Source organism: Spea bombifrons, chromosome 7, assembly GCF_027358695.1.
Source record: "Spea bombifrons isolate aSpeBom1 chromosome 7, aSpeBom1.2.pri, whole genome shotgun sequence".
NCBI classification, from domain to species: Eukaryota; Metazoa; Chordata; class Amphibia; order Anura; family Pelobatidae; genus Spea; species Spea bombifrons.
Genome location: NC_071093.1, coordinates 31,072,364 through 31,144,452, shown reverse-complemented (window position 1 = coordinate 31,144,452; position 72,089 = coordinate 31,072,364). Strand labels below are relative to the sequence as shown.

General features: G+C 37.0%; 1 protein-coding gene across 1 annotated transcript; it reads right to left on the bottom strand.

Moving 5' to 3' along the window:
• Positions 1 to 60,741: 60,741 nt before the first annotated feature.
• On the bottom strand, positions 60,742 to 69,141 carry CFAP410 (cilia and flagella associated protein 410). The gene is made up of 7 exons (XM_053471561.1): positions 68,913 to 69,141; positions 68,081 to 68,099; positions 66,409 to 66,455; positions 64,612 to 64,841; positions 63,072 to 63,249; positions 62,238 to 62,334; positions 60,742 to 61,676 (listed from the first exon to the last, which is right to left on the bottom strand). Exons 1-7 carry the CDS (start codon positions 68,993 to 68,995, stop codon positions 61,548 to 61,550), a joined length of 783 nt encoding a protein of 260 aa, XP_053327536.1. The 5' UTR covers positions 68,996 to 69,141; the 3' UTR covers positions 60,742 to 61,547.
• Between the last annotated feature and the right edge of the window lie 2,948 nt (positions 69,142 to 72,089).

The following is a 72,089-nucleotide window of genomic DNA, read 5'->3' as shown; positions in this document are numbered from 1 at the left end:
CCACTTACCTAATGGGAAAACATGATTTTGAGTTTTTCTCTCTCTCTCTCTGACAGATTTTACTGAAATGATTCATCTAGTGTCATAATTATGAAATCACTCCTATTGAAGCAATCATGCATCTTATTTGAAAAATAATTCTGTCCTACTTAAAACAGGTAATGGAGAGGGCAGGAAGTTCCGCCACATTAGAGGTAGGTAGCTGGCCATTAGAGGTCTACTCTAGAGGACACATGTCACATAAACACTAGTTGTGGTGATTAGAGTGCACGTAAGATAAACTGTACATTGGAAAATGCAAATGTATAGATAATTGAAAAACGACCTTTAGATTTGTTTGCACATTCCCCTTTTAATGACATCACCATGATACCCCCACATGCAAATAAACTACTGAAAGGGCTACAGGAATATAAACATAATTTCTATGCCCTTAATCCACAATGAATCCTATTATAGTGACTATTTAAAAATGGAAAATCAAAATAAAGTTCAGCATGAAACAGAACATTAAAATAGTTTTGAATAAAAAAGTGATAAATCACAGTTCTCGTGGTCCCAAGAAAAATATATTATTCTAAAGTAGTATTTCATTTTTTCCATAAAATATTCATCTGTAACTTGAAAAAAATGAGCTTTGTATAAGTACTTCTATTCAGGGAGAAAAATAATGTTAGTCTAGATTCTGATTGAGTAAACTCGAACAGACCAATTTCACTCTTGAATAATGATTTCACAATTCTTACTGAAGCAATGGAAACGAATCAAACATTAATTCTTCTTTTGCTTAATCTACCCAGAGGGATTTTTGTCAGAACCAAACACTTACATGCATCTATAATTGCTACAATATTGACCATAATAGCCTTCAAAATTAATCTAGCACGTACAAGAATTTTAGGCCAAAAGGAATTTCAAAAGCACTTATTATTCCAATTTACTTAGAATACTGAAAAACTTTAGAATACTAAATGTTAATCATGTTATGATGTAAACACATACGACATATTTACTAGTGAATTGGATTGAAAGAGAATTACCTGTATCAATATGACAAGAATTGTTGTTTGTAAAGTTTTCATTGGTACTTTCAGGTTACTTTATGTGAACCAGGAAGGTGGTAAAATGCTATAACGTCCTATTTTTTTTGTTCCCATGATTAACCAGAGTAATCAATTTAACAAAGCGGTCCAGAGAAAAAAAGAAGGTGTTGCTTTTATTTTGTTATTTTACAGAAAGGAATAGTCTTATGATCAAAAGGATAAAGACATTGTGACATACACTTTTGGGACCATTCCTCTTTAAAGTTGAGTGGGCAGTTAACAGTTTACTCTACTGACCAGACTATGTGCAATACAGTGGTGGTGGTGGGGGGGCAGGGTGTGTGTGGACTAAATTAAGCCTGTTCAAGGAGATGTGGGGGTTAAAGTTGATAGATAGGATAGCTAGATGATCGTGTAGAAATCCACTGTTAAGGATGAAGTTGCTCACTTTAATTAATTTTTTTCACCATAATCTATCTCATCAATCCACTCAATTTTTGTATGCTACCTCCTACTCTAGTAACCAATTTCAGATGGAAAGCAATTTTTTGTGTTCATATTGTCATCCCCGTGTACCTCTTATAGCTTTACGTTTTATTATGATGTACATTTTCTTTATCCTTTGAGTTTTCATATCCCTTAGGAGTTTTCACAACACTATTTAGTGTATACAATCTACTAATGTATTCTTGTTTTATAATGTAATGCAGTTAATTAAAAATGTTAATGAATATAACAGAGCCAAATTTCATAAATTATATACGTACAAAATAGAAGATGCTTGCACTGGGTTAGTGAAATTTGCAGCTGTTTTTTGGCAAACTTTATCAAACTAATCAGTCAACCAATTTCCATGGGATGCCATATTCTAATGAATGGTTTAATAAGAGATATTTGGATATTAATAGTTTCTGGGAGCCAGGTTCCTATTAATCAAATCAGAATAAAATATTAGACTATGTGCAAAAATCCTATGCGAGAAAAAAAACTACACCAAACATAATCTACGGTTATACTAAACCTGACTATTAAATTTAGTATACATGTTCAAACGAATAACAGATAGCCTACACTGCCGGCACTTCCGCTGGGGCTTCTAAGACTAATAATCTACCAAATTTTAGGTAGCGTTTATTAATATCACATGTTAATAACATTAATGACATGAAGACATATTGGTAACCGCTAACATATATAATGTCCATGTGTGGATAAACAAGATATACTGCTATTGGATATCACTGACAAGGGTAAGATCCTCAAAAAGTGGGCTGCACACGTAGCCAGCGTTCTGAATCACCCTTCGTCCATCAGTGATAAAGCTATTGATCGTCTCCCGCAAGTACTCATCAACAGAGCACTGGATAATACGCGAACTTTGCTAGAGACTAAGAAAGCGATCCATCTCCTCTCCAGTGACAAAGCTCTTGGCTTAGATTCCATTCCGGCTAAGGTTTACAAGGAAGATTGCACTGCCTTGACTGAAAGGCTGTTCTTACTCATGTGGCAACAGGAGACGATTCCCCAGGAGTTCAAAGATGCCTCTACGAGAGAAAAGGGAATCAGCAGGCCTGTGACAACCACAGAGATACATGCCTACTCTCCATTGTGGGCAAGATATTTACCAGGATTATGCAAAACCGCCAAACAGTGCACTCTGAGCAGGGACTTCTGCCAGAAAGTTAGTGTGGATTCCAGAAAGAGCAAGGGACCAACAAAATGGTGTTTGCTGCAAGACAACTGCAAGAGAATTGTCAGGAGAAGAACTCTGACCTGTTTCCATCTATGTTGACCTGACCAAATGGATTAATAATGGATGACTGAGTGGTCCTCATCGAATCAATGGGTGAACACACAGGTTGTCATTGGAAAAAACATTATCTCATTTTGTTGCAGTAGACCACCTTTAGCTTCAGACTGAAGGCTTCCATTCTTGTCAGACATGATATTTTGTGATGCTTTCCCTACTCATACACCACACTGAGCCAGTTACTTATGGCAATATTATAAAGAATGTAGTGTGTACAGTTTCATTAGCCAGTGTTCAATTGTGTGATTAACACTGAGACATTGTATTGTTTACAACAGACAGTATTACAAGGAGTCAGGGTGTTTGTCTAGATTGGGCTAAAATAATAGCGCTAAACACAAATGGCTAATATAAATTACATTTGAGAAAGAAAAGTAGCATAATGATATACATTATGCGAGAGCTGTAAAGTTCACCCCTGGATCAACAGCAATTATTTTAAGTGTATCCATAAATGCTTTTCTCATGATAAAATGTACCTAATACTTTCTTGAAAGTGTCTAAATTATCAGCAGTCACCATCTCTTAAAAATGATGGCATATTCCGTGTCTACATTTGTGATGCTAGTTGGCAGAATCACGGGGGCCGATCATGTATTCTATTTGTATTACTAACTTATGTGCAGGGATATATAATCAACTGTCACCAGGGATTCCTGTATTCAAGCAGTTCAGAGGCCATAACCCCTTATGGTGCTATGTAAATAAACCTAGCATCATAGTAATAACAGAACCCACTCTAAAATCACAGATACTGAAATGAAAAGTTATATGTGCCTTTAGAAATGACAGAGCAAAGTGAGGTGGATGCTTGGCCATTTACATAAAAGGATCAATATATTACAAACTATTACACTGTCTATCTGCACCCTTAAATCTGAAAACATTACGGTTAAGATCAAGGTCTCATTTACAAAAACTATGATTATTCTAGAAAAACCAAAAAGCTAGCAGGTGCGCTGTGTCCAGATCTTAAATCCACTTAAAATAACAGTGGTGTCACAAGGGTTAAACAGCACATAGTGTGTGTGTGTATAAATATATTATATATATTTTAATCACCCTGAATAGTCTTCAAAGTGTTAATTCCCCTGTAGCATGTAAAATAAATATAAAAACAAATAGATCTCTCTTGAGAAAGATTTGGAAATATTAGTTTACTCACAAATACATATGCAATGCACATGCTAAATAGTTTAATGTAGACAAATTACTAGCATGCATTAAGAAGGTATAAAGTGATTATGCCTTTATATACTGGGAAGCCGTTTTTGCATTATGCAGTTCAATGTTTGGTGCCTATTCATGAGAAACATACGATTGAATTGAATTAAGGATATTAAGTTATGAACAGTGTTGAGCTAAATTGTTTTTATTTACTCAGAAATAAACACCTAACATGAAATTGTTATACTATGAATCGGATTTAGGATTTGATGGGCCATAGTTCGGAGAAATATGGTTTTCACAGCAGGGGTCAAAAAGCTCCGGGATGATTCCTTCAAATGATGTGAGAGACTGATAAAGTAATACAGAAAATGAATACTTTAAGTTATTGCTGCTAAAGGTGGTTTTACAAGCTATTAAATCATAAGGTGCATTGAGTTTTTCACACATGGCTTCTCCATTTTGGCTTTATTTTTGTTTAATAAATCCTGACACATGTGATGTGTTGTTGTTAATCTGAGGTTCTATTTACCTACTTTTTAGAAATGCTAAGGAACAGATTATTGTTATTATGTCTAGATATGTAAAACCATAGAAGAGGTGTACTTTCTTTTTCACACAACTGAGGCTCCTCCCTGTTGGGATCAACAGTCCCTGTCCACTTATGTTAGGACCCAACCTTTTGCTAGGTGATTTAAGGTGAAGAACTCCTGTGGTTGTGCTCCTAGGTCACGACAGTAACGACAGAGTTTTTTTTATTGTTTGGGCAAATTGCTTAAAAAGTATGTCAGATGTCTCGGGGTTGAAGCACAGCGTAGAGAGACACCGGATGAAACAGCAGATGCGAAACCAGGTGATCGGTTAACAGCAATGGTTTATATAGACAGCAGCAGCAACAAATGTAAAAAGCAGTACCGTGTACAACGCAATATTGAAAGGGTTAAGCGAATGAGCAAAGTCCATAAAGCCAGCCAAAGTCAAAATCCATGAAATCCAAACTAGCAACGTTCAGCAGTAAGGATAGAGGTTACGGCAAGGAACTTGAACAACCAAGTACTGAATGTACAGGGCTGCCCACAGCAATGTTGGACCGCAGGACACACCCCCCCATCATCCCACTCGTCCCGGTGCTTGCTGTACGCGGCAGGAGCTGCAACAGAGGCCGGGGATGCAGCCTGCAGTTTGTGAACTCAGCCCGCGACCGCGTGGTACGCGGCTGAAGATGTGGGTGCCCGGGCGAAGACTTTCATGGATAGCGGGGAGAGCAGGTAGGATCCTGACAAAGTATTTGTTAAAATGTATCAATCCAACTGGAGTATATTGGTTAGGTTAAAATAAATGAATGTATTTATGAGTTTATTAACTATTCAATATCAGAGACTTATACTTTCCAATAGTTATACTTTTCATGGTGGTACATAAAATAAGTATTTAATTTTGCTTTTCTCTTTAAAATGAATATTATGCACTCTGAATGAACTTGCAGTTTTGAGGTGAAAAATGAGAGCATATTTATTAGTTTTCTGCCCTAGAGGATAGTCAACGTGTTTAAAAAGCTAGAGTGATTAACTTCTCTTATTCAAAGTTTTACATATAGTTAACAACTGTGCCCACAACAAAGGCGTTAATTTGTATAGCACTTGTCAATAACCGTCAATCACACAATTTGGAATGATTACTAAAAATATTTCCAGGGGAGGTTTATTATAGCTTTAAGAATAATTTGCTTTAAAAAAGGAATCATTTGAAATGATTTTGCAGTAGAGGTATTGTATTTCTTCCCAGCAGCAGTGTTCCCTGGGCAAATTAAATTTCTTTTAAGGCAAGATTGATATATTATTGAAGGATAAAATCTGCTTTAGATATTAAATTTCAGTACCAATCATTGTAACTAATAAACAGTTAAATAAATGCAGTAGGTAAGAGTATTTAAGTTGTGTTTTATAACCCAAACATGTTTTACATTCAACATATGTGCAATTAATGAAAGTAATATACTGTTATGTATATAATGACCCAATTGTACTACAACTTCACATATATATGTGAAGGGGATTCCTTTGGGTTAATATGAATTACTGAATTACTGTTCTCCTTAAATAACTTAAGAATTTTGACAACTTGGGGAATATAGTTTGTTATAGTAGAAATAAAATAAAAAGTGCTGAATACTGCATGAAAGATCCCACTACAATTTCTTTCATGATAATACTATATTTAAAAAATTCAGCAGAACAAATGTGTCACTTTATACCTGCATAGAGTTGGTATTATTACATTTGGTTTTTAGAATTCAAAATAAGGTTTTTAAACATGTATATTAAATACATTTTAGTTTGTTGGACCTTATGAAGGGTCAGCGGTAAAAACATAATAATAATGTATATATATATATATATATATATATATATATATATATATATACAGTTATTAAGCCCTTTTCTGTTGTCTGACCCCCCAAAATTTGAAAGTTAATTTAGGAAAAAAAAGAAGAAGCCTGAATATAAGACTACCCTATAGGAAAAAAGTTTTACTAGTATATATATTCACATTTTTTTATATTTTATAAAAACTTTGATTGAAAAAAATCTTCGTGTTCCATGAAAATTCACCCGTTCCTGTGTTATATCTGGGGCGAATATTTGTGTACATTCTTCGTGTTCATTTTTTTCTTTTTTAGAAGGGGTTAATACAGAGTTAATGCGGTACGCGGCAGCTTTGACGCCAGGAGTGAAAGGTCCTGGCAGAGGAGCTCCCTGCCGTCGACCAATAGAGTCGCTCGTATGGACCTTTAACTCCTGACGGCGAAACTCCACTTGGGGAGACCATTGGTCTCACCGCTCCAGGAGTTAAAGGTCTGCACGAGCGACCAATAGAGTTGCTTGCACTGACCTTTAATGCCTGACGCCGAAATTCGGGCTGAACAATGAAAAGCACCCTTCGTGTTCGTTTTCATGTTCGCCTAATTACAAATGCACAAGCCTGAAGAAGAGACCTAGATATATAGCACTTTCTTATAATTTCAAGAAGAGGCAACAGAGCTGAGGAAAAGCAGACAGGGATACTGAAGTGGTTGGGTGAGATGGTAGGGAAACAATGAGAGAGTGGGAGCATGAAGGAGGAGATGAGGGAGTGTGAGGGAGAGTGTGAGAAAGCATGAAAGAGAGTTTGAGACAGCATGAGTGAGAGAGAGTGAAAAGACTAAATGCTAATTAAAATTTGGATTTTGCTTCATTTTCGTTTGGGTCCCTTCTCGTTTTAGACATCCATACAAATAAATGTAATTGGAAAGTTTTGTTAAGATTAAAATTTGTATGAATCTGGATGCACAAATCTAATCTATACCTAATTTATAATCTTTCTTTCTATGACTAACACAGTACAATGCAAAACCCAAAAAGTTAAAATGATTCAATTACAAGAATGTAAATAAAAATCTTGCTCTAACAAAAATGGACACCTGAATTAGTTCTCCACTGCTGTTGGGTAAATAATACTGTGCTTCGTTTATGAGCCATCTGGCCCAACATCATTCAAGCCAGGTATTCTAATTATTGTATTTTGTGATATGGTAACAACAGCCCTTAGCAGGGAAACAAGCAAGTAATTGATGCTTCAAAGTGATGTCAGTAGACTGAGTACATCAGAGATGTGACAATAAACAGTTATAATTACTGCATTTTGCTATTTGGTAAGAAGAGTCCTTTGCTGGGAATCTGACTAGTAATTTATATTTCAGAGTAATGTCAGTAGTCATACAGTTAAAGCTGTAAATGAATTATCATTATATAAATCTGCATGTTTAATTTATAGTTAAAATCACAATTAAGCATAGTTTTATATAAAATACATAATGCCATTTTGTTGATAACCATTGGGTAAATGTTTTTAGCAGGGGATGGTGGAGAGGGGTATATCCCCCAATAGTTATTACATTATCCCCACCATGCTGTGCATAGGGCAGTGGAAGAGGGGTGCAACCCCCCTTGGCTTAAATGGGGCCTTGAGAACTTCCATTTTTGAGACATTTCTTTTTTTAATGTAATTGTGTTTTTTTTGCAAGATACAGATGAGCAAATGCAAGTTCACATTGAACTCACATGTCCTCACCTATAACTCTCAAAATTAAAAGTCACAGGCACTTAGAAGCTGTTGCAAACAACCTCACAGATTACATCATCTGTTAGTTGCTTTGTGAGTGTTAGCCATGCAAGGGCACAAGGCTGGACTTGAGTTCTGTCAGTCAAGTTAACCCTTAATGCAACTGACCACTCAACTCAACTTAGTGGATACACCCAAATATCTGTATCAAATATAAAACTGGCATTGACAGAAAGGCTTCCATGTATCTCTGTGTAAAGGTAAAATGGGAAGACACAAGTGCAGCCATCTCAAAAGTACACTTATACTAACCACTGCTGGTAAGTCATGACCTGCCCTTACCATCTGGCCACTAGAGAAGGAAATGTGTCTATAGACAGAATGAGAATGGGCTTGTTTACACTGCCGAGTATTTCATATAGGTATAGAGTATTTAAAGTAGACCTGTCATATATGAAAAATATAGAAATATGCTCCCTATGTCTCAGCAAGCTCCACTCCAAAAGTTACTTGAATGAAGAAATAACAGGTCTAGAAGCAACCAGATTGGTGGCGCCATTGTGTAGTTAAACTCCCAGGTACCCACAGTTTCTTTGGTAGACGTCAGATGGCTCTGCGTTTGACACCAGCTGTTGCTACAGCTGATGTCATACATATTGGAAGGCCATTTTGTTAACATGGTTCACTTGCCGTGTTCTCCCATACAGGTGTGCCCTATAACTTAAAGTAATCCCATTTTCTTTGCCTTTATCTTTTAAAGCCTTTTCAATATTATTTCTGTGTATATAACTATGCATTTGGTGTGAACATATTGATGTATTTTTACTGCATGACAAATGCCCTTTAATATCTTTAGAAGCTGGAATATTTTTTGGCAAAAAATTGTCTTGTTTTTGTTGTATTTGATGGTGCTCATTCTTTAGGTTCTGAAATAATAAAAAATCACTGGAGATAAGCGTGTTACAAAAGCAATGAATAAATGTAAGTGTCTGCTTATAATACTTTTTTCCACATTGCTTTATATCACTGTCTTTGTCTAGCCTTTGAAAACATGCCGCTTATTTTGTTTTTATATCAGAAGAAAAGGTCAAAGCTTGGCAGATTTCTTGTTTTGAAATTTCTATGGTCATTCTTCCCTGACTTAGATTTTAATAAACAGTACATTGGTTTTATGAAACTGGCTTATTAATTCTTTGTACTTTAAGTAAAAAAAACCTCTTAATTTCTAAATTCCTTATGCAATTGTTTTTTTTTATCACTGAGTTTTTAAAGTGCTATATTGTTATTACAGTGGACCTAACATTATCAAATGACATGTCTGATCACAAGCTAAATGTATGTAATGTGTAAATTAACTGAAGTCCTTAGCTGAAGATAGTATCTTCTATTGAGTCTATATGGAAATGTGAGTTGCACACCAAATCATAAATATTGCAGAAATCACAAATTTAATGGAAATACACAGTTGATAGTCGCACTGTATAGCATGAATATAGAAACTGACAAGAAGGGGCCCAACAACATTTTCTAACAACATTACCTTTCTCCAGGGACAGGTTCCATCTATAACCATGGGAGTTTATCTTAAATACCCAAATTATCCTCAAAATGGTGGCTGCCATCAGTAGTGGACATGATGGACTATGTCATCATGCATGTCTTCCAGCACTAACACATAGTGCATGCTGATACAAGTCTTAAGAGTTAAAATAAAACAATACAATACAATATGTAACAACATTATATCCAGCAAGGTAATTGCCCAGGGGATCCAATCAACCACCAGAAATACAAATTACATAAGGTATTAGTGTCCCAAAATCAATAACAAAGTCCACATACTCCATACAGAAGATCTAGGAAAAACACACTGGTAGTTCTTGACATCCATTTCACAACATGTCATCTGTCAGAATGTTCCTGGCGACAATGATTTGGCAAAATGTTAAATTATTTTTAAGTGCATCTTGGTGAAAAGAATTGCTGTGTAAGATGGACGCTCAACCAATATAAGTCAAATGTCAGTGTGTTACCTCTGAAAGTGTATCTAAGATGGATACTTTGGTCAAACTATACTGGTGAGTAAAGCCAATAGTCTCCAAATATATCTTAAGGGACTAATATGTATACAGACCAATGCCAGAGGAAAAAAAATATATTGTCTGTATACTGCTGCCAAAGCAACATAGATTCAGTAAACAATACATTGTTGTAAAGAAATGCTTCTTCAAAGGCAGCCAAAAAATGGTGTTACTTGAGACTGTAAGGTAAAATTTATCCTCAAAGCAAAAATACTTTAACGTGGGTACCAAAGTGAGACGTAACCTTCATTAAGATTACGAGTGGACAATCTAGCAAAAATTGCTTCTCACAGGGCATTGAAGTATGCAAACTATTGATATAGATAGTACACAAAAAGGTTCCTTCAGGGATAGTGCCAAATTCTCTAATTTTGTTAATGAAGTGTAGTGTTCTGTGTTTATAACCGCATTTTAATCACTAATGGTTTAAATTGAAGTTTCCAAAATACCCCCAACTTCAAAAGCAACATGTCCCACAGTGCCCCCAAACCGCTTGTCTGTGTCAACTTTGCACCCAAACAGCTTGTCTGTGCCATGTCTGCCCCGGAAACAGCCTACCTGTGCCACCACTGCCCCTGAAACAGCCTGTATGTGCCATCCTTGTCCCTGAAACAGCCTACCTGTGCCACCTCTGCCCCTGAAGCAGCTTGTCTGAGCAATCTCTGCCCCTGAAACTGCCTGTGGCAATTATGCCCCTGAAACTGTCTGCTTGTGCCACCCCTGCCACTGAAATAGCCTGCCTGTGCCACCTCTGCCCCTGAAATAGCCTGCCTGTGCCACCTCTGCCCCTGAAACAGCTGGCCTGTGCCACTTCTTCCCCTGAAACAGCCTGCCTGTGCCAACTCTGCCGCTGAAACTGTCTGGCTGTGCCACCTCTGTCCCTGAAATAGCCTGCCTCTGCCACCTCTGCCCCTGAAACTGCCTCCTCTGCCCCTTAAACTGCCTGCCGGTGCAATCCTTGCCCCTTAACCTACCTGCCTGTACCATTTCTGCTTCTAAACACTCATACAGTTATTCATTCACTTATTCATTTATTAATTCATTCATTCTCTCTCCCGCACCCCCCTTACTAGTCTAGGGCCAGCCGAGCGACACTGAGGCCTCGTTGATGCCTATGCAGCCCAACGGCCGCCTGATGTGGGCCTGTATCTGTGTGGCCCCAGTGCTCCTTTGCTGGCCCCCGGACCAGCTGGCCCACCAGGAAATCTCCCGGTTTCCTGGTAGGTCACGCCCGCCTTGCAAAAGATTTTGGGTAGACCTATGCAAGGTTAGCAATGATTACCTTTTTTGCGTCTATATCCACTTTGTACACGGATCCTTTTAGAGTCAATGTCCACTGTACTAGACATCCTCTAAACAAAGCCCAGGAAAGAGGTATAATAGCCAGATCACCACTTATGGACAGCAGTCAGCTTTAATAGGACTCCAGCATCATGTTGTGATACATGGGTTACTACAAATCACATTAGGTATGTTAGGGAAAAAAGCTAGTGGAAAGCACCTCCACTAAGAATTGGGTAATAGCAGGCATTATTAAACACACATCTACCAGACAAGTCAGAAGACGTGCTTTTCCAATAGAAATCTTGTAGTTCCACCTCCACTGCAAGAGATTCTGAGTAGGCATATGCAAAAAAGGTTAACAACAATCACTTTTTTGCCTCTATATTCAGTTTATACATGGATCCCTTTAGAGCAAATGTCCACTTTACTGGAAAGCCTTTAAACAAGCCTGGAAAAGAGGTACAAGAGCCAGATCACCACTCATGGGCAGCTGTGTTGTCCTTAGTGAGACTTATCAGCATGAGGTTGTGATACTAGCATTAAGGATTGAGGCTGCACCCAAGGGTTAATACAACCCCTCCGCTAAGAATTAGGTAATAGCAGGCATTATTAAACACTTATCTACAAACACATTAAAAAGAATATATATATATATATATATATATATATATATATATATATATATACATACATATATATATAAGGTTTGTAGTGTATCTACTACATTTTGGATACAACAAGCAATATATTTGTGATGCATAAGGAATACCCACATCCAATTCCAAATCACATAAAGGTCAGATCTAATAGACTCAATCTGGAATAAAGCAAAAAACCTATCACAAATCTTGGGAGGCTATTGCTCACCTCTAGAAACCTCAATTAATATTCTCAGTAATGCAAGTAGACCTATCCCCTGTTGAACCCTATAAGCTATGAATTATGAAGACTCACGTTGCCTATTATGTATCATATGGTGAAGCAGATGCAACTATCTGCATATAACTACTTGATGTTTCCAAATCTAATTTGACACTTCAGTAATTTAATTGGTTATTACCCATTAAATCTCAAGAAAGTGACAAACCGGAATTAAAAAGCAAACATACTAGTGGACCCATTAGTGAAAGTTGAATAGTTTCTTTATACGAACAGGTAGTTCTTTGGCCCCAGCGTATAGCAAGGAATCCGCTCTATGGGGGAGAAACAGAACATAGTAATGGCAAATTATTACCTCAGACATGAATACAATTATAGCCTATTCTTCTCAAAGTTTGACTAACATCAGCAAATGACTTGGCTTGTTTTAAATTCACTACATTGTCATTACAGTCACTCCTTTGTTAACAAACAATTGTACTTTGTTCCGCCATCTGCTTCAACTTCATATAAATAAGGTTTAGAGCAGTGTTTTCAGAATCCAAAAAACATTGAGTCATTTTGTCATTAGTATGTCTATATAAATCAAAACCTACTCTATACATTGATGCTATTGAACAACTGATGGGCTAGCAGGAGATGTGTTTGACAGTGTCAGAAAATTAGGCACCATAACTTATCTTAGGGAGCTCCAAAAAGTTTTTTGAAGCTGGCTCTGTTCTGCAATTAATGGTGTTTGTAATATTTTATGACAGAAGGTCATACAAATGGGATATATTTTAAACAAAATGTATTTAATTGCTGTATAACATAAGTGCATGTAATAACATGTTCAGAAACACAGCCATTTAGATCCAAAACACATACACATGTTATATACATGGGGAAGGGCCTTCAACATAACATTATAATTTTGTATAACACCATTGAGAATTGCCTTTCATCAGACATGGTAGAGCTTAAAAGAGTATACAGGCAATAGACATAATGCTATTCTTAAAATAAGGCGAAACTAAGGAAAAAAGATGTGGAAAAGATGAGTTGAAGTTACTGACAGAACTATTTATCTATGGATAACACCTGGTGTTTTATATACCGGTTAAAATATGTAGTTGTATGGTTTACATAAATGATCTTTTCTTCTAAACCAATTATTTTTCTTTTAGAACATATGGAATAGCATCAAGAAGAAAATATGCAATGCGAATTTGCTTCTTCCTGAAAATGTCTTGAACTGGCAGACATTTTCAGTTATGCTAATATATGTCACTCTAGAAAGATTTTAAAAGACTATGGTTCCAAAAGAATATATCACTTTACAAGACGGCATTAAATTTTATAAAGCAAAGCTGAAAATCAGAAATTGGAAGAAAAAAACTCAAAGTACTCTATACTGCCTGGTAAATCAACAGAATAAAACAGAATATATGTCGGTTTGGATCAGAAATAACTGTGTAATGTCCCTTAATACTGTGTAAATGAAACCAGAACAATATTACATATACAATATTCAAGATGTAAACTGGTTAATATCTCCTTTATACTTTCCGTATTAGCAAGATAGCAAATGCGCCTCTTGTCAAGTGATGAGTAAAAAGCCCCTCTACAAAAACCTGCCAATTCTGGAACTTGGACTTTGTTGAATGCAATTCTGTCTAAAGCCTATAAAAATAAATGATTCTTTGGGGACCCTTGGGAACATGAGTGTTAAGCAAATTAATGCATAGTACGGGTAAATCGAATAGTAATAAGCCTTCCCATTTGCACAAAATAGTTTTGTTTCAATGGCGAATAGTCACTTAGGGAAATAAGTAGAAGAGAAGTTTAGTTTAAGACCGTTTAATGGAGTAGACATAATCAAGGGGGAGACAGAGTCTTTTAAAGTATGTTTGTTTTTATGCAATCATTTATTTGTTTGCAACATGCTGTGACATCTTTGGGAAAAAAAGAAATTATCAGGAGCAGGAAACAAATTGTGTTGTTCAAATTCGCACCAATCCAAAATTATAAAAAAATGTAAACAAATAAAAAATCTATTTACTTACCTTTTTTAAATTACAAGAGCTGACAAAAATAAGCAAGTTTAAAAAAAACATATTCTAAACAATGATTCATTTAATTATTGAACAAAAGTGTCTTAAAACATAATGTGGGCTGTGTTTACTATACTGGTAGTTTGTCACCTTTTAACTTTGCATTATACAAGGCCAGCTCAGCTCTTCCCCCACCAAAAAAAAAGAGTTCTTCCTAACATGTAGCAGTTTAGCTCCCCTGAATGTGTTCTTTATCCTAGATTTGTTTTGGAATTTTATATTAAATTTGATTTAGAGGAAAGGTGTAAGGGGTCGTTTAGCAGGAACGTTGTTGAGGGAACGTTGTTTTCTTCAGTTAAATAATTGAACAACAACATCAAGCAGAGGAACACTGTGTTGTTGAGGTGACACTGTGAAGCCATCTCACTTGAAGTGCTAGGTATGAAGTTTGTGAGATACTAAAGGGCTAAGCCTTAGTCTGTTTGACAGGTTGCACTGTCTGATTTGCACATTCTGATTTGCATGATTTGATTTATGCCACAAGTTCCTACTGGAAATCTTAATCTAGCTGGCATTGTGATGCGTATCAGAAATCCTATCCTAATTTGTCCCTTGACAAACATTGATTCTCTGTCTTCTGACAGACGTATAGCATATCACCGAATTAATGTGTATTTGGGGGACTAATTTCCTCATAAATTGTATCACCTGGAGTCCAAACTTCTCTGAAATAGGTAAATGTAAAAAGTTCATTTTTTAAGAAAGCTGAGCTGATCTTGCTCATGGTTGCACTTTAGGCATGTGAATATTTTACTTTCATATTTGCTATAGGTACCTCATATTAAAGAACAGCTGTCAGAAATATGAAAAAAAATGTTTTAATACATCGAATAATAACATTTTTTAGAACTTGCCTTGCAGGTTGCTCAGGTTGCATTCCTCTGGACCACAGCCAGCTGTTGGGTGAATATTTTTGATAAGACCAAATAAACTGAATTGGAGATGCTCCACTCACAGACACCATAAAATGGCTCATCTGTAAAAATAAATTAAATATCTTCATCCTCCAGTGATTCATATCTGGATATAAAAAATTAAAAAACAGAGCACACAACTTCTTCAAGAACTAATCTTTAGTTCTGTCTTTTCCCTATAAATACGTTGCTATATGTGCTGGTGTTGGGATATATTGAAATGGCAGCTTTAATAATCCTTCCTGGCATGGAGTTTGACCCCTGCATTAGAGGAATGGCTAGGTCTTTTTTAATATCTGCCCCACAAAGTTGCATGTCCCCATGGCCACCATCATTTCCATATGTTTTTTTATTTGGGGATACTATGATCTAAGAGGAGGCCATCCTTTCTCTGTATCATATTGGTGTTTGTGCCTTTGTTTCACAGCCATAACACACAAGTGTCCATTGGATGGAAACTAAAATTATTTGATTCAAATCTCTTCATTGATGTCCCCTTGATATCCCAATTTTCCAGTAATCTAACTACATTGGCCCAATAAGGCCATTTTAAATTTTAAGAGCTTCCAGATGATTAAACAAAACAAGGCTGTTTATTTTCATAAAACATTAACCATGTATGATTGGCGTCACAAGAGCACTTTCATAAACCTCACATTACACTGGAGCATAATGCGGGTAAAGAACTAAATAAATTATATAGTGCAACAAGAGAAATTCTGAAGGTTGTATAGTTATGTTTATTGTTCACTTTACACATTTATATGCATATTTAAAATAAGAACCGTGTGCTTTTCCATCACATTGACTACTTTACCAGCAAACAAAAGTATTTTGCATAGTAAATATAAACAATAATTCACTTTTTATGATGAAAATAAAAGCTAACTGAAAAACACTTGCAAATGATTAAAAGGACAGTTTATATCCGAGGGAGCTATCTCAAAGAATAATGCATATGAGTGTATATTCTGATTATTTTAATATGTATTAAATTGAAAAAGTAAAGTTAAAAAAATCCCAACAACAAGTAAAGTAAAACAATAAATGAGCTCCACAGCTTCAGTACTATGTCTCATCTTTGGTCTGACAATATCCACCACTTGAAGCAGTTGGTATCCCTGTTTGAAGCTTTAACAGCTTCAACTCTTTTGAGAATGCTTTCCAGAGGATGTTGGAGTATTTCTGTGGAAACATTTTTCAATCCATCCATCCATCCATCTAGTAGAACATTTGTGAGATCAGGCACTGATGTTGGACAAGAAGTCAGACAAGCTAGGATCAGGATACCAGATGCCAGCATAGTTTCAGTGTAGTTCCAGATGGAACGTAATCAGGATTAGGAACCTGAGAAGAAAAGTCAGTCAGGCCGGAATCATATACAGAGAAAATGCAGTCTAATAGAGAAGGCACAAAGAGACTACGCAAGGTCACAGAGATACTGAGCCTTAGCCGCTAAATAACCAGAGCACAGCAAAGAGGGGGCTGGCTGATTAACAGGTAACTGTGGAGACAGCTCATTAGTCATCAGCTGAGATGTACCTGTACTGATCAGAGAAGCAAGTAGTGGAGCGGGGGAACGGTGAGAACCCTGACAGCCCCAAACCATTACCCTTCCTCCACCAAACTTTACAGTTGACACACAACAGTCAGGCAGGTAATGTTCTCCTGGCATTCGCCAATCCCAGACTTGCCTGTCATACTGCCAAATAGAGAAGCGTCATTCACCACTTCACAGAAAACTTCAACTGCTCAAGAGTCCAGTGGGGTGTGCTCGATCTGATCTGACGCTTGGCAATGTACTTGGTGATGTGAGGCTTGCATGCAGCTGCTCACCCATGGAAACTTGTTTCATGAAGCTCCCACTGCACATTTTGTGCTGATATTAATACCAGTGAAACTTTGAAGACTTGAGTTATAGAATCAGAAGAGCAATGGCGGCTTTTATGTACCATGCACCTCAGCACTTGGTGATCCCTGTCTTTTGACTTTACAAGGTTTTCTGCTTTGTGGCTGAGTTGCTGCTGTTCATAAATGCTTCAACTTTTTAATAATACCACTTACAGTTGACCTTGGAATATCTAGCAGAGATAAAATTTCACAAACTGACTTATTGCAATGGCGGCATTCTATCATAGTACAATCACGCATAAATTCACTGAGCTTGTGAGAACAATCTATTTTTATTCAAATGTTTGTAAATGTAGACACCTGAATTCAACAATTTAGAGATATGCCCTATTACATATGTCCATTAAGTGGATTTTACCCATTTCACCATTGATGTGTGTTTCTTTGTCGTGATCTAATTATCTTGCTATTTATGTCTCTCTGGTTTTAGATTCAGTGCAGAAATTTCCAGATCTTGGAGCAGTCACTTGTCACTTCAAATTAAATAACTCGATCTAATATATAGAAGACACCATTGTCTAACTAAAGGTTGTCTTATTGAACAGCCAGTACCGCAAACACTGTCATCACTCCCTAGAGCAGGGCTGCACAACTCCAGCCCTCGAGGGACGCAAACAGGTCATGGTTTTTACATATCCAGGCTTGACCACAGGCATCTTGATTACAAAGTAATGAAACCACTTGTGTTTCAAGCAATGGATATGTAGAATTCCTGGGCTGTTTGTAGCCCTCAAGGACTGGAGTTACACAGTCCTGTCCTAGAGCAAAGATTGGCAGGCACTGTTAGATTTTTGGTCCAGAAGAAAGTGAGGAAAAAGAGTCTACTCTTGCAACAGAAGTGGACCTTATTCTGTCTTATGCCCAAGTGGAAAAGGATATGGTAATCGACAATGTTGACGATGACCTGCCTAGTAGGCCATTCCTATTCACTTCATCCAACTGGCGCTGCTGTCTGCAAACAGGTAAGGGTGGACTAAGCCTCTTCAAAGGCAGAGATACCTGCCCCCTGGAAGATGTCCTCATGTGACTTGATGGCTAGTCTGATGGCCCTGATTGAGCCACTGCAAGCCTTGCACAAGCACTGCCTTGTGCAAACCATCCAGGACATTATCTAGTGAGGATATTAGCAAATTTGGGGATCAGCCTAGTTTAATGTTATTGTGTGCCACCCTCCACGTGCCCTGAACTGGCACCCCACCCCAAAGTTAGCCCATTATCACCCCCCTAAGGTGGGCCTAAGAAGCAAGTCTGACTCCTTAACCTTGCTTATTCATCCTCCCTGACCCAGTCATACTGCCTTTCCCCCTACTCGCCTCCAGGGCAGCTTTAATTTAGTTATGTAAAATACCGTGACAGTTCCATTTTAACAATCAGGTTACTTTATTCATTTTACGACAACAGAAAATATTTCTAAATAATTCTAAATAATAAGGATACGGATGATTGTCAGGAAATGAAGATTCTGGCAGATACTGCTGAGGGTTGCATATGATTTGCTCATAAGAAGCATAAAGTGTGCCTGCCATCTGGATATCACACTGTTGTAAATGAACAATAAATTACAGTGCTAGAAGTTATTACTATAAAATATTTGTAAGACAATTTTTTTGGAGCAGTAAATTAATTTGCCTCATTTATTCCTTACAATGAAGCACATACAGAATAATGATTTCATTATAATTTAGCTAATGTTTTTTAATGAGAAAAGGCAATATAGCAAAGTTATATTAGAATATATTTTCAATCTCATCGTTTTTTCTTAGGTAACTAAAGCCATCACAAATATCAAAAGCGTGCTTAAGTTACACCAGGGTTAGCAGCACCTGGGTGGAGTATTCCTTCGGCACCATCCCCACCCTAATTAAAACACACACACATACTAGCATGCAAACCTACTCTAACACCATACACTTACACACACAAACACATATACACACCACCTCTGCTTCGTAACACTAACCTTAGACCCGCCCTGACATGCTCAGACCATACATAGATACACACACTAACACCCACACAGACATGCCAACTCTAAGTACTTACACACAGTCATGCTAACACTAAACATACTTAGCCTCGTAGAGTCTGTCTAGGATTGGATAGTAAAGAGAGAGAAGCAACTGAGTCTGTCTAGATCCACAGAACTGTGGTTAGATCTCCAACATGTTTGGTACAACCTACCTGCCTGCACATTTAAAACGTACAATAATGATTAAGATATGCACAAAACAAATTATGAGATAAATGACAGTTAAGTCAGAGATATATATATATATATATATATATATATATATATATATATATATATATATATATACACATGTTACTTACCTGCCGCCACGCAGGAGAGACCCTCTCTCTCCTCTCAGCCGCAACAACAGTCACCACGGAGGAAGGGGAGACCTCCGCACGACTACCACCACAGCAACAGCTGCCACAGAGAAGAGGGAGACCCCCCTCCACCGTGCGACTACCACCACAGCAGCAGCCTCTACGAAGGAGACGAAGAACCCCTCCTCCTCTCGTCCACTGCTGCAGTCTGCTGAAGAGCCGAGCAGGAGAGGAAGACCTCCTTCCGTGTGGCAACCTGTGCAACCTGTTTCGGCGCTTCTGGGCCCTCTAGTGCTGAAGTCCCAAACTGCAGGCTTTTATGATGTGAGATTACGCCATACTCAAGTTTGCAGCAAATCCTCAGTCTGAAGGATCCTTGCCTTCTGATGGCCGTCTATGCCTATTGCTAGTACTCAGAGCGCGTTTTGATATTCAGTCCTTTGTGTTTGACCTTGGCTTACTTTCTCGACCATGTTTATTCTCTGGCATCCTGACCTTGGCGTATTTACACGTTTATCCTGTTTTCCAGAATCCTGACCTCGGCTTCTTGAATGTTACCATACCCTTGGGCCCTACCTGACTTCAGTGTCTCCTATCCATCTGTTGCGTGACAATACATATATATATATATATATATATGTGTAAAATGTTTTTGTTTCATTTTTTGCTTAATTGCCTTCTATAACCTATTTGTTCTAATACAAAAGAAAAATACTCGGGAACTCTCCTGTTAGACAATGTCCTAGCATATGCACAACTTTGAAAAAAAAAATATATAAAAATGTATGATTTAATTTAAAAAAATCTATTATCCTATGATGACATTTAAACGGAATATATTTTCTAGTACCTTTGTCCTGAGCCTAGTAAGTATTACATATTCTGTCAGATACTACAAGACCATTTCAATTGTTTAAAAGAAAACATAAAGTAGGAGCAGCTATGTGCAGTTAATAACTGTCCGCCTTTCAATAAAAAATTGTTGCAATGAAAATAAGTTAGCATTGGCTAAATACGAAAACCGTTTATCTGAAAAGGACTTTTCAAAGTCAGAAGAAAACAAGTAGTAATTTGTTTCATACATCCTTCTTGGATGTTCCAGAACATTACTGCTTTGTATGCCAATAATTTAGCATATCGCTGGTAAAAGGTGCTATCCTTCTTAGACACATACATTTATATTTCAAAAAACCAAAGTCTTAAGATTCAGGAATAAAATATGTAGCATTTTTTTAACGGTTGCAAGTGACAAATTTTCACATTAAGGATTCTATTATACACAAAGCGTTGGCTTCAGGCCTTTAAACAAGAAATATAATTTAAAAAGGCCTAAAGTAATTGTGGATGGATTCTGTTTTAGCTGAAGAGTAATTGTTTCCGTCTTGAATGTTTTATTATTTTCTTGTGCAGAACGACTACTGAAGTTTCCTTACGTTCAGGTAGCTCTGTCCAGTCAGATGACTACCTTTCTTTTTACTTATTTCAATACCGAAAAGAAGGATAAATATATCTTTATATATATACTGTACTATACATATTTATATATCTAGTAAAGGTTTCGTGTGTGAATCTAGGGACTTTACCTTCCACCTGATTTATGTGATATTGGTTAGGCCCAAACATTTCTAAGAATGCCAATAGTGAAGTACAATAGGTGAGCTGTTAACTAGCAGTCCATTTTGCTCTGGTTTACTTACATTTAAAGATACTTAAGATTTTACAACCTTCAGTATTACAAGTATTTATGATTGGAACAGAAACATTTCACCACAGCTGCTCGTGTTAAATCATTTATTAGCTAATATAGTACTACTTAGTTGACTGAGGAAATCTGTAGGGTTGTAAGTTCACATTCATGACATAATTTTTTTTTATCCATTCATCCATTCCCTGAACTCTGATTACTCAAAACCTTGGGCTACCATCATGTGTTTTTGGCTTCCATCAAAACAAGAATTTAAGACTTCATGATAGTCCAGTATATTCACAGAGACCCTGGTCCATGTCAATTTAAGCACAGTTGGATAACATATTGAACCTATGCCTATTTGCCATTTGTGCTGGTAAAGGGATAATTGTTAATGGTGAACATGGAATGGTTGATGAGGAGTATTGTGTGTGATCGTGTTGAATATTTCACCTGTTCAAGTTTTGTGCTCATTGCATACAGTACAGATTTTTTTTTACACAGAAAAAAATTCTGTTTGTACATGGCTTTAACTTTAGGATATATATATATATATATTATAGTTTCTCTTCAGTGCTTGTTATTTGAATGTGAATCACCACAATTTCCATTAATCCCAATTATTCTAATAAATATATGTATATGCTGTAGATACACAACATGACACAACATATTACATTAAGGCATGCAGTAAATGTATTAAAAAACAGATCCCCTATATATACAAAGCATATTATTTGTTGCAATGAATCTCATCCCTTTAAACCATTTTATTCCAACCTGACACCTACAGTGCCGAAGCATCAAATTTGTTCTTTTTGTTCTTATTTATTATTAATACATTTATATAACCTTAATATTTTTTTCATTATAAAATAATGGATCGGAAGTAGACCGTATTTCTGGTGTGTGTTTCTAGCTATACTCCCCCCCACTGTTTTTCTTGAATACAATTTTTTCGTGCACAGTTATCCTGAGCTCTGGACTTAAATATTGCACAATATTAGCAAGGAAAGTTAACCGAGGAAAATATTGAAAAAGACAAAGCTGAGACTGCTTTACATGTAAAACTACCAAACAGGTTCATTGTAGGTGGTTAAACTTAATTGCACAGCACCAAACATATTAATGTCTAAAGATGTGGTTTACATCAAGTTTGATCTGTATTAACTCTTGATAAAATTAATTAGATTTAAGAAAGCAAAATGTCTCCTGTATTCATAATAGTTATAGATACGCTGCTGTAAAGGTTAGAAATGAAAGTAGATAAGAGAGAAATAGAATTTTTCTGAAATAAATTAAAATTTGCTAAAGTTATTGCAAAGTCCAGAAGTTTCTTAATAGGCAACATTATACTTTTTACCTATTTAATTTTACAGGGTAACAGTAGTAAAAAGGTTTATTATTGGTTTCATAATTCAGATATTGTTCATCAAATTTTTTCACTGGGTGCCTTTTTTTATTTGACTATTCTGTTCCATTTTCCAAAAAGGAGTGATTAGGTCCAGAGAATTAAACAATGCTATAATGCATCCTCCCCTTATGTCAGGGGTGTCCAAGTTTTTTCTGCAGTGGGCCACTTCATCAGAATTGTATACGTGCGCGGGCCGCACTCATTTTTCACTGTGACAAAAAATATGGCTTTTAATAAAATATGCAGATTAAAATAAAGTAAAATGACACAAAACCTTTACTCTTCCTCTCACTGATTTCTGGGCCTAGAAAGTTTTGCGACTACAAATTCAGGATTCCCTAGATTTATTCTAGGGATGAACTAAAATGAAAATTCTGGACCAAAACATTCAGGGTTCACTTAGCCAAAACCGAAAATGACCCCCACCTTTAAAAATAATAATAAAAACTCACATTTTTAATAAAAGTAGGTAACACACAATTGGACAAAATTAGCAATATGACTTGGCATGATAGGAGTGTGATTGCTAACAGCAATCACACTCCTATCATACCCAGGCAACCAGTAAATGCTGGTACCTAGGCATGATGAGACTGTGCTTGCTGTGATTGCTGTTAGGTTCCAGCACTTACACATCCATCCAGTAAATGCTGGAACCTAGGCATTATGGGACTGTGATTGCTGTTAGCAATCACACTCCTATCATGCCAAGTCAGCCAGTACATGCTGGTACAGGGTGGCTGTAAGTGCAGACCCCATACTGCTGGCAGCATCAATACACAAGGGGGGCAGCTGGCCAGGTTTCAGCATGTACTGGCTGACTTGGCATGATAGGAGTGTGATTGCTAACAGCAATCACAGTCCCATCATGCCTAGGTTCCAGCACTTACACATCCATGCTATCACACACACACACACACACTCATTTATTCATATAATCATTCATTCACAGATTCATTCCCTCAATCACACACACTCATTCAAACACCCTCCCCACCCCCTTACCTGCACTGAAGCTCCTCGATGCCGCTCACAGACTTCAGCAGGGGGCGCGGCCTCCCTCTGCCTTCTCTGCTAAAGCACAGAGGAAGTAGGATGTCATGTGAACTCCGCTTCCTCTGTGCAGTCCAGAAGACCCTCCCACAAGTAAGTAGCAGGGCTTGAGGTGCGGCTCGCGTAAGATCGGTTGCCCTGGCTGCCGATCTTACGCGGGCCGCACCTCGAGGTCTCACGGGCCGCATTTGGCCCGTGGGCCGCATGTTGGACGCCCCTGCCTTATGTCTTTGCTTATTTCTTTCTCGTCCTTAATGAGTAAATTGGAGTTAGGTTTGGTTTAGTCTTAGGTTGTTAGGTGTCCAAAATATAAGTAGACAGAATCAAGCTGCTTTAATGAATTGACAATATTTTTTTTTTATATAAATGACAAATGGTAAAGCATGTCTTTCAGAACAAATAATAATGTATTTAGTAAAAAGTTATATGTGAGACATGTTTAATTTATTATAGATAGTATTAATTTCAAAAAAAAATATTGGTTTATAGTAAAGTTGTTTAGTAGGTAATATGCCCCCCAAACTTCTAAAAAATATCAGGCAACACAGATTGTTGGATTTTACGTCACAATTGAAATAACTAAAACTAATTCAATTGCAAATATATATTGAAATGAATACGGTACTGGCTTTTTTAGAATGCAGCGTCATATTTTGACTACACTCTGTTAATAATGTGTTTTCTCTATATCTAGTACAGTACAACTTTCTGAATTATAGATCAAAAACATATTTGCCTTCATCTGGCTCATGTCAGTGTACCTCTATCTCTGTCTCATCAAAATGACTAGGGGGCAATTCCATTGCTTCTGTCTGTCACTGATAAACACTGTGATCTGCTGTCAAGTTTCATCAGTGTCAGCTGATGAAAACAATGACCTTGAGCTGCTTTCAAGAATTGATCCGTTAAACACATCCACAGAGTCATTTCGCAATGATTTCGGAAGTGTATGATGCATGCTGTTTATTTTGACTACGACCTGCTTTAGAAACAGTCTTGGCCGCTATGAAATGTTGGTTATTGTTGACATTATACGATTTACGATTATATTAGTAATATAGCACTTGACCTTTGTGTATATGCTCAAGAGTTTAGAATTGGAAACAGTGGGCTCAGTTCAGTTACTCATCTAAACACTTGACTATTGTAGTCACTAGTTTGGTGTTCATCTTCCAGAGCATAAATCCAACAAAAATTGTAAACCGCTCAGATGCACATGCAAGTTTGGTACATGTATTTCACAATACCAGCCAAACCGCGGTGTGTCTAAATCAAAGGAAAACTACTTAGCACACATTATTCGATGGACAGATTAACTCCTCTCCTCCTGCCTATTGCAGCTTCACTTTTCCTAGTCTCAGTAATGCCGTTGGGTGTCTCCCACCGTACTTGACAACTCTTCAATCATTCTGTACATATTTATTTATTTAAACACTGTTTTACACTAGGGTACATCTGGTCCACCTAAAATCCTGGTCACCTCATAGCAGTCATTGAGTAAGTGTGTCAAATCTCTATATTGGTCTTGGAATGTACACATAATGATAATGTTAATCTTGAAACTGCTTCGTTCTCCTAGGTGAAATAGCTTTGTGTTGTTTGTAACAAAGTGTTTTAATGAATATTTATAATGAAGTGCAGGTATAGCCCTGTGATTTTTTAAACCTTATAGTATGCACGAAGAGTGCGTTTTCGTGTTCGTTCCGAAGACACGACGAAGAGAAGACGGCGGAGGTAAAACGTAGGCGAAGACGAAGACACACACCACGAAGATCTTCGTCTTCGTCTACTACTCTCCCAGGTCCCTTCCCCATCTAGCTTACCTTGTCTTCGCGGCATCGCGGGATCGCGGGATTGACGCAAGCGGAAATCCGTAGGTTAGCCGTCACGGGTTACAGGGCAGTGCGAATGAGGCTATTGGTCGCCTACAGGGACCTCCTCTGGCATCAACCAACCCCTTCAATGCTGCGTTAGATAACGTGAGCGGAAATCCGTCGGTTAAAGGTGCAAGCGACCAATAGGCTCACTTGCACGGCCCCTTAACCCCTTAAGGTGCAACAAGATACGGCACCAGGAGACTAAAAGTCTGTACGAGCGACCAACAGAGTCGCTCATACAGACTTTTAAAATCCTAATGCAGCAACTTGCCCGGCAGATCCCACTGGTCTCCCTGTTCTATCAGTTAAATGTCCGTACAAGCAACTTTATTGGTCGCTTGTACGGACATTTAACTGATAGAACAGGGAGACCAATGGTATCTGTCGGACAAGTTACGGCACCAGGAGTTTAAAAGTCTGTACGAGCGACCCTATTGGTCGCCAGCAGGGGGCTCGCCTGCCATCAACCATTGGCAGACGAGCCCCCTGCTGAGGACCAATAGAGTTGCTCATACGGACATTTAACCTCCTGGCGCCAGATCTGCTGCGGTACGCGTTAACCCCTTAACCGGAAAAAAACGAAGAAAAAACGAACAAGAAAAATGTCCACGAATATTCGCCCGAAGAGAAGACAGGAACAGGTGAATATTTGCGGAATACAAAGATTTTTTTTTTGCCGAAGACAAGCACGCAGACGAACACGAAGAGCCCCCTCGTGCCCAAGTCTAGTTTAAACATGGCTGGCGTACTGCGTTTGTGCTTGTCTGCAAACGTGCAGGGTTTATTTGAGCTTTCTATGGTGCATAAAATGTCTGTAGACTTGTCTTGTGGATTTTATACAATATGTTTATGGCCTGGAATATATAATAGTACAAATGTATTGCAATCAAGCTAATGTACCACATTTAATCTCTTAGTTAAAGTTGTTTGGTATTAATTTCAGTGTAGCTTTGTTTAGAGGTTGCAGTCTAGACTCGATGATCACTAGTTTGGGTTTAGTCATGGATCTAAATCTCAAACCATGTATTTTCTACCACCTTTAACACCAATTATAGAAGGGTATTGTAATCCAATGCATAGAGTACATAATACATAGTATTATGTCCTGCATTGTCACAGTGGGAAGTGGAGGGTGTAATAGTATGTCATGCGTCGTGAAGGAGTAAAATAAACAATGCAATTTCAGTAATCAGCTCTTTTATTTTCTAAATGACACAGTGATAATGACCGTTTGGAATAAAATGCAATTGTTATTAGCGATCTACTTTTGTTGCTATGAGGAAAATAACAATATAATATCAATAAGTCAAACCAACATGACATGTAATTAAAAAGGGTTTACTTATGAAATACAACTAAGCTTCCTGGACCATTTTCCACTACACGATCTCAATTTATTATAATATTACAGTACTTAATAACTGAAAGTGAAGACAGGTCATCTGGGTAATTTAATTAGTGTATATTTTGTGTGACTAAACATTAAAAAAAGTTTTAATTTAAAACTAGGTTCATGGGCAAAATTATGGATTTCTAAGCCACAAAGTGCAAAGGCTAGTAGCTCCTCTGCCTTGCTTAAAGATATGGCAGCTTTTCCCAAGTTCAGTTTTGAACAAGCAAAAGTTACACGGAATATACTGTATATTGGTACTAGTAATTCATTCAAAGTCATCCAAATTTCAATTTTAACAAAATTTGACAAACAAATGTCTGAAAACAAGGAGGGGCCACCAATCAAACAAACAAAAACGATGAAGAGAGCTCTGAATTTTCATTTGCATTTTGTTGTTTTTTTCACCATTACTTAACCACTCTCACACTCTCATTCATGCTCTCTCATGCTCTCTCTCACACACTTTTTTAAGTGTCTCCCTAATTTAAGGGCCTTATTCTAAATGTTGAATGTTAATTCCTAAATAGGATTGTAACCACTTTATGGGAGGACAAGGCTTAGTAGAAGAATTTAGTAGACATATTGAGTTTTCAATACATTTTATACCTGTCATAGGTGAGTGCCCAAAATTGGAAAAAATGCATTGTATAATTTTGTTCTTCACGCGGATAAAGAAGGGTTTGCAAAAACAATAAAAAATGGAAAAAACTTCAATTTAATTCAATTTGTGGGAGTGATACATTTGGATTTAACAGGCATTTCTATGTGACATATTTTGATTCCATTTTTTACTTATTATTTTTATTATTACTGCCCTACTTACTGCCTCAATATGTAACATGTTGTTCATAACAGGATGACTCAATAAGAAATTACATTTTTTTTAAAACAAGAACAGGTCATGTGTTTCACCTCTACATTTAATTCTGCCCTATTTATCTATTTGGGCTTTTTAACCTAAGCTTTATTAACTAAGCTTCAGTTATGAGGGAATTCCTTGGTTTCCATATTATTTTTAAATTTATTCTAGATTAATTACTGTATTTACTCAATTATAAAACTCTGATTATAAGATGATCCCCCAAAATTTGAATATTAATTTAAGAAAAAGAAGCCTGAATATAAGACTACCCTATAGGAATTTTTTTTTATTAGTAAATATTAATTCATATGTAAAGTATTTTTTTCAGATGTAATAAAAACTATGATTGAGAAAAATGAATTTCTTGTTTTTATTTCCTTTTATTTGCCAGCATGCCCCCCAGTTATGCACATCTGCCCCCAGTTATACACATCTGCCCCCAGGCTTTCCACTCTGCCCCCCAGATATGCCTTATACCCCTCTTTATGTCACTCTGCCCCCCAGACTTACCAATGCATCCCCAGACTTGCCCCCTGTGCTCCAGACTCCCTGGTGTCTGTGACTTAGCACCGGAAGGTCATGTCACACCGGCGCACCACCATAGAAGCCCCGGCAGAAGTGCCGAGCAGCAGTGGAGGTTGTTTTCACGCATCGCACAAACGTTCACCGGCTGCTACAGAGGAAGGTCCAGGTCCCCTGCAGCTCTGCGGCAGGATCTGGATCTTAGTCTTATAGTCAGACCTCTGTTTGAGGTCAGATTATAACACAACCTCGAATATATGATGAGGGGTATTTTTCAGAGCATTTGCTCCGAAAAAAGTCTGATATTCGAGTAAATATGCTACAGTGAACAAAGACATTTAGGGAACAGTCCAAGCTATTGTTAGAAAAATAGTCTAAAAATGAACCCCTTAAGGACGATGGGCGGTTCCTAAACCCATTGAAAACAATGCATTTTGAGCCCGTACATGTACGGGCTTTGTCATTAAGGGGTTACGTTTTCTTAATTCAGTAAAGGAGGAGTATTGTTAGTTGTTTTCCTTCGGTCAGAATGCCTTGGTATGTTCTCTTCATTATACTAAGACATTTTGGACAATTCTATGCTCCCAACTTTGAGGGAACAGTTAGGAAAAGACACTTTTCTATTCCAGCATGACTGTGCCCCAGTACATAAAGCAAGGTCCATAAATATATGGTTGGATGAGTTTGGTGTGGAAGCTTGGTGTGTGACCTCATAAATGTTCTACTGGATGAATAGGCAAAAATCCCCACAGAAACACTCCAAGACCTTGTGGAAAGCCTTCCCAGAAGAGTGGAAGCTGTTATAGCTGCAAAGGGGGACCAACTACATATTAAAGTCCCTGTTGGTGTAATGGTCAGATGTCCCAATACTTTTGTCCAGATAGAGGTGGTGATTGGCAGTCTCCACTACCCTGCAGAAAACCAATGTGTTTTTAACTGTTCAACTGTTTTTTTTTATATAAACTGCTCCTGTACTTTTGAAAACCAGCTTATAGTAACTACCACCAAGTAGTGAGCACTCACAGAAGGATAATGGGTGATTTTAAGTTAAACTCTTAAGGAACATTCCTTACTTTTTGTGAGAGTAAAACAAAGACCATTTAACACCACTTTAAAGAACAGAGCAGTGCTGGTCTCAGCTCTTCCAGACACTAAACTATATTATGAATTCAGGTCAAATACAATCCAAGAATTAAGCACATTCATTAACAGGAAATTAAACTTTTTATTAGCGTACTATAGACTTATAACTTAAGGCACAGAGTTACCTTTTTCAAAATTACTTGCAGATTTATATCTGTTTTCATCTCTTTCAAAGCCGTAAATCATAACGCATCTTTATTAGATGGGTTAATATTCTGGAAGGTTTATGAAATTCCATTGGACATGTGCATCTTTATTGATCCTGAATTTTAAAAGATGCCACACTATTAAAAAATATGATTTTTTTTATAGTGCATATTTAAAATGTATTCAAACTATATGATATTTTAAACATATTTTCAAGATTCATTGCTATAATTAATAATTGCATAATGCTTTCATTTTGCCATTTCCTTTGCACCCTAAATGTAAATTAAAAAATGATGGATAACTAAGAAAACAAATATTACCTGTCCATAGACCTTTTAGCAGAGATCATAGAGTAATTTGTAGAGTCACATTTGAAGATGAGGCTGTTAAAGTCTTAAAAGCTTATGTGATCCTACCTCTTCCTTTTTTAACATGATATCATTCTTCTCAAGGACTATTACAGTAATGCCCATGTTTTGCTGTCCATTTAAACCAAATGTTATTTAGTCACATTAGAGGTGAAATTGATGCTAAATGAGGTTGACACAGATCACCTACGTGTATTTTATTTTTTTATTCCATGCAAATCTTGTTCCAAAGCTGGACTCTGCTGCTTAAAGTGAATATAAGCCATAATGCTGGCATTTTTTATCTCCTAAAATTACGAATACATGTCAAGAAGGTCTTTACTAACAACTTGGCTAGGACCTTTGACAGCAAAAACATGATCTTACAGTAGTTTTACTAAATTGATTTAATGATGCCAGAAGTCATATTTAGAACCAAAATTGGAGGTGCACAAATGCTTATGATCACTATATATCAATGATCAGAAAAAAACACCTTTTAAGCAATTTCAAGCAACTGCTGATGTTGGAGCAACTGTTCCGACTGTCTTTGCCTCATGATCAAAGTGATCATATGGACGTAAACCACACTGATACACTGTTGCTGGCATGGCTAGGTCTCTGGGCAGCCATCATCATCATCGGCAGTTAGCACACTGTAATGGCGATTTTATCTCCTTGGGACTCATGTAACAGTGTCTCTGGGATGTAATATTACGTCTGTGGTCCTTAAGGGGTAAAAATGCATATACTGATGTCAATGTCTCTTTAATTTAACAATGAATACAAGATTGCTTTATTCTAAATCCAAAACTACGCTTTAATTACATCCTAAATTCCTTAATGTTGTATTTTCTAAATGGTAACTGGTCAACTTTTATACAAAGGTGATATTTAATAGGCCATTATGAAATGCTTCTCCATCAAATTAGTCTTTGACATCAAATTACTGCAATTAAGCCGGACCTTAAGTTATGAATAACAAATAAATGTTTAAAAGAACAGAAGGGAATCGTGAAAAAACAGTGCGGCGTGCAATCAATGATAATTTGAAAATCCTTGGGATTTAGGAAAGCCTAAAGCGCATGTTCTGTAATAGTAATTAGATCGATACATACAAAAGAAAACCTTGTCTGTACTCAACAGACAAAATGTGTAGTTAGCTTTCAATTTGTGTCACTAACAAGGATATTGTGTGCTGGACGTATTAATTAACTTATGCCTGCCAGTGATCGAGTGCAAAGTCTACGACACATCCAACCATGAAATTCTGAATAATTTGTTTCTAAATGATTGCTGTTTTTAATTATTCTGCTGATAACGATTTAAGCTCATTTAAAAAGATAGGAATATAACATAATGGAAAGTTTTGGGGCTTTAAAGTCAACCCCCGTGAAAAAAGGCCCATGATAAAGCTATCTTTTCATAAGCAACATTATTTTTCCAAGAATGATGAATTCTGTGTATGCTATAATCACTGCAGTTTAACTAAAGTAATGAAGGAGGCACAGGTACGCTGTTTGGAAAATACTTTTTTGTATGTTGATGTCCTCGAAGATTTCATAATAGATCTGGCCGTGTTTGAGCCTAGGATCATAACAGAGGAGTGCATTTTTTGCACTGGTGAATAAATGTCAATCCTACAAAACAACCCAAGTGTTTATTAAGATCTTTGACCAAATTGACTTTTGGTCTGCTCTAATTTTGGCATACAAAACCAATAGTATAACTAGGTTACAACGTGTCCTCCATACCCTTGCCCGGAATGTGCTATGAGTACTGAATGGTCTCTCACCAAGAGCTATGCTTCTACTTTTAGAAGATCATCAGTGAATGCATATAGTAGTTTATGATGTTTTAAAATGTTGTATTGTGAAACAATCACCAAAATCTGGGTGCTAGAAAAATACGCTTGTCTTTGTGGAATAGTAACATACTATACATTAAATCGGTAAGAAATATGCCTAAATTATTTCATCAATGCGCTACTGTCTAGGATCCTCAACGTCAATGTCATTGAGTTTGTAGAGATCTACTTTTTGTAGAGAGAAATATATGTATCACAATATGCAACGGTTCTAATGTTTCTGTTATGTTCCCTTCACTCAGAGTATAAAACAGATTCTGAGAGGCCATTTGCTACAGTTATGTAAAGCTTTTTAAATAAAATGCAATGATAGTGGTAAACATATGGAATCCACTTCCTGTAGATGTGATGACCGTAGGAAGTGTGGATGTATAAGTTTAGGAGTGGACACGATTGTTTTGTGCATAAAATGCATGACAGTGTTTGCTGTTTTACTTCTAGCTAGATAAAATGTTTTTTTGGGTGCGCAATATAATATTATCAGTGGAAGTCATCAAGTTCCCACTGTTATTCATCCATTAGAAATATACAAAGTATCATGCACTCCAATGGTCGTTTTGGTCAACGGTCAGTTTGTACTTCCTCACAATCACTTTATTCCTGCATACCACGGTTCTTTATTCATGTATGCAGCAGGGATGAATGCAACCCTATTGTATTTCTTAGAGGAAACAGATTCAAATTTATAAAGAATAGGGCCAGAAAAGAAATGCCTTAAAACTGGCATAGCCTTTTAATACATTTCGGCTGTATAACAAGAAAAGGTGCATTTGCTTTATTAAAGTACAGTGAACATTTGCTTCTTGTACACTTGACACTAAGCCTATATTTAATTTACAAAGACTGAAAAAGATATTAGGAATTTTGGAAGAAAATTCTTCCGCAGCAAAAAATATATATTTTGATTTTGATTTACAGTATTATTATTGTGTACTTAATTTTGAATCTGGAGTTAACATACCAAAATTTTTAACACTAAACTATAATAATATTTTATTTTATTATCTCCACTTAGGGAGTTTTTAGATAAATACTGGGCTTGAGTAACACTATCCCTTTGTTCTCGCTCCAGTGAAATATCAGTAACAATGACATGCTTATTAAAATGAAGTGTAAAGTGCTCTCCGCAAAGCTCTTGTGTCATTAACAAATCTTAGTACATTCCACTCAATGAAATGATACACAGAATCCAATTATTACTTTCCTGCAGAAGTAGGTGCTTTTCAATTACTAGTGCTGTGACTATGTCAATATGTGTCATTAACAGACCAGAAGAAACAGCTCATGGAGCTAAAAATTACAATAATTACATATACAAAACACAGAACAAATTAGTTTTTTTTGTGCTGTTTTCTGTTTTCCTACTGTTGTAAAAAAAAAAAATCCATGAAAAAAACATAATAAATAAACACGTTTGGTAAGTAATTCAAGCAAGGTGACAAACATACAAAATTCTGAATTCACTGTTTAGGCATAGTCACATCTAGATTTTTATTTCTCAACTTGTAGAAGAAGTGAATATTCTTTATCTAGTAGTGAAGATATTACTGAAAAGGCTACATAAATTGGAAATTGTAAAAAGAAGATTTTTAACCCAATATTTGTGTCTCCTTTACTTCTTACCTTGAGTATTTTATCTAGTTTAATGATCAGATGAGATGCTTTCATCGTGTCTGATAGTATTAAGACCTTCAGTTTTACATACAGATAGTTAATCTATCAAAAATTAAAAAGAAAGCCATTAACATTGTCCTTTGCAGTCATCACCATTTGTCATTTCTGTATGGAGAGAGAGAGATGCAAAACAGTTGACTAGTGATTCAATAGAATGAATTAAATGCCTCATTTCTGTTTTTCGATTAACTATTAGGAAGCTGGCATCATGGCCCGGGCTAGGCCATGTGAGTCACCTTGTAGTTATTAAACATAGATAAAGTAGCTCTCAGTGTTCTCAGAACTTCTCAGTGTTCTTTTTAGCACAAGGTGAGGGGGTTAATTGAGATTTTATTATCATGATAACTAATGGAGACCACTGGTCTATGTGTGAACAGGGCTAATTGAGGTGGAAATTTTATATATTCAAAATCTCTAATAACCTTTTCATCAGGAAGGATAATGAGTATTAATAAGTGTATTAAGCACATCTTCTCTAGTGGTATATTGAGTGCTGGTATTGGTGAAACCATTCATTTATTATATATACATTAATTAAACCAGAGCCTATTTATTTTATATAGAGAAAATTAATACTTGTTTATTGGACCAAACATGCTTAAATATTAGGCTTCCGATTTATAATTTGCTTATATTTTTAGTATGTTCTTTCAGCTTCCTCTCCTGTCTTTACTGCAGAATTATGTTAATATATTTTATTCTTCAAATCAAGACTTATATTTACTTTATTTGTAGTGTGCTGAAAAACTGCATAACTACATAGATACTTGTACATATTAATGGTTTATAGATAAAGATTAAGTGTAGGCCACAGGACAGGGTGGTAAGGGGACAGGATAGCGATTGCCTTCCGGGCTTCCCTAGTGTAAACATTTTGGGCCTTATGCTTTTTTTGTTCTACATATATTTCTACATGTATACACTAGGACATTACAAGGACTTACTTATGTCACAAGTGGATGCCCTTTGTGTTCCGTTTACTTTAAGCATTCTCTTTTTACAAATGTGTTTCTGGAGAATTCTCGATGTGCATAGAGCACATTGTCTGACACTTACACTACTGTTCAATAGTTTGGGGTCACTTCAACATTTCCTTGTTTTTGAAGAAATACACTGTATACATTGTTAATATTGGAAATGACTATTGTAGCTGGAAATAGCTAATTTTTAATGGAATATCTTCATAGGCGTACAGAGGCCCTTTATCAGCTACCATCAGTCTGGGTTTCAATCCGAATTATAGCTTTGCTCAAATAAGCCTACTGCAGGAGCATACTCTAAAAACTATAGCTAAATACACAGCTATGGCTTAACGAGTATTGAAGTGACCCTCAGGTCAATCTATAGTTAACATAGGCTGATCTGAGCAGAGCTTTTATTTAGTCCTGTCCATCTATCTCTCATCTTAACCCAAAAACATTGTGGTGTAGACTAATGGTTGTGCAGTAATGTGTGCAACATGATCAAGTTTGTTTGAAACATGCAGCACGCTGATAATTTGTTGTCTCAAGTAAATACATCCAATTGAGTGTCCTGGTGGACCTGAATTGTGTGTTTAAATCATCAATGTTTATATGGGGAACTCAAGAGTATGCAATGCTGAGGGGTGGCCCAAAGTTAGGTGACCTGGCCATTTTTATTTTGAATATTAGCCCTGCTTAAAAGGCCTATAATATGTAATCATATACAGCATGTTACATATCCTAGAAGGGCTGTGGGCCACTAAGATATATGGTGAATGTATTGAGGTATAGAGTAGTAATTCAAAAAAGTGGCAGACCTAGAGTTGTCTCATAGGAAAACTTTTCATTAGTCATTATAGCATTTAAATTACCTTTTATTTATACCGCGCCAACAATTTACGCAGCACTTATCTGTCTCGCCTGTTAAACTTGCTGAACCATTTCACAAACTATTAACACATTTAGTCTGCTAATTTACTGTTACCGTTACTGTATCAGTACATAAAAACTGTTTGTACCAGGGGCATTATATTATACAGAAAAGGAGCTCTTTTTGACCTATACATTTACCGTGACACATTATGTATAACAAATGCTTCTGGTGCAAAGTTTTAAAAAGCCAGCCAACAGTCTATTTGTTGCCATATATTTATTTAAAAAATTGCACCAAAATAAATTTTTTACAGAATCTGGAATGATGTTTTGCAAAAAAAAGAAAACTTTGAGGGAGACCGATAGGATAATGGATAAGAGGGTAATCTTAAATTGTTGAAGACAATACTTGACAATGTTTAATATGTTAAGTATTTCAGGCCAAAACCCCAATGAATCGGATGAAAACAAAGCAAAAAGCTCAGAATTTGCATCCGAAATTTGTGGGTCCACATTCACTCACACTCTCTCGCACTCTTATTCTTGTTCACTCTTTATCTCATGCTCTCTAAATGACCACTTTGTCTTCTGTCACCGCTTCCTCTTCCGTATCTTCTTTCGCATCTTCTCCCTTCTCAGAACTTTTAAAGCCTTAATTATTGATTTGCATGTGCTGCCAATGTCCTCTTCAACAAATTATCATTAAAAAAACACCTGAGTATATTATTGACCCTAAATGTCCTAAATGACACTTTTTCTCTATACTAGTGAAACTGTTCTTGTAGCCATCAAGTAATGCATTTTGGTTGGTGGCTACAGTGTGGGATGGTGATCGAGATTAAACCCAGGAGGATCTATTACAAAACGTAATTGCATTACAAGAGACACAGCTGATCACATTATTATGCTGTTTATCAACAATAATTAAAACCATTAGGACATCCATTTCCCTTAGTTTCACCCACACAGCAACCAAAATGTACACTTTGTTCAAATATATCTTGGGAATCCAGCCTAGATTATTAGTTCCCTTATGTTTTTGTATCTACTGGTGTGTGTCATGCATGAGTGTGGGTCAGTTTGGGGGATTGACAATATGTGAAGTACCTTAGGACAACCAAGGTGTCATATGAGGAAGTACAGTATATAATTCATCCAAAAAATGTTTATAGGCCACAGATAAATTGATAAGTTGTTCTTTATAAGGAGGGTGCATTTGTAAATAGTTTAATGTATTCAAACTATGAGATTTTGTACATTTTCCATTCTTTCATCTTCTTCTTGAGTTAATGGAACACTTAGGAGTCTTAGATCGATGTTCCAATCCTCATAACACTTTTAACTTTTAACACTTTTCATACTAGTTGTAAATTGTTTTAATAAATGAATTTAGTTAAAATGAAAGCTCTGAAGGTGACAGTTCCCCTTATATATTCTCGATCCTTAATTGATCCTTTGGCCAGGGGTATTAGCATGCACACGCCCCAAGGGACAGGTGCCCTGGACCCACAGCGTATCTTCAAAGTGAATGTGAACAACAAAGAAAGGAACACAGGTACCACACTCCAAATGTAAGTAGTATTAAAACATGTTTATTGAATAACATCCCAGGGAATCCAAATAGACTAATCGCTCAACAGTTTCAGCAGGGTCAGATCGAGTTGACAACCTGCAATGGCCGAAGCTGAAGGAAAATCTCTGACACTCCGTATGACCTTGCTGGATATTTGTGTGTGGTCTAATGTGTACCATCGGTAATCAGATTAATTAAACACTAACCAACACAGTTCAGATTTTTTAGGAAATGACCCCTGCTTTTTATGATTCTGATAATTAATTACATTGATTTGCTATGAATAATTGTAACGTTAAAGATTTGAGTGTCAAAGCAGCATATGGGGAAAAAAGGTTACTTTCCTACTTTGTAATTAATTGTATGTGTCATCAGAGTCACCTAGTAGTCCATTCTTCATCTTGATGTGCCCATTTTGTAAAGAATTATTTTGTCATTTGAAAGTGAAACCTTGCATTTAATGATCTCATGGGAAGCCTCTGTCATTTGCACATTTGGTGGGATTAAAAGTTACTTTTAGAGATATATGCCTTGACCTTGAACATAAAGTATTTATAATATTAATGTAATTTTAAAGGATTAAAACAACCAAAGAAAAAATATTAATCAAGGAAATTACTTTATAATGGCAATCAGCCACACAATCTGTTAAAATAAAAATTAGTTCAAAAAATGTTGCATGCTATATGCCACAATCATTTTTTATGCATGTTATCTTCATATATCAAAGCAAAAAATCTGCAGCTTTCTTGCATCTTGATTGAGTTATATGTCAGTCTCCCTTTTATATATATAAGGTGTCTATTACCATGGAACTTAAAATGACAGTGATATTTAACACTTATGGCTACACCATAGATGGCTCATGTAACTACCCCTAAATCTAATTCCTGGGGATGCCATGGCTTCACTCAAGTAACATTTTTTTAAGTACAACTTTTAAGGTTCAGAAAAGGCTAATGGACAGATGTGATAAGATCGGAAGCCTGAGGTGTTGTGCTTTCTATAACCAAGTGAAGAAAGATGAAGATAACGTGCCATGTAAGTCCAGAGAGGATCTTTTTTTTCTGAAGCAACACTTCCCTCTGGCCCTTCCTTCCCCCCTTAGCTGCCCTTCCTTCCCCCACAAAGAAGGGAAGCAACTTAAGTCTTCAAGGAGAATATACAAATAATAGAGTGCTCATAAAAAAATAAGAAGTCCTGTCATAGCCCTAGCCTCCATCATCCACCCAAGCTATAGCCAAGGGCTGTTAAGGAGAATAAAGTGCACTTATCAACATCAAAACAAAGCTTGTGTATTGTGCACCCCCAATAACACACCATGGTGTTGAGCACCGTGATGGACTCAACCAAGGGGTTCCAACTACAACAAACTGATACATTAATACACTGTACATTGAAACTCAAAATTGTTGGGGAAAATCTGTGTTTAGGTGAGTTGGCTTCCACCATAATATAGTTTAGTTAGAGCATAACCCAGATTCTTCTTCAGAGTTCAACTTGAACACAATGCTCATCGATTATTTTTCTTTGTAGCTTTAGCTTGTGTTTACTGTGATTGGCAGATATATATAATACAGTATGACTTGTCTCTGAAAGCACTTTGTACAATGCACCTAAGATGTCATTATGATGTGTAGACTAGACATGATGTGTAGACTAGACATGTACAAATGGTCCAAAAAGATAGACACTTTTTCATTCATTTTTGGACAATGAATTCTGTTTCCTGCCCATATCTCTCACTCTTTTACATTCTCATTCACTCCCTCTCTCATGCTCTCTTCTGTCTCCTAACCTTCTCCCCTGACTGCATATGTGTCTCGCTCCAGTTCTTTTCCAGCATTCTCTTCATCTTCTTGTTCATCATATTCTTGTTGTACTCTCTTCTGTCTCCCACCTTCTTTCTTTGTCCGCATCTCCGCAGATATGACCCAAAATGGTCACGCTGCCAGTGACATACTCCAATCAGGGGAGAGGATGTGACCAGAAACTTTTGTGGAAGTTCATGGGAGCTTATCTTCGGGGAAAATGATGGAGCTTCCCGGCACATATTCTTCCCCGATTCTCCAATCAGGTGTGGGGATGTCACCAGAAGCGCTCCCATTCTGATCAAGTTCACCGGGAGGTCATGTCCATGGAGATTCGGAATCAAGAAAGAAGACAGAAGAAAGGAACAAAAAGATGAAGAAGATACGAGAGAATAGTGGAGCTTTGAGATACAGACTGTGAATGAACATGAATGAAAGTGGGAGAGAGTGAATAAGCCCAACAAATTTGAATGAAAATTCAGAGCTTTTTGCTATACTTGCAACCTTGTATGTAAAACAAAAAGATAACAAAAAGTGACTATAAACATACTTTCACCTAAAATTGTAATAATATGTAAAATAATATTGTGTGAGCAGTGAATGCATTTGAGTTTTTGTGTTCAGTTAATAGTATATTTATTACATTTGATATTGTGACATTTTTAAATATTCAAAACTAAAACTGTGAAAACGATATATTTGTAACCAATGATTTCTGTTCCAAAGCAGTGTCTGGGTGATTGAGCAACATCAGGTGTTATTTATGTTGAGTATCTTCAAACATTTGTTTTTTTTCAGTTGTCAGTAAAGAATGTTGAATGTTTCTTAGTAGTCAATATTTAACTTTCATTGTGATGACACAATATGTCTGATTCTTTTCAACACATCCTGTTACCAAGTAAAACTTTTTTTGATGTTACAGTCATAGAGTATTGACACTGGCATACAGCATGTCCACATGCTGAGAAACTGAACCAACACATTTTAATAGCAGATATATTACATGTAATGGTTTTTTTTTTATATGAAAAAGTATATTTACTTTTTATTATGTAGTCTACTGTCTAAAATGCTGATTCTCAATGACACCACAATTTTTACTCAAACATATTGGCTACAATCTACCGGGCTAACTTACCAGGGATTAATATTTGTCTAGAAATATACATTAGTGATCCAGACAGCTGTGAAATGGATATTCTGAGCTTTACAAGGAAACAGGGTGATGTAAAATGCCACGTAAAATGTGTCAATCTTGGTAGAGGCAGGATAATGGTATGGAAAATTAAGTAGTTACAGTCTAAAAGTCATAAGGGACAAATAAATAAAGGCTAATACATTGTGCAGTGTTGTTTCATGGGTTAAACAGGGTTCACATATAAGCAGAAGGGGAAGGCATGGCGGATTATCTAAATACAGTTGCATAGTAAGTCTAAAGAGAGAAAAACTTCACCAACTTCAAATCTATATTGTTCATTCGAATTTTCTACTTAGGAGCATTTAGTGGCCTTAACATTAGCCCAAACCCAGCTGCTCCAATATAAGTTACGCTTATTGTAGAACATACTTGAAATGGGCCCAAATAAAACATGTCAAATCACTTTGAAGTACAGACTGAGTTTTTGTGTGTGTGTGTGCAGGGCTGGACTGATAATGATGGGCGGCCCTGGCACTTTAAGGCCAGAGGCCATCTGATGGTGTAAGTGCTTCCAGGGTACCAGATGGCCAGCCCAGGCCAATGTTTTGGGGTGATCTCTTCCTTGTGGTCTAGTGGGAAGCAGAGTGATATATCCTTCCAATTTTACAAATTCCTTTCCTCCTGCAGGGTCTACACATTGTTAGTGGTTGTAAGACAAGGAGTCCGTGCTCCCTGGATGTCTTTGCAGAAATGAAGCAGGAGAGAGCCCATTTTCCTTGTGAATTAAGGTTTTTAAAGACAGTTGATAAAGCATACAGTAAATGTCTTTGTCACTGATACTTGCCTTCAGTAGCCTCATATTATATTATAAATTATCTTTAACATAAAAAAAAAGCCTTTATAATTTATAATGGTACAATATACTTCATACTATATGCAATGAATTATAAGTACAATCACAAATCCCAACCATTATGCAAGTGCCTGTGTCTGAACCATTTGCAGCTTTCTCAAGCCAAAATATTCTGGCCTAAGTAACCAAATCGAGTGTGCCCTCAGAATATAGATACATGGCTCTTGTGCCAGTGCTACTGAGGGGAGCAGTGACAAGGATGCCAGGTTATTTTGGACACATGGCTCACAAAATTAGACTCTGAACATAAGGCAAATAAATGAGGCAGCCAAACTGATGACACAAGCCATTAAATGTGATGTGTTTGATGAATGCACGTTTCTGAAAAACGGACAAAAGTGCTAACAGGATGACTGAGTATCTGAGTGAGCTCCTAATTGATCTTGTGTACATTTTATAATCCGTCTCACTGGGATAAAAACAGTTGCATTATTTTTAGAAGTCTAATGCTATGCTATGTCAAAAAGCTGCCTTTGTAGGCACACATCAGGAATAAATGTGTATTGTTCCAGTTAGCTATGTTTGGACATATGCCAGAATAATAGTTACAATATACAAGTATAAAAATACTTTTGATTGTTCCCCAAAGGTAATGTAAAAAATTGATAAACAATTAATTGATATTTTTAAAAAAAGTTAAGGAAAGGCTGTATTCATCTTGCATGTATTATATGTACTTCTGTGCATGACTCTCAGGGTTGGGCTGGCCCGCTTGAGAAGGTGAGAACGCAGCAGAGTCACATAACGCAATGTTGTACTGTAAAAGCAAGGCTGCTGATACAGTATGAGCAGCCATAAAGAAATCTCCAGGTTAAGTTAGGGGGTGAGGGAGGGAGTATGTAGGAGTATATGTATGTTGGAGTAAATGTGTAAGAGTGTATGTGTTTTAATATGAATGTTTATGGGCAAGTGTTTGTGTGTTACCATGAATGTGTATATGTATGTGTGAGGGATTGAGTATTAGCATTAATGTGTATGCCTGTGTGTAAGAGTGTGTGTTATGTATGTGAATGCATATGTATGTGTAAGTGTATGTTAGCACAAGTGTTCGTTAGAGGATAAATATATAAAGGAGTCCGGTATGCAGGGAAAAGCTGACTGACCCTGGTAATGAAACAGTAGAAAGTTCAGAGGGCATCGTATATATAGTCGTGTACCTGTGTATGAGGCACTATGCTTTTGCTACCTGCCCCTGCTTCATATCTTCTTGTTGAACTAACCTTTTATTTTTTTCTAGGCAGTAAATTTGCGGTGAAGTCCTACCTGATGTTCCAATAAGTGAAGAGGATGTCATTGAATTGAAAGTGCCAACTGAGGGCAATATGTTGTCACTTGAGGTGTGCAAGCACCATCACATTGCCCTCAGTTGATGTGAGGGCAAAATGACTGCACTTGTGGTGACATCCTTTCCCCTGATTGGAGGATCGGGAGCGGACATCACCGCAAGCGCTGCCATATTGCCCTCAGTCAGCACTTTTGCTGACGTCCTCTTCCCCAATTGGAGGATCGGGAAGGACGTCATCAAAAACAAAACAAGAAATTCATCCAAATAGTTTTTGGCCCATTTGCACATGTCTAGTGACTACTGTAGTCTATGTATTGAATTTATATACCATTTACAGGGGCTGCATCAGGCATTTTCCTCCTGTTCCTGAGTAAAGTTTAGTTGATTAAGACAGTTGCCCATTCATGCTACTGGCCAAACCTGTAATTTGTGGGCAAGTTAATCCTTCTATTGCATCATCTATTATTCTTCATTGATAAATACATATTGGTGACAATAAATATTGTATAATATATAATATTGGGTAAATTCAGTGTTGTTCCACAGGGCTGCAGGTGCCTATTATCTGCCAGTGTCTGCCTGCCCAGACCCTACTACTTCTGCCACTCTTTGACCATCCTTACTCTGTAGGAACTTTTTTTAAAAAATTCCATAATGAAAGGTGAGTTCAGAAGGCATCATGCACCTTGCGCTTCCTAAACACCCCTGAATATCATTCCGACTAAAAAAATGCCCCCGAATTTAGTACGAAACGAAAGGTAGGGAAACGCAATTCATGCCGAATGACGCACGCGCAAAAAACAAATCAAAACAAATGTCTGAAGTGATAGAGGTTGAGGGAATTAGAATATTGTTATGCCTAGTAACATTCTATAAATACTACAACAGTGATTAAATAAATGAAAAACTGTTTAAATATTAAATGGACAGTTTACTGTCCCTGACAGCTCCACTGAAGATCATGCGTTTGGGAGCCTGAATAGATCTTCACCTAGGGAGTTTGCTGAACCAGTGCTGGCTGTAAGTACATTATCTGGACAAAAGTATTAGGACATCCCTCCTAATTATTGAATTTATGTGTTTCAGCCACACCCATTGATTTCTATAAAATCAAGCATATAGTCAGCCATCTCCTTAGACAAACATTTGCAGTAAAATGGGTTGTACTGAAGAGCTCAGTGTCATGGGATGTCACCTTTGCCACAAGTCAGTTTGTGAAATATCTGCCCTGCTAGATATGCTCCGGTCCACTGTAAGTGCTATTATTGTGAAGTGGAAATGTCTAGTAGTAGCAACAGCTCAGCCACAAAGTGGTAGACCATGTACACTCACGAAGCAGGGCTGTGGAGTGCTGAAAAGCATAGTGCATACAAATTATCAGTCCTCTTTAGCATCACTGACTACAGAGTTCCAAACTGTCTCTGGAAGCAACATCAGCACAAGCACTGTGTTTCAGGAGCTCCATGGATTTAGTTTCCATGTCTGAGCAGTTGTAGACAAGCCAAAGAGTGGTGTAAAACACCCACCACTGAATTGCGGAGAAGTGAAAATGTGTTAACTGGAGTGATCAATCTGATGGATTGATCTGGGGAAGTCTGATAGACTAATCTGGGATACTGGATGAAGGATAATGGTCTGAGGGTGTTTTTTATGGTTTGGGCTAGGCCTCTTAGTTCCTGTGTAAAGTGATGCTATGGCATACAAAGACAGTTTAGACAATTTTATGCTTCCAACTTTGTGGTAGCAGTTTGGCAAGGCCCTTTTCTATGCCAGCATGACCGTGCCCCTGTGTACAAAGCAAGGTCTATAAAGATATGATTGGATGAGTTTGATGTGGAAAACCTTGACTGGCCCTTCGAACACCTTGGGATGAACTGGAATTGAGATTTCCCACAGAAACACTCCAAAATCTTGCAGAAAGTGGAAGCTGTTATAGCTACAAAGGGGGGGGGGCAACAACATATTCATGTCAATGTATTTAGATTGGGGGGGGTGGCAAAGGGGAAAGGGGACAATTCTGAAGAAACCTCCAAGCATTTGCTGGTCATGAACATGCATCATGAATATTTAAAGGGACCTCTTAGATATTATATTGATTATGGGGAACAGTATATGATGGCTGTACTGTCATTTTAATAGTGGTAAAAATGTCCTCATAACTAAAATAATTTGTTTCTGGGGAACTTAAGGCATTCTAATTAGCATGCATATTTCAGAAATTAAAATTGCTGATAACATATAAGTTGTAGCATCTGGTTCAAATGCGCATCATTAGTAATGGTATATTCGTCAAATGATCTGGACGGAGCATGGTTGTAATATTGAATCAGATGCAAAAATGGAATTGCTCCAGGAATGTTAGGCATTGAGGATTCTCTCTAATGATCTGAAACAGTTTCTTTCAGTTGTTGTACCAATTGTCCTTGAGTTGCAGCTGGTCAGGAAAGCATTTTCTCACATGACTGAAACTAAAAAAAAGATGACTAAGATATTCTGCAAAAAAACTGTCTAAAAACACCTTGGCCTATTTGAAATGATAAATATTTAAATCATGGGAATGCATTTATGTACTGATAGGATGACCAGGTAGATTTGTTTGTAGGATACTATGCCAGGGTACTTTTTACGCCTTAATATGATTTAAAAGTAACTTGAACCTTTTCTTAAAATACCATAAATGGGGCATCATAATCTCTGTCATCATACAAATCCCTACAAGATCACTTGGGTTTGATTCAATGACCTGACTAAACCTTAACTGGCCTTAACAGTGAATAAAAACATAGTAAGCAGTTCTACAGCCTGACTAAATCTGATAAAACTATCATACAAATACACAGAAAATGCTATGCTGATACAATAGAAAACCCTGCCCTTAAAGTGATTTGACAATTTGCCCAGTGTGCCCAAGCACCTAAACTGGATGTATGTTTGCTCATACATTTCAGACCCTCAAATCTTTTGCCTAACCTCCACTAGACCTGAGTAAGTAGATGAACACCTTGTATGTGATTTGGTTCTTGTACTTTTACATAATACTTTTATAGGCACTGCATTTCATTTTCCCAATGTACATTTTTCTGAGAATTTCCATTTTTTTCCATAAAAAAAAACAGGTGATGGCTTCAAAATTATCAGAAATTTTAATCACTAAATGGGACCGGGTCCTGTTACAGTGTCAATTATTTTATTTCAATCATATGTTCTAAACAGTAAATTGACACTAGATAAAAATGTATTGTGGGAGATTGAAGGAAACATAAGCCACACTCTTTAGCCCTGTGTTGTAGCTCAAAGAACAAAAAAGTTGTTGCAAGTTTCCATCCCAAGTGGCTGTAATCAGCATTTCCTGTGGCAACAGTGCCCTTCAGCATCATTTGGTATTTTTGCTTTGATCTTATTGGTGTGTTATGGGACGCCCTGTAACCCAACTGGGTATCTCCGTCAGTAGCTGTTTCCTAGCTTCCTAGAACTGTATACAGGCACACTCCAAAGCACTGACTCCAGTCACCCAAATCACTAGCGGAAGCTTAATGCAGAGTTCAACTAGTGAGAAGTCGTTAAACAGCATAGTGTGACTTTGTACACTATGTACACAAATGTTTTCATAATGTATAGGTTCTTGAATAAAATGCCTCTGTATATTCAAATGTGTAATATAATATGTGTAAAATAATGTTTTCCTGGCTAAAATGAAATTTTAGGCTAATCATTTAAGTTTTTTTTTAGCTTTGTGTAACTACCGTATTTGCTTGATTATAAGATGACCCTGATTATAAGACGACCCCTCAAAATCTGAATATTAATTTAGGAAAAAAAGAAAATGCCTGAATATAAGACGACCCTATAGGAAAAAGTTTTACCAGTAAATGTTAATTCATGTAAACTATTTTTTTTATAAAAGCTATGATTGAGAAAAATATTTTTTTTGTTTTTATTTCCTTTTATTTTCCAACCTGCACCCCAGTTATGCACATCTGCCCCCAGGCTTGCCACTCCTATATGGCACTGTGGCCCATGATATGCCTTTTAACCCTCGAAATGCCCCATTATATGCCTATTAACCCTCTATATGCCACTGTGCCCCATGATATGCATACAAATGAAAGATATAGGTACAAACATGCAAACTGTATTATGACAATAATGTTACATACAAATGTTGTTACTGTATGTAAAAAAATATTCATGAGCACCCAAAAGCAATAAGACCATTCTTTGTTTGAAAAAAAAAGGGCAAGAATGCAGATGGGGGATTTATTTAAAATGTGTGTGCCTGAAAAAACTCTTTGTATGCTTCTCGGTGCTTCAAAGGGCTAGTTTGGCGAATTTCAGTGTCTCCTTCCTTCAATATTTAAGGAATTAAAATAATCACTAAGAATTAAAATGAAAATACCTTTATTAATCAGCTGAAGTGCCCTTACTGACAAAACCCTCTATCACACTCTATGCGTATCATGACATACTAGACACTGACACTTCATCTCAATGCGAAATCATGAACACAGTAGCTTGGCATAATTTGTATTGTTCTCAGAGTTGAATTTTAAATGTAATTTCCACCAAAGCAAATGTAACCATCCATATAAACATCATTCATGTTAAATTATCCCATTTTAGCTGTTCATTTTTTTATTTTAGCTGTCATTTTTTTTATTTTAGCTGACAAAATTGCCCTAGAGTATATATATTTGCCCTTTCTCCTTATATTGCAAACAGGTTTGGACTGGAAAATAAAATCAGCCTTAGCACTTTAAGGCCAGGGGACAATATGCTACCTATAGCATATAGCTACCTATAGCCTTAGCACTTTAAGGCCAGGGGACATACCTATGCTACCATCCTATAGTCTTCTGTCTTGTGACCTCCTGTATGTAGCTGGTGGCCACACAGTAAGGGACCAGAACTGCCGCAAAAGCAGCAGAAAAGGTAGGTGAACGACAGATTAAGGCATCAGCCCACTAGGAGTTAGCTTGGTTTGCCAGATGGCCAGCCTGAGTTTGATTGCAAACTGTATTATTCTTCAGCAGTACATAATAACGCCAATGGCAATGTTTTATTCTACAATTAAACCTTAATTAAGTGTTGTTGATTTGTCCGGCATTCTTTTAATTTTGATTTAGCAGAAAACCAAATATGTCAACAGAAAATATGGCTTCCTCTTTCTAGTAGGGTTGGCGTATTCCTTAGAAAATAAATCTCCTAAGGAATGTGATATGGGTAGATGTGATAGTGAAACCTGTCAATAATATATGTTATTTTGGGGCAGAAGTTTGAAAACATGACATATCGTGTACCCCCATACCCCACCAACAGGACAAAATGGACAACACCGTAAGAAATGTCTAACTAAGGAAAAGTTTATTGTAAGATCTCTATTGTATGGGTGGATTAAGTAAATTATTTTAGTCGTGGGTAAGGAGGTATTAGCAGCACTTCTTCTTTAATAATGTTTAGAATTCCCTAAATTCCTATTTTTGAATTTCCCAATTAAACTCTATAGGCTGCTAAAATGTTACTGAATGTAACACAGCAAAGATGTAAAAAGATCATTCGCCTGAGCCCCTTATGTGGATTTTACACCAAATCTATATATTCATATTCTGCTGTGTTTTTCTCTTATTTATCAGAAAGTAAAATGTATCTGTGCTATGATTCTATGCCACAGAAGTCGTATTTCTCTTGGATTTTATTTACAATCCCTTCTGTTTTATGTTATGGCTTTATAACATCTATCCTGGCAGCGCATGATTATTTCTGTTCTGTTATTCTATCCAACTATATCGCTGTCTCTCCTTTGCATTCACATAGAGTCTGGCAAACCCATCAATGGCTATAGCTGCCAACTTTTTTTATAGGCAGCAAGTGAATAATATCTACTTGAATTAATGATCTTGAGCTCTTGCCATTGGAAAACACTTTCTGCTTTTCAGATCTGTGCTGATTATTTCTCAACATACATTTCCTGGGTACATATGGTTTGCTTCTTTACAGCGTCATATGCTGGAATGCATGCCCTGCTAAGGCTATAAATGGACCATAAATATATAATCATGTCACCATTCTTCCATCAATGAGTCCTTTATGTGGGTAGTGCTTGCTTTAGTAACATGTTGTTTTGATACTCTGCCAAAACCATGTGTAGCAGATTATGTGATTAAGTTAAGCAATAATAATAACGCATAATGATGTTACTAATATACAGTATCTCACAAAAGTGAGTACACCCCTCACATATTTGTAAATATTTTATTATATCATTTTATGTGACAACACTGAAGAAATGACACTCTGCTACAATGTAAAGTAGTGAGTGTACAGCCTGTATAACAGCGTACATGTAAACCTTGACAACAAAAGTCAGTACAATCCTAAGTGGAAATGTCCAAATTGGACCAAAGTGTCAATATTTTGTGTGGCCACCATTATTTTCCAGCACTGCCTTAACCCTCTTGGGCATGGAGTTCACCAGAGCTTCACAGGTTCCACTCCTACATTACAACATCATGGAGCTGTTGGATGCTAGAGACCTTGCACTCCCCCACCTTCCGTTTTAGGATGCCCCACAGATGTGCAATAGGGTTTAGATCTGGAGACATGCTTGGCCAGTCTATCACCTTTACCTTCAGCTTCTTTAGCAAGGCAGTGGTCGTCTCGGAGGTGTGTTTGGGGTCGTTATCATGTTGGAATACTGCCGTGTGGCTTCGGTATGTCACAGTACATGCTGGCATTCATGGTTCCCTCAATGAACTGTAGCTCCCCATTGCTGGCAGCACTCATGCAGGCCCAGACCATGACACTCCCACCACCATGCTTGACTGTAGGCAAGACACACTTGTCTTTGTACTCCTCACCTGGTTGCTGCCACAAATGCTTGACACCATCTGAACCAAATAAGTTTATCTTGGTCTCATCGGACCACCGGACATGGGTCCAGTAATCTATGTCCTTAGTCTGCTTGTCTTCAGCAAACTGTTTGCTGGCTTTCTTGTGCATCATCTTTAGAAGAGGCTTCCTGCTGGGATGCAATTTGATGCAATGTGTGGCGTATGGTCTGAGCACTGACAGGTTGACCCCCCTCCAACCTCTGCAGCAATGCTGGCAGCACGCATACGTCTGTTTAACAAAGACAACCTCTGGATATGACGCTGAGCACGTGCACTCAACTTCTTTGGTCGGCCATGGCGAGTGGAACCTGTCCTGTGAAACCGCAGTATTGTCTTGCCCACTGTGCTGCAGCTCAGTTTCAGGGTCTTGATAATATTCTTATAGCGTAAGCCATCTTTATTTAGAGCAACTTTGCCGTGAGGTACCATGTTGAAATTTCAGTGACCAGAATGAGAGAGTGTGAGAGCGATAACACCAGATTTAACACACTTGCTCCCCATTCACACCTGAGACCTTGTAACAATAATGAGTTACATGACACCGGGGAGGGAAAATGGCTAATTGGGCCCAATTTGGACATTTCCACTTAGGAGTGTTCTCACTTTTGTTGCCAAGGTTTAGACATTAATGGCTGTGTGTTATTTTGAGGGGACAGCAAATTTACACTGTTATACAGGCTGTACACTCACTTTACAATGTAGCAGAGTATCATTTCTTTAGTGTTGTCACATGAAAAGGTATAAAAAGATATTTACAAAAATGTGAGGGGTTTACTCGCTTTTGTGAGATACTGTAAATGTGTAATACTTGTGATATGCTAAGCTGCGTATCAGACGCTCACTAAATTGACAGCTTACTGTCCCTGGCATCCCCACTAAAGACGAATGCATATTAAAGTACTCACATAATACTTGCCTTAAGCAGAAGCCCACCTTCTCCATGGTCTAATGATTTCAAGCAGCCACTCGGTAACATGAAACACCCCTATTAAAATCAATAGGAACACTTTCTTCAGATATGCATGGGAGCAGAGCCGGCCCAAGGCAAAATGCCGCCTGGGGCGAATTTTAAAATGCCGCCTGGGGCGAATGGCGCCCCCCCTTCCCTTATCGTCCCTGCCACCACCCCCCCCGCCCTCTTGTACTTACCTTTCAGCAGTCCTGCGGCAAGTCTCCCTGTTCGGTCTCGGTGCCGGCATGTAATGCTGAGCGCCGGAAATCTTCCAGCACTCAGCATTACAAGCCGGCACCGCGAACGAACAGTGAGACTCGCCGCAGAGGAGAGAGAGAGGGGCGCCGAGCGGGTACTGACAGCTTGGTAAGCGAAAACCACTCGGCGCCCCTCTCTTTCGCTTTAAAAAAAAAAAAAAAAAAGGGTGTGGGGCGGCGAAGTGCCGCCCCTTCAAAAGTGCCGCCTGGAGCGGTTGCCCCACTTGGCTCCATTGTCGGGCCGGCCCTGCATGGGAGTCTGAATAGACCCCTAACTGCAGCATTCACCAAGCCAATGCTGGAGCTGACTGGAGGTAAGTATATCATCTGAATGGAGATGTGTTCGGTGGAGCACATTTCCTGCACAGAAAATAGCTGGGAATGTGGAAAGGGATATACGCATATGGGAGGGAGGGATTCTGTACAATCCCCTTATGTATTTGCAAGGGGATACCACAAAAATTTCAAGGGAGCACTTAGCACTCATATCCATTATGCATGTAATGGCTGGAGTGTCTATTTAACGTAAGGAGTTTAGCATATTTCTCAGTTCGGTATTATAACGTTAAAAATAAAAAAGTAGATTAGATTCCCTCAGTGAATGTACCTGAGCCAATTAAAAAAATGCATAACAAGACTGGCTAGATTAGTTTATTGGTTCCATAACATACACTATTTTATAGCCCAACTTAATTGGTTTTAGACACTTCTGTGGTAAATATTTATTATTTTATTGAATGTAATATATACTGAGGTATCGGGTAGGGCACAGTTCTCAGCTTTGCTGATAATAAACAGCCCCTTACTTGCAATCAAAACTTTTGGGAACAAATTGGACTTCTTGGGAAACCAAGACGTAGACACTATAGGTTGTTTTAAAAACAATAATGGAGCTAAATATTTATTTCTTCTAATTATATGTTAAGTATCTGTCTTATAACAGCCAACCTTTATTTTGAGCAGTCTTGTATTTCTTATTCAAGTTTGTTTCGTCAATATTCTGTATTGACAGGACTGGATCCATGGAATTTGCATCTTCATTTTCAATTAACCCTTTGCTGTTTCTAGGATAGACAGATAATTATTAAGTATTAAATACCATTAAATATTTTACTAGATTTCATGTAACTTCATGGACAACTGTGTAAATGTTTAAACTGAAAAAAAGGTGTATTGAGGTTGCTTAATATTTAATTTAACTTAAAAACAAGTCTACTGTTAAGACTTTGTAGCTTAACAAATGACTTGCTCAGTCTAGATACTTTGGCAAGAAATATTCTTTGTAAGCTGTCGTAATGAATTCACGCCATGATAAATAAGGATTGATTTAAATAACAGGAGGTTTGCAAAGCTTCAACAAGTCTTGCAGTTAATTAATCAAAAAACTTCAAGAACCATTTTTGCACTGCCCAAAATAATCAGTCAATGCTGTTTTCATAATGGGTTGTCAAAATTGCTGACATTTGTTCATTATTTCTTAACACGGCAAGAAACAGCGATTCATTTTTGAAAGCAGCTATTTGAGTAACAACAAACAGCAAAGGTTTACCAATGCAAATTTACCCTTTTAGTTTCCTCGTTCTGCTACAGTCTCAAGGGTATATTTTTACACTGGGGAAATGGCACATAGCGTGATGCATATTTTTATTTCCTTATACATATTAATTGGATTTATAGTATGTTAAAAAGATAGGATAAATGGATACAACCCATAAAGCCAACGTAACCCAACAAGCAAGTTTTGAGTTGGATTTATTCACTAAATTTGCAGAAAAGTTTAAATGTATACTATTATACATTGCTGATCCCAGTGGGTTTCTCCTGCAAGAGAAACTAAGAAGCACTTTGTAGCGTATGGGATATTTCTTAAAAGTTATTTCACTAATTTAACTTGCATTATGCAGGGCTAGCTTAGCTTATTTTCCAAGAGAACTGGACTGAGGTTTGCCCCTCGGAATGAATAATAAAGCTGGTGGAGTTCTACAAAAAAAGGGAGGAAAATAGTAAAGCAATCAGGAAAACCATACAATCTTAGTAACAAATAGCTCTGCTAAAATGTCCCTTGAGGTTTTCCTCTGGGATTTGATATATGTGGTGGCCACTTTTTAGACAACCCTTATTTATATAGATACTATCAACCTGCATTGTATTGTATTCTCGTAATTTTAAAGAATCCACACATGCTGGTCTTTTAGAAATGTGTGTTTAAAAATGACTATTTTTAAACACAAAAGGATTTAGGCTATTTTTATTTTATTTGTTGCCTCTCAAAACAGAAATGTATGTTTGCACCTATGCAAATGTTTATGTATTTTAAGAGGAAGATAAGTTGGAATATTTTCCAAATAAAGAAATGACTAGTTTTACTTCTACTAAAAATAATAACAACACATACTGCATATTGTTCTTCTGGATCTGACCATCAACATTGAAAAAAAAAAATAGTTTTTAGCTATAAGTGATGATGATCAACCATAACCTTGACTTTGAGATTCCTTTATCTCAACCATAATATTTCAGGAGAAAAATACATTGGATTATCTGATGTGAAAACTAATTTGTTTTCTTATCCTGAATCTATCGTATACTTATCTTTTCCATCCAAACAACAAAGGAAAGTATTTAATTAAGGAATTACATAAAGCTTTTGCTATCAGTTAAGTTTTAAAAGACTGATAAGCTTTAGGGCAGATTTGATTCCCTCTAAAAGTGTTTAATTACTTTAAACTTTCTTCAAATGTTTAAGTAAATGCATTAGATTAATTCCTTTCAGTGTTTTTCTTTTAATTTGCTTACATACAAAGTCCATAAGGCTTGCACTTAGCTTTTAGGAGTGAATAAAGTACTGGGAGAAAATATTGTGGTTTAGGGGAATGCTGCAACCAGGTCTGGGGAAGGAAGCAAGGCCAGGTACTTGCCAAAAGGGGATACTCAGGGGAAGAGGATCAATGAGGGCCATGACATATAGTAATTCAGATTCTGATGGTTGTACAGCATAACTCTCATTATTGTAGCTTAAACCAGACAATGACAGTGGGACAGCATAACCCCAATCATTATATAGCAAGCCAGACATTGGGGGTGGAGCAGCATAACTCCCATCATTATATACTGAGCCTGGTGTGGGGACAGTATACCTCTTATAAATATATACTGAGTCTGACAGTGGTACACAACAACTCACATCATTACATAGTGATCCAGATGACACAGACGGTGGTACAGCATGACTCCTATTATTATATATCCAGAGACAGATGGTGATAGAGCATTACACCTATAGTTCTAACAGGGTGGTGGATGAGACTTTGGCAACTCCTGATCTTGAGTGACTGTGACAACATGGATTATCATTGTGTGTACCAGAATTCACAACATCTTATATTTAGCAACTCAAACCACAAACATTCTGAATACCAGAGACCAATGCGAGGCCCGGCCTCCTTGGGCACTTAGAAAGTAAATGCACACTCAATAAGAATAACAGTTATTATATAATTCACAATTTAATGTTTGCTAAGTAATCAGCGACCGTTTTACTGTGTGTATAAACAGAAAACAATCAATGTCCTGTGAGCTAAAAGACTTAATGGCTAACAGGTTTACAGTTTACAAAATGAAGTTAATGGCCAGGTACATCTAAGCTCACCTCTGTCAGGAACTGAAATAGACACCAGCAGAAACTACGAAGGTAGGTGTATGGGAAGTAAACATGTGCAAATGGCAAATGGTCCAAAAACATTTTTTTTTCAATTCATTTTTGGCCCGTTGGTTTTCAAACAAGAAATTCCATTTTGTGGGAGAGGATGTCAATGGAAGCTCTGTCATTTTTGCAGAAGTTCATGGGAGCGTAAGAACGAGTGAAAGAGTATGAGAAAGTATAAATGAGATTATGAGAGACAATGCTAAGCTTTTTGCTTTGTTTTCATTTATTTTGTAGGGGGTCTGGCCTCTTTTAAATTTGCAATTGCACAAATTCAGATGCGCAGGTCTGGAGGGAAATCCGTACTCAAGCTTCTTATAACAGGAACAGGAGGAGGAGGAATGTTAATTGCCGAGAACTTGAATATCAAAATATTATTTTTTTACATCTTTGTTATGTTTACAAAACCCAGTTATGCTCCTTAGAATGTCGGTAGTTTTATAAATCCTTATGATGGGATAAAATCACATGTACACTTATTTAACTGCAAATATTTTTAGACCAAAACCCTGTGTATCAATAATAGACTGATTAATGTGTAGTATGCAGTCTTTTAGGCTATATATATCGTACCTATTCATTTAACTTTGTATAAAACCAGTTTCTGATATCAAATTAAAATTGTGGTATTTGCTGGCTTTATCTGTCATTACTTCATTTTTGTTACCGTGGTAAAAAAATTTATTAGTAAATGACTTCAATTAAAATTTCGTAAAGACCCAAAAAAAGTTATCACACTAATGACACATTTCAAAAGGACATAATTGTCACCATATTCAAGTAAATCTTGCCCAGAAAGAATATCATAACTTCAACATTCACCAAATAAACACAGTCTTCTTCCCGGAGGAATCACTAAGAGGTGAAAAGGCAGTTTTTTTTCTCTAGAAAAATGTCAAGTTTCCTGACAAAATTTAGCTTGAGAACAAGTGCTACAGGGAATATGTAAAAAGCTAAAATTCTGTATTGGGTCTTTGTTTTCACAATCGCACAAACAGCATGTCATAAATTATTCATTGTTACAGAGATTGGTGAGGGTGCATCTGTAGCTCGCAGTTATAGAACTATTCCAACTAAATAGCTTTAAATAACAGAGGTCTAATCAGTTGGGGTTTTATATCAAGAAAAACATGTTAATGGAGTGCACTGTCTCAATTATTTATGGTTTTGTCTTTTAGTTTTTTTTTTCCAACAACTGATGTAAATGTATTCTCGTGTTTCATAAATGTCACATAATTTCCTTATGCAAACTTTGTATCAGTTGTGTGCTACTCATATTAAAAATGCATGGGGAATATACAAAAGTATTGCAAGGGGAATAAAGGGATAGTTTTAGTTGTTGGCACCAGGCCTGCAGGACGAGATTAATGTCAGAGCACACCGAGCAATTGCTCTAGGGCCCCTGGCACTCTGACGGGCCCTCACTGATACTGCCCGCCCGGAAGTGACAGCACTTCTCGGCCAAAAGGAACATGCCGAAGGAAAGTGGAAGATGCAGTAAGTAATGTGTGTATGTACTTCTGTGTATATGTGTATATATGTGTGTGCATGTATAGATGAAGGAGCCCAAAGCTCATTTAACGTATATAGTAATTACTGTCTCCGTTTGGTGCTGCAAACAGATTAAGGCCGGCAGACAGTGCCAGATTATCCATACAGCAGACAACCTTTGGATGTCATAAAGTTGGGTGCCACATTATCCAGTGATGATCCACCAACGCTCCTCAATGTTTGACAAATGAAAAAAAAAAGAAAAAAAAAAAGAAAACACAAAAATAAGTATTTGACGCTATCCATCGACACCTGATCTCCATTGGCTTCAAAACTGTGGAGCCATTTTTCAAACCAGGCCCGAGTAAAGATGGATTGCTATTTTTTGGCAGAGGATAAAGGAGGCCGTACACTCCCAGAGTACTTGCACAGGGCAGGGGTTGGTGTCTGTGAGGATTTTTGCTAATATTTGCCCCATCACCTCGATGGACAGGGGGCAGGGATAATATAAAGGTTTTTTTGCTACCAGGAACAGGATGATGGGAGAGGGGAAGCATGTCAGGGTTCTGTGTCCCCTATGCCTTTCTTTTTAATATGATTTAATCACCAAATAGATTAGCAAGGGCAATTGTTGTCCCCCTTGGTTTATAGATGGTTCTGGAGACCCTCATTTGTGTTAATTTACTTTTAAAGTAGCAAAAGGAGTGTGGGGGTATAATTTTGAACGTTTAAATTGAACTCACCCTCCACTGAAAGACTCAAGATTTTGCTAGCAAAATGTCACCCCACTTGCCATAAAGCATAGTTTTCCTCTTCAAGCTGAATTTCTCTAATCTAGTTATTGAAAACACATGGCTGCTCAAAATTACCATAAAAAGCAATTGTCTTTAATCTAAAAATAGTCTAATTATTATCTGCACCTGCAAAGTGATTGTGGTTCACATAGATATGCCATCTGCTTCTTTAGTTTTAGAACGACAGACAAAGCAATAAATGATTTAGGAAAAGCATGTATTGATGATCTCTACTTGAAAGGAGAAGGTGCCTCTGGGCTAAACAGTTGTTAACATTGAAATATGTCACACTGTGTTAAAAACTTCTCTCTATAAAGGAATTTCTTCAGGCATATATGTAAGATAATTAAAATTCCTATCTGTTCTGATGTTTCCTATATATATATATCTATACCCTTTTGGAATTTTGGACTGTAATAGGAACCTTGAAGACTGTCCTTTTAGGATTCCATGAAAAGGCAACCACAAGTAGGTAGCTGCTGTGGTTCTCAGATTAAAATACAATTGTTGTCCGAATCGTTTGCGGTCCATTTGCAGAAGTCTACTGGCTAAAACTACTTGTCATTTCAGTTATCTATGTAATAGAAGACAAATTAGCTGAGCGGATTTGAGAGGATTTGCAGTCCTCGGCTTTCTTAAAAAGTGCTATTTTTTTGGAAATATGTTTTAAGTGATACAAGTTATAATCCAATTTTCATAATACAGTTCTGACAAACTGACTCTGTATATTTGGGTGCACAAATTGAATTTAATTAATTGTACTGGTCTCAAAATTATTCCACTTTAATTAAATAATTACATTTTTCTTTTAAGATGAACTATTCGTTTTAGTATGGTATCCCAAACAGTGACTACGTATCATGAGAGCTTTTGTCGATGTTTTCTTTGAAGTAAACATCTGAACGCTGAAATCATAAAAAATAAATCACATTGTACTATTTACACTGCACATGACTTGTAGATGTGCATGTCTGGAAACGCTTTGATTTTGGCCCAGAAGCTCTGGGTCTATTGCTGATTAATAAGCCTCAGTGGCAACCTTCAAAGCAACACTGCAGTATCCCATGCAGCCTCATCAAAGAAGAACGCGGATTACAAAAAGAACCCGCAAGTTCAAGTTTCAACACTGTAATAAATGAATGAAATCAGTAACCTTTAGGTGAAGCTTCAGCTCCAGACCTGCATTGGCATGCCTCCCCAAAGTACTCCTTGTGCACCACTGATTGGCTGTATTTCTATCTCATTGGACTTCTACCGCGGAACCCTATCTAAGCCCTAGTGTCTCTTTAATTATGGTGAGAAGTGGGTGGAAGAAGAATTAGTAAAGCTGAATTAAAGTGAGGTGATGGACTATCTATCTAAATGAATAGAGTGATTTATTTGCTGCATCCAAATAAATAAAGAAACAAGGAGAATGTTTTGGAGTCATGTGTCTAAAGTGAGTGACAACCAAGGATACTTGCATAGAAGGAGGATTGTCCCATCACTCAAATAAAGTTATGTTAATTGAACCAATCATCACTTAAAACCAACCAATGATTAGTGAGATAAAATGAACAGAAAATGATTGTGCTTGTAATCTTTTATCATGTGACTGGTAATTTTCTCAATGTGCTTCAAGTGCAAACCCCCCACTTCTTAATTTTTTCAACAACAAAAAAAGTGCAAAAAGAATATGGATTCATGTAAAGCCTTGCAAGAGATGAGGGGGATTGCCGTTCTGGATTAAAGATGATCGGTCACTAAAATAAACATTATAAACATTATATAAACACAATAGCAGGGGCACCATTTGTAAGTTACATGATTTGATATATAAAAGGAAAAGTAGCACATAAGGTACTGCAAGGTGTTTATATGTAAACACCTGGCTTAGTATTAGAAATAAATAATATGTTCTAAGAAATTTTAACATACAGCTGTGAATCCAATCTGTTTATAAATTCTAAAACTGCAATGCATGATGTTCACATTCATACCTGACAAATCTTCATCTTTGTTCATCATGCTGTAAACTTTAAAGGTCCCATGAGAATTAAAAATCCATACAACAGAATTATATCATATTAGCTGGAATCTTTTTAAAAAAAAACAATATCCCTAATCATTAAAGGTTAAAAACAGGATTTAAGAAAACTAGTCTCTCACGCTAAAGACATTTAATCACAGCCATTGCAGGGTAGTTATTTCCTTTTCCACCTGGTTTTATTATTGACAGGCAGGGATATAAAGGATTAACAAGGGAAAACAACATTCAATTACTTGTTTCTCAATGTAACCAGGGAATCATTTTTTAAACTGTTTCTTAACTTCAGACAAAGGATTGTCAATACCATTCTAAATACACTAGATGAGCTAGCCAAGAACATTTCCAGGACAGGTGCTTGTTGGAATACATTGGAGTGGATTTGGGTAAAGTGTAAAGTTGTTAAAATGAAACAGGGTTTAACCTTGAACGAACAGAAGATGGGCAAAAGCCAAAGTAAAAAGTACACCAAAGCCAACTCGCGTTGGCAATTGCATTAAATACTGCAGGATCATCAAGTTGGGGGAGAAAAATGAGCAACTTGTAGATGCGTTAACCAGGCAGTTGCAAATGCAAGTTGGATGTTAGTTTCCTGGGAACCAAAAATAAGTTTTTTACTAACATTTAACTGAGCTTTCAAAAGCCAAATGCACTTTTGATAGGTACTGACCACTGCAGACAGGGAAATAGCCCACAAGAGATGCAGTTTTGGAAACGCTTTGTACCAGTCGTCTAGCCATCACAAAGTTGCTCAGATCCTTAGACTTGCCAATTTTTCCTGCTTCTAACACATCAACTTTGAGGTCACTTGCTGCCTAATATATCCCACTCACTGACAGGTGCCATGATAACAACATTATCACTGTTATTCACTTTACCTCTCAGTGGTCATAATGTTATGGCTGATTGGTGTACAACGAGTAAATAGGACATAACCAGTAGTACATCTCATAATAATTTGCGCTTAAAGAAACAAAAAGGTAATGTGGGCCCTGCTTACAATCACTAGAAGCATCTCTGTGGTATAATCAAATCTAATAATGTGTCTCTGATGCAGTGTTGCAGCGCATTTACAACTGCGTCTCCCCATAAATTACACAAACTCACTATAATACCATGCACTTAAGCACACATACACACACTTTTTTTCCTCTCTCCCAAGGCTAACTCTAGGCTCAGCCCTGAACCCCAAAGCCGATTCACACACTCACACTATACACTAACACATGCTCACACACTCACAATAACATACACTCACTCACCCTTACAGCTTCTTCATCCATCTCCTCACTCTCTTCTCCTCCTCTTCCTCTCTCTCCCTTACCTTCTCATCTTCTACTCCTCTTACACGCTTCCTCTCTTTCACCAGAACTACTCCCTTCTTCTCCTTATGGCAAAATGGTGGGGCACAGAGTTAGTCTTGAATTGCAGACATTGTAGACACACAATCACTGTGTAGAGAGGCTTGCATGCAGGGTAAAATAAGTAGATAAAATTGCCTGCCATGCACCATAGCAAAATCAACGCAGAATACCAACAATGGCCTTTTAATTTTGATTAAAAAAGTTTAAGACAGTGTTTTAATGTAAGCATACATGGTTGGCTGTTAATCTAGGACTTTATTCCTCAAGGCTTAATAGGCTGCTTTGGTGACCAAGGTGAGAGAAAACTTGCAGTGACAGCAGAGTGAATTGTTGTGTACAATGTTCTTGTTTGTGCCTGGTCATTCACCAATACATTAATCTTTCTAGTCAATTAGGAAATTGTCTTCACAGTCCATTTACTATGGAAGAATGGAAGAGAGGCTTGGATAATTATTGGAATAAATTACAGGAAAATCTTTATCTTTGTTACCTTAAGGGCTGTGAGAAGTAATTTCCTAGAACACAAATATGGGGATATGGTGTTCACAAACAAAAGCAGAGATAATTTAATTACACTAGGAGCCATTTATCATTACCAGTGCAAAATGGAAACATAACATAAAGTTAGGTGGATTGCTTCTGTAAAAATAGGTTTAAAGATTCAGTAAAGCCAACCCTATAATACCTATTTTCAGTTAAACAAAACAAGTTTATATGAATCTGAATGCACAAGTTTAATATCCAGTACCAGAATGCTCAATCTTTATTAACAACACGGCTTACTCTTCCTTACTCAACACATATTTCCCTTTTTCACCATACGCTATGTTTTCTACACCCCCTTGCAAGTAATGTAAGTAATGTAGAAGTGCTATGTAAAATGTTGGTGCTTTATAAATAAAAGAATAATGAAAAAAGGCTGTAACATTACCAGAGGACCCTAAAAAAATCAAGATAACTACGCAAAAAAAAACACGTGTAAAAGAAAAAGAACTACCTCAATTTAGATGTTTTCGTGTATCAGCATTAACACTGCAGAGTGATACAGGCTAAATACTTCAGAATGTTTCTTAATATTGGTAATCTAAAGCAGACCACAGGCTGCCATCTAGAGATAAGATATGTATTTGGCTATGGAAGCAAAATTGTTATATGAATAAGCACAGGAGCTGTTTATTTTGAGACTTTGCAAGGTGAAATATATTTTTTTCAGACATATGCACATATTAGATATTTTTCATAAATATTAAAGAATAAATCAGTTCTATATAGTTTTTCCAGCTTGTGAAGTAAAAAGCAGGTTGTTGATGAATAACAGGTTTGCTACACATTTCATTGACTACTTTAAATTACTACTTCCCACATGAACAAATAACTACTGTTCTGTGAATTTGTTCACATAGATTTAGTAATTATCAGTTTTTTCCACCTGGTTATTAAACATTTTATTTTTCTATATTCTTGATAAGTACTTGGGTATAAAAAGCCAGGGAGATTGCCACATTTAAATTTTATCACATCTTAAACAATTGGGTTTATTCTGCGTAGACTTTGTATTTAATGCCTAAGGAGCATTTACAGAGCTATTGGCACTAATATCACTCGGAAGTATATTAACTATTTCTGCAAAATTCTCTTTTCCAACCAAGAAAATCCTACAATCAGTATTTTTTTATAAAAGTTATTTTTTTGGTTATGTATTAGGAAAATGGTCAACCCTGAACCTAATGCAAATGGTCTCAATATCATTGTCATCTTTAACAACCAAAACAAGCTGGCACAACTTGTGTTAAAATCTGGATGTAGATATGTTTTTTCTCGTGAGTTACTGGAACACAACCCCAGATCAAGCATAAAAGAGTATGCATGTTTGATGACTGTCTGGATTTCAGACAAAACATTGATCTATCAACATTTATGTCTCCTGTTGGAACTCTTTCTTTTTTAATTGGTGAAGTCTGTTTCCTGCAGTTTGATGTACAATTTCCAATCCTTCTGTGTCCAGGTCTTTCAACAATAGTAGAACTGCATTAAGAATGTTATTCTGTTAGGACAAAAAAGTGAAATGATTTATAAAGAACCAAATATAATGTATATAAAGTGTAAATATCAGTAGAAAAATACATGAGTAGAGAATACAAAAAGATGCTAACAAAATAAATAAAAAAAATTCACCAGCTGTCACGACATAGCATAATTTTACCAGCTCATGGGCAGACATAATCTATGACACAGAAAAGCCTCAACCAAGTACACAAACCATTGAACACTCATACTTTCTTAAGCTATATCATAAAGATTGAGAAGTTTGCTCACTCACACGCCATAAAATAAACCCATTCTTGCACATTATTCCAAAACCTCTGCATGAACAAGCTTTCATGAGATAAACATGCAACCAGCCCACAAGCCAATAAAATATTTTAGCATCGTCGCTACCCTTGAACATTATTCTATAAGGTCCAGAAGCATAAAATGAACAAGCTACAGGTTACTGGTAGGCCACGAAGAACATATGTACTGCTGTGAATCAAAACGTAAGCAACTAGGAGGCCTAAAACACACACAGTGACCAAATTAAAAAATCTAAATTTATAATAAGTACCCTTTTCTTTCTGCTTCCGTCTGCATTTGCTGGTGATGAAAATGAAGAAAATTTGTCTCTAGGGAGAGGTTTCATTCCAAGCTGTTCCCGAATTTTGCTTAGAAAAAGAAAAAAAAATACATTTTTATATTTAAAGTAACAGCTTTATCAAAATCTATATTAATATAATTTTAACCCACTTTATTTAGTTACCTTATATTGCCAATACTTTAACCTGTTTACAAATGCTTTAGCATGACTTAGCAGGTTTTAAAAATATTTGTATGTCAGGCACAATTTACTCAAAGGTAAAGGTAATCAAAGGTCTGCTTCCAGCAGAAGGAGCTCACTGTGTTTGCTCTTCATAATGTACAGTGAAATGAAGGAGCTGGAACCACAAATCTCCTGTAAACTTTGCCTTTAGGTGATCCCACATATTTAACTATGCTTTTTTGTATTTGACTTATCACAAAGGAAATGGAGGATTATATCTACAGATATCTCTAAATGCCAATATAGAACTATGTATAGAAAGGCATATGGATGGCAACATACACCTCATGCCCTACCAAGAGCATACATGAAACAGAAACACAATGCAAGCAGGTGAATTAAAGTAAAAATCACTTGTTGTTAAGGGGTTAAATAAGCTAAGATGAAATAAGTAACGAGAGTGTGGTTCTACAGCACTAAACTATTACTCCCTTTTCTCTTTAGTGACTTCCTTACTAACATTGCTGAAACTGGCATCTTCATGTTACAACATTATATTACAACGTAGAACATTTGAAAATGTGTTTAAAATACAATTAGGTATCCCATGTTTTATTATTATATTGTTAGTGGTTTTCTTACTTTGTTTCTTCCATGCTAAAGTTTAACAAGTCGGCGTCTGTATCAGCAGTGACCTCAGTGCAATTCTGATCTGTGCTTGGTTCCGATTGATCATTGTCTGTACAAGAACTATCAGCTGGAGGAGCTGTGATGTCTTCACCTTCTTTTAAGGCCTGAGTGAGCTCTTCTTCTGTAACTGCTGTAAATTGAGAACACACACATATATATATATATACACACACACACATTATATATACTCCAGGAAAATTCAACTTACATTTACCCCACAAATGCATTTAGATCCTCATGATTTTAACATTCCTGATACATATATACATATTTATTTAAACCCTTAAGGACCAAGCTGTTTTGTATTTAAGAACCCTTCCGGAATGAGGCTGTTTTAATATCCCTGCTAAATTGATTCTAATATTTGTCCTGAATTTAGAAATATCCAATGTTTTTATGTTTTTTTTGCAAGTTATGAGGTAATTAGTACAAGTAGCATATCATTTTTAAAACCACTTTTTCCAAATCTGGTCATTCTGCTCCCATGTCCTATTGGGGACATCTTTGAAGTTGGCTAATTCAATTTACCCCGATCAAACCATATAATTTTCAAAACTAGGCACCCCAGTGTATTTCATATGCTAGCATTTTAAACATCTTTCCATGCACTAATTCTACTTTAAGCCTTTATCAAACTTTGTGGTTTTGCACACATTGTACTTTAGGCATGAATTTACAGGTCCTAGTATAAAATCACAGCCAAGCAGCATCCCAATATGTGTTCAGCAACATCTACTGAGTACAGTGATACCACCAATGCAAAGGTTTGTTGGGTTGTTTGTTTTTTCTTGATGTTAAACAAACTTTGGTCATTAAGGGGTTAAATACAATATTAGGATTCTACTGTAAAGAATACCTTATATTGTGACAGCTAAAAAAGTAACAGTAGGCTGGCAGGACATAATGAAATAGGTAATTTTTCTCTGTTTTTGTTATTGTGTAATATGGATTGTTATGGTTGCCCTTTAACACATTTAAAGCAAAGAGTCATACAGAAAATCTCAAATTACATTTTTAGATTTCTTTCAAAATGAGCCAAATACCACTGCATGGTATTTTCTTTCTGAAATTACCAAGAAAAAGTAACTGAACTTCAAATTATTTACATTATCCTAACTTTATTTGTTTTATAGGAAGATATGTTCTATTCTTATGACATATATTGGACTTTCTGGAATACAAGTCAATTTAGAAGAAACAAATATATCATTTATCTTATATTCCAAATAGAAACACTTGGTACTAATAAGAATACATGTTGTGCATTTAAGTCATGCTATGAACTTTGAGATTCTCCACAAATGTGAACTCAGCGACCTCTCTCCATCAGGCAAGTTGTTTGTACTGGGCTAATCCTCACAATTTGTCACATTTCACTTAAGCTATGCTGGTATTTACATAACTTTATTGTAGTTCTAATTGCGAACTACGCAATACTAATGCTATTCTAGCAAACTTTCAGAAAATAATGCAGGAGAACAGGAAACAGTACCTTGATTGTCAAGTTTATGAAGATTAGGGAGGTTTCGAACCACAGTCATCCTGTATTTGTGAGGATTTGGACCACAGCATGGATTTTCAGACAACCACAATATCTTCAGCCTAGGTAGCTGCTTCAGATAATAAAGCTCCTGCAAGTTGGAAATATTGTTCTTCCTTAGGTAGAGCTCAGTCAGATTCAGACAATTTGTTAGTGGCTCCAAGGTGGATATGCTATTTGTACTGGGACAAAAATTTAACAGAAAAAAAAAACACATTTTATTTCAACTTGTTTAACTTTACATTTATTTTTGTAGGCTTAATGAAAAATTATGTTATCACCAGGGCAACCAAATAATATGGACTATCTGGACCAAATGGGATACATCCAAAGTTATTAAAAGCGTTTCGGAGGGCCCTGCCAAAACTGTTGGAAGATGTACTTAACCAGTCAGAAAATTAATGGAATCCATCGTAAAAGAAAACGTTCTTAAATATCTGGATATACATGGTTTGCAAAATCAGAAACTGCACGGGTTTACTGAAGGGAGATCTTGACAAACTAATTTGTTTATTTGACTGGGTAACTAAAAGAATAGAGCGGGAAGGAACAGTAGATTTAGTCTATTTGGATTTTAGAAAGGCATTTGACACTGTCACAGAAGAAATAGATTGTAGCGTTCGGGTTTGGATGTTAAAACAGTTAAATGGATAAGTCAATGGTTGAGTGATGAGACCAAAGGTTGTATATTCAGAGGAATATCTTGTTACTAGTGGGGTACCTCTCAGGGATCTTCATGCTAAATTATGTCTTTTTGCAGATGATTCAAAGGTCTGCAAACAGGGTAGACATCCCTGGTGGAATAGAAGCCATATGGCAAGTAATTTACGTAAATTAGAAGAATGGTTGAATGTGTAGCAGCTGCAGTTTAATGTTGATAAATGTAAAATGATGCATGTGGGACATTAAATCTCAAGGCTCCATATAGCATTGCGGACACTGTTCTGTCAGTGAGTGCAATAAAGAGTTGCAAAAAACAAGCCGGGTGTTGGATGCATAGCAAGACGCAATAGTAGCAGGAGGATGGAGGTGGTTTGGCCACTTTACAGAATTCTGGTTTGACATCACCTAGAGTATTGTGTAAAGTTCTAGAGACCCCATCTTCAGAAGGATATTGACATTTTGGAGACAGTTCAGAGGAGGGCTACCAAAATGATGAATGGTTTGCAAGACACAAATTATCAGGGAGGACTAAGGGAACTGAATATGTATAGCTTTGGGGGGAGGGGGAGCATTATAAACATTTAAATTTATTTTAAAAAGTACAGGAGTATACTTCAAAGGAGGAGGAATGTTAAAATGAGGTCAAAATCTAAAATTACAGTCAGCAGTTTCGATATAATGTGAGGAAGTTTTACTTTAATAAGAGGGTGGTAGGTAAATGGAAAAGGCTTCCATCAGCTGTGGTAGATAAATTAATAATATAGTAAGGGAATTTAAACATGCATGAAGCTATGCTGAATCTTGAACAAGATCAAGGACTGTTTAGGATCAGAGTCTTACATGAGGAAAAATGGGCAGACTAGAAGGGCCGAATGAGCAATAACTTTAATACCGCTCTCCAGAACCACATTTCAATGCATTATAGATGATGGTTGAGCTTCAAACTAATTCTTGCTAAGGCGTGTATACAGTTTCACATTTTGGTTGTTGGTAACAGATCCCGGTTACCATCAGTGCTTTCTTCTACTTCATAAATTTGACGTAAATTATGTTGACCAACATTAAACTATTAAAGGAATAACGTACCTTAATGTTATTACTTCAATGTTTGGAAGTTCATGACATATTGAAATCTAAGATAGAAAAAAGTAGGATTATACACATTAATAGTTTTTAATAATTAATACGTTTTAACTCTATTAGCATCTACAACATAGTAGAAGTATTATTAAACACTCATCTACAGACACCAGACAAGCCAGAAGGCTTGTTTTTCCCTCAGAAATCTCATGGTGCTTTCACAACCACAAGGGATTCTGGGTAGGCACATGCAAATAAGGTTAACAATTATCACCTTTGCCTCTAAATCCACTTTATACATGGATCCCTTGAAAGTAATTGCCCGCTGTACAAAACAGCCTTTAGACAAAACTCAGGAAGAGGTACAATAGCCAGATCACCACTCATGAACAGCTGTTTTGTCCTTCATGGGTCAGCATGAGGTTGTGATACTGGCTTAATAGTTGAGGCTTGGGGTAGCTAAGAAATACCATTACATAAGTTATGGTGGGTAAAAGGTGATGGAAACCCTTCCACTTAAATTTAAGGGGTAGTAGAAGTATTATTAAACACTCATCTACAGACACCAGACAAGCCAACATAGAAAGAGTAGTTTGATTGGCCGGGACATTGTCCCGCAACGGGATTTTATGTCCTGGGCAGCATGAATCTGAGACAATGAGAGCTCTGAGTATTCAGGCAATCAGGAAATACGTTTCAACTCTCCTGATTGGCTGAGTTCAGAAGCCTCTTCTTTCTTTACACAAGCTTGGTGTAAACTGCAGCCACTGTGTGACTGTGTTTGTGTGTGTGTGTGTGTGTGATGTCTGATAATAGACGAGTTATTTGTCTGAAACTGCTCATATATGGTAATAGAGGGGTTCATTCTCTGAAACTGATCATGTCTATATGTATATTATTTAATCTGAAATCAACATGGTTCCCAAGGCTTCCTAATAATTTATATAATATAAAATGTGCGTGGGTTAATCAGCGTGTATACACCTGTGTGTAGTCTCATCCACTCCACACTTTTGTCCCTGAATGTGGTGTATGTTGATGCCTACCTAAAGGAAAGGTATAATGCAGGACAAAAAAAAAGTCTAAAAATAATGCTGATGATTACACTAAACCTTGATTTAACTTGTTCCACAGCATATCATTCTTAAAACTGAAGTTTTGGCTGGAAATGCAGGTATCTGTGCTTCAATGAAGAGATCACAGACCTATACATTATAAATATTTTGAGGGTAAATAGATTCCCTCTATAACCACCAATAATGTTACAAAATTAGCATTCAGAAAGAGTACTCTATAGATACCTGGTACTCTATAAATAAAATGCAGTTGCAACTCTCCCTCTGTGCATAGCTATTAGCAGTACATTTATATGCTTAATGTGGAAAGGCTGATGTACCACTTACCCTAGAAGGGTTTACTCACTAAATAGTGAATAGCATATGAGCTGATCCTGGATTGCTCCCTCATAAGCATCCAATTATTTAGGCTTAATTATTAGGCTTCCAGGTGATATGGACTATGTAGGTGTAAACACAGAGATCTATACCAAAAGAAGCAGGAACATTTGCTTTTTGTCATACCGGATGGAAGTTCTAACAACTCTACGATAGAGCTGCTTTATGGTGATCCTACGCCAAGCTGTGTCAATATACTAAATATTAAAAAAAAAAACACTTACATCTGTTAGACGACTTCCCCTAAATGTAAAGAAAAAAGAATCATATCAGTCACGTTAACATTTCAGTAAAGTTTTATAACAAAAAACAAACAATACAATAATTTCACATTTTTTCTGTTCAAGAAACACAACATTTATGGTTGCATTCTGATACCTTATCCCATCCCCTAGAAAGAAATTAAACGCTCTAGGTACTGACCTACTACGAATCGCTGTCTCACTTGTGCCCCAAATCCATATAGCCTATGACCTTATATATATATATATATATATATATATATATATATATATATATATATATATATACATACATATACATACACTCATATATGCATAATTTCTATCACAAAATTATAAAATTGTGTGTTCTAAATTGTGAGTCTAACGCTACAAATGGAAACATTTGTTATGTTATATTGAAGTTCTATGCAATGCCACATCATGCCACAGGAAACTTGTAATATTAAGTGGCAGTACTGCTGCTGTGACAACGATGTTGCTAACGGATTATATGTTAATTCATTAACAAGAGAATAACTTAAGCGTAAAGGTATTTTAAAAATAAAACAATATAAAAATGTGTAATATTTGGAAAATGTCTGTGTGCCTGTTTTTGCTTTAAAGGACCTCCAAAATTACCAATGTATGCTAAGAATAATAATACTTAAATAATAACTAAATATAAATTTGTGTACAATGCAATGTTTATTACATGTTTATTGGAAAACATTACTGATTTATTATTTTAGGCTAATTTAATGTCGGCTGATGTATTTTTTGTATGATTAACTGGTATTTATTAATGGAGACTCTTCTCCTTACAAGCACTCACCAGCAGTTCAGCTTCCTAACGCTGTCCAGCTCCGATGCTTTGGCCCTGGACAGTACCTGCTTCCGTGTTAACTTCATCGTCATGTGGCAGCAGGAGACCGGGTGATAACTACAGGCCTCGGCCTTAGGCGCTCCGTATCCAGGGCTGAGGGATTCAGCGGCGTCGGCACGGTGTGTCGCTAAGGCACTATTTGCGGTGCAAGCCTCGTTTTGAGAGTGACTGCCTGCAGTCGGCCATGAGATCATTAAAAAGGACGTGCAAGTAGCTCGGTCTTTTAGTAAAGATGGAGAGTTGAGACTTTTTCTTGTAATAATAAATATTTGGGAATTCGTGTCACCCCAGACGGTCTCTGCCTCATATGTATGAAAAAGAACGGAGGGCAGTAAACGCGCTGCGCAGTAATTGTAACCAGGCCCTATAGAATAATGGTAGGGTCCTGGCGGTAGCTGATGTGTTATATCATAACTTCCAACGCTCCACCTTTTTCTTCACTTTTTGCTAAAAAAAAATTTTTAATTAGAATTTTAATTCATTAATTCATTTTAGAATGAGCCTTTATATGTTATCAACTTCCTTTTATTTAGTCATTAGCAATTGTTTTTAATAATAATAATACATGCATATACTTTATTTGGTTTTTTTTTGGCATTTAAACAAACACACCTATCCTCAACAACATAACAATGGTTATAAACAAATACATCCATTAAAATCACATAAATCTTCTGATGGCTACTTCCAGCAGGATACTGCACCATGTCACAAAGCTCACATCATCTCAAACGGGTTCCTTGAACATGACGATGAGGTCACTGTACTCCAATGGCCTCTGCAGTCACCAGATCTCAATCCAATAGAGCACATTTGGGATGTGGTGGAACGGGAGATTTGCATCATGGGTGTGCAGCCGACAAATCTGCAGCAACTGCGCGATGCCGTCATGTCCATATGGACCAAAATCTCTGAGGAATGTTTCAGCACCTTGTAGAAAGTATGCCACGAAGAATGAAGGCAATTCTGTAGGCAAAATGGGGTCCAACCCTGTAGTAACAATGTGTACCTAATAAAGTGGCCAGTAAGTGTATATATGTAAAAAAAAAATAGAAGAAACTCATGGGAGAATAAAGGTGCATATACACTATCCATGCTCTTCAGAGCAGACCACTGCTCTCTTTGCTGGTTCACTTTCAGGCCCTTTGGCTTCTTCTTCCTTTCACTCCCCTGCAACGGATCAAATACAGGAGATAGGTCACAATTAAAATCACAGTATTTAATAAAGTGCAAAATAATTAAACGTCCTTACATGAATAAAAGCCCAATGGACCTGTTTAAATTCCCTACTGTATTTATATAATTACAGACTGTGGTGTATGTTACAACAGGGGCCATAGTCTGCCCACACATGCTGGCATGGTTCTGATGTCTAGGAGAACAATAAAAATCGTCTGATTACCAACTTAGTTAAATAAATCTGTAGCATGGTTAGTGACATTACTTTCTTCTTGATTAATTTATACCATTTACACTACTGTTACTTTGGTGGTTTATATTTTCTATTATTTTGTTTTTAGTTAAGCTTTATTAAGGTTATGAAATAAGCATATTTGTTTTGTGAGATCCCTCCCTCTCCCTATATCAAGATGATTTTCTTATTAAACATAGCAAAAGACTGCATGGATAATGACAGTTTATCCAGAGCCGGCCTTAAGTGTTCTGGCACCCTGTGCGGACTACTCTTCTGGCACCCCCTTCTCACTACCCTCCTTTTCACTACCTCCTACCCCCTCTGCCCCTTCTCACTACCTCCCCCTCTGCCCCTTCTCACTACCCCCCCTCTGCCCCTTTTCACTATTCCCCCCCTCTGCCCCTTCTCACTATTTCCCCCTCTGCCCCTTCTCACTACCCCCCTCTGCCCCTTCTCACCATTTCCCCCTCTGCCCCTTCTCACTATCCCCCCTCTGCACCTTTTCACTACCCCCCTCTGCCCCTTCTCACTATCCCCTCTCTGCCCCTTCTCACTATCCCCCCCTCTGCACCTTCTCACTATCCCCCCCTTCTCACTATCCCCCCGCCCCTTCTCACTATGCCCCTTCTCACTATGCCCCCCCTGCCCCTTCTAACTATCTACTCCCTCTACCTACTTCTCATTATCCTCACTTACCTTGTTGCCGGAGTCCTGCGGTGGGAGCGGGAGGCATCCGTCTTCCCGCTCTGCCGGCATTTCATGTTGAGCTCCGGAATATGATGTCATATTCCGGTGCTCAACATGAAATGCCGGCACCGCAACGGAGTCACGGAGAGTGAGGGGCGCCGAGCGGTTGCGGAAAACTCCCTGCCTGGGACTTAAATTAAAGCATCGTTTTTTAAACTTTATTTCACATGAAGGATGTTAAATAAAGTTTAAAAAAAAAAACTCATGTTTTAATTTAAGTCCCGGCAGGCGCCCCTGCTGCCATGGCGCCCTGTGCGGCCGCATAGGTCGCACACCCCTAAGGTTGGCCCTGAGTTTATCTATCTGCCATGGATAAAAGGTACCGCTCATTTTCAGCATTGTACACTAGAGGGCCATCATAAGTTTATTCTGTAAGTGGGAGAATGTAATTGTATCATTTAGACACAAGATGTCAGGATTTGCACATAGTTCCACACGAAAATGCAGCAATCTCTTCTCTATAGTCTTTGGGAATAATACTGTTTTTCCATTCCACTAATGTGTATTTTTTCCTTAAAAATATTTTTTCTTTGAAATAGCACCAAACTTTAAGGGTGCGGCCTATATTCGGGTACGGAGCCAATACGGTATTTATCCTTCTTATTTTAATGATAGCACCTACCCTTGTTCTACATATACATCATAGTGGTTATTAGAAATGATCGAATAATTGATATACATGTTTGGAGAGCAACATATGGATCATATGCCAGATAATACAAATATAAGAAATTACAATATATAGTACAGAGAGAGTTAAGGATAAGTGGAAAGTTGTTACCTTTAGAAAATATTAATTTGAAGGGATCAAACCAAAGGGGGCATATAAACACCCAGCTTTTGGTCTGAATGATCTGGATAATCTGAATTTATTACCACTTATACATGCACAGTAGAACTAATGACGTTAATCATAAATGTAAAATATAAGATAATAGAAAATATTAGCAATGAGATTGGTAAAG

Bases quoted from the DNA above. Each gene is read 5' to 3' on its own strand.
- CFAP410 (XM_053471561.1), bottom strand. From the start codon at position 68,995: ATGACGATGAAGTTAACACGGAAGCAGGTACTGTCCAGGGCCAAAGCA. The intron at 63,250-64,611 runs GTACTGTTTCCT...CTCAATTTACAG, and splicing joins TCATAAACTTGACAATCAAG to CAGTTACAGAAGAAGAGCTC. The intron at 62,335-63,071 runs GTAAGAAAACCA...TCTTTTTCTAAG, and splicing joins TTTAGCATGGAAGAAACAAA to CAAAATTCGGGAACAGCTTG.